Below are 72089 nucleotides of genomic sequence, written 5' to 3'. Positions count from 1 at the left end.
TCAAGCTATCCTTGGTTGGGATTTTTAGCTTTCTAATGTAATTTTATTTTACTTTTCTTTATTCATTCTGGGCTGTAATAATTTGTAATAACTTATGGGGTTTTAGTGAAAAAGGGAGGGTCACACATGTATGCATAAGGGTGATATCATGTTCTTAGGTATTTACTGCTGCAATCATGTCCTGTTTTCACTTCTGCATTTTTCATATAGAAATCATGTTTACAAGTCCTGCACTTCTGCGTTTTTCATATAGAAACCATGCCTACAGGTTCTGCATTTCATATAGAAATCATGTCTATAGGTTCTGCATTTTATACGTAGATACCATGTGTATAGCCTCTGCATTTCATACATAGATACCATGTCTATAGCTTCTGCATTTCATACATAGAGACCATATCTATAGGTTTCTACGTTTCTGCCTATCACATAGAGAACATGTCTACAGAGTTTTTTGAATTCTTCATATGCATCTATCACTAGGAAAACGCATTTATAGGCTTAAATAATAAAAATCAGCATTTTAAACACCATTCCTATAGGATTTCTGCATTTTCGTAAAGTTTAAACTCAATAACGCTTAGAAAGCATGTCTGTAGGAGTAACCAACTGATCTGAATCGTTTACATGTCTAAAATCAGTAGTAACATTACTCAATGTCTGTAGAACTTATGTTTTCTATAATCAACAGGCCTTCTTCTTGTAAAAATCAGTACACTCTTGCATTATTAGATGTCATGCCTATAGGTTTCACTTAGGCAAGCTATAAGGTAAAATTAGCTAATTGAATCATACTCTGTTAATTCCAACTAACAGGCAGGTCTGATTCTGATTTCTTATCTGAAATATGTAATAGACCAGTCTGCCTCCTTAACGTTTAAGTTTAATTCAAACCATAACCAGTATCTGCAAGACATGCTAAACAATCTGTCTTTAAGTGAGGAGGCCCATCTGAGCCTTTTAAATTGTTATGTGTTTCCTATAATCTACATTATGTGTTTTTGTTTGTCTCTTTAGAATTTTATCCTTTTAAACCACACAAAAACCACATTTCCCTTCCCTTTAGGACTAGTAGTCCCAAATGCCTCCGGGACTGATAGGATTGGGGCGGGTACTAGCATGCAATAAGTAACGAAACCATTCCGCATTTAAATACCTCAACGGGTAGGAAAGGGTAGATATGGATATGATGACCGGTGCGCTAATACCACGTGAAACCCCTTTTCTGAGGAGTGATTACCGGGTATTTCATTGATGCGATCCATATTATTTATAAACCTAAGACCCCCTTCCCTTTACTTATTTATTTTATCACTTTCAAAATTTCAAATTCCCTTTTCTCAAATTTCAACTCTCTTGTTTCTTCAAACTTTAACTTATTTGCAATCACAATACGACAACCCCTCATATTTGAAACCCTTAATTGCTTATTTATTATTTGTACTTAGGTCACAATTGTAGCATGGCCGGGAACCATACTAGTGGATCTTGAGGGGTGTCTATCACCTTCCCCTCGAGATAATTTCTAGCCCTTACCCAAACTCTGGTTTTTCTAAACAAATTCTTCTTAGTGTCCTAATGCACTTAATCATTAGGTGGCGACTCTTCAAATAAAAAAACCCAATTCCCAAAAGGGAATGAGTTGTCCTCCCAAATGTCATAAACCCGATTTCACGAGAAAAAGGGGGCGCGACATAGAGTAATTTATAGAAATTATGTAATTGCTTGTTTCTTTAGTATAATTTGGACCATGGCAAAAGAAAGAAGGGATAGCCTTAACATACCTGAAGTAGGGAAAAATCCGTGTGATATTCTTGGGAAGGATTACACCATACTCCCCTGGAATCGAAAAATCTCGTTGCTATTATAATATGGAGTGACTATCATCCTTGGCTTTACTGGGTAAGGAATCGAATAGCGAAAAGCTTGATTTGTAATCAATTTTTTCTAGTACAGAACAAAGAAGTAACGAGAAACAAAATGAACACTACCAAAATGAGTAAGCTCTTACTCATTGTAAATATCACTTTCATTTTTGTGTAATTTGAATGTTTACTGAAAAATTTGGAGCATAGAAATGCATGAAATATTTGAAGAGGAAAGGGGGAATAAGAGGTGGATTGGATTTGGTCGTGATACAAGATATCATATTTTGAATTCTTCAAATTTCACTTAATAAAAGTGAAGATGTAATTTTATATCTTTAAGACATAATGATTCATTTCCTAAAATGGAGTCAAATGGACGTTGGAAGATTCTTTGTCCAATCTTCAAATCATGCCACATAATATTAATAATTCATGAGTCACCATGCTTTTCAAGGCAATTCTGTCATCTTATGTCTTATCCAAATTTTGTTTGGATAATTACCAATCATCCGCATAATTAAGAATTATCTAAAATACATAAAATGATACTGACTTTTAATACACTTTATATATCTTACTATCATGGCCATGGGGCACCTTGTATGGCACTAGTTCATAAATACCGAGTATTTTAGCTCGGGCCATATTTTTTTCCAACATGCCAAACTTAGACAGAAATTCATTTTCGCTGACTTGCTTCCCCTCTCACCTTCACGAATTTACTCATCACTTGTTTGAAATGCATAATCATTATAATCTCCAAATAATCTTTTCCTTGGACTGATGTCAATTTCCTTACAACAAATTCAACGTAAAATACTACAGGGTGCAACATTGTCGTAACTTATTACTGCGAAGTGTAACACCACCGTAATGTAATACTGCTGGGTGCAACACTGTCGTAACTTAATACTATAAACCGCAACATCACTGTAATGTATTACTGTAGAGGGTAACATCATTGTAATATATTACTGCAGAGCATAGCATCGACATAATACTGCGGGGCGTAATATTATTCTCCCCTTTGGAACATTGGTCCTCGAATGTTGACTGTTGCACTTATAATTTTCATAACTTATATCTTCCGAATACCTTAGAACTTCCCTTTCCATCTAGGTGACTGTGCTGTGAAAAGTCCAAAGTCCAGGGCATCCCCCTTAGGCCTCCTTCTCACACCACAACTTGTAGTCGGAATCCTTCCAATCTCGTAATTGTTGCTACCTTTCATCATGCAGCCTGTACAATTTGACCTTGTTAGTATGCCCAATCTCTAGGCTTCATATGTAGAGCTTGATAAGATGTCCCTTTGGGCATCTATGAGTATACTAAAGTTCTTCGCTCTGTACTTTGTTGAATTCACGAATATTGCTATATCTCATCGCATAGGTCCGTTTAGCCATCCGTATGAATTTACTCCCATAACTCTTACTTTAATTTATTGTTGCTGAGGTCTGTTGGCAAATCCCAACTTACTCTCATTGCTTATCCCATATGTATAAGTCTAAGTCCTTTAATGCTTCCTCATTACTGTTCATTTTAAGAGTGACAACCTAACCTCATTTCATATTTTGTAACTTTTATCCATTCATTGTTGATTCACCTCAATATCGATCTACAATCCACCACTGATAACTGAAACTACTAGGGCTTAAGTTGCATCGAGAAATACATAAAGTGATTTTCATAATTGTATTTCATAGTATCTCAATGTGATTCACCTTATGGGAGTATTCTAATCTTGTGCCGTCCGCAAAATCTTTTCTGTTTCTCCCCTTTTTTCCCTTCAAATCATTATTCAATCAACGGCCCAAACATCATCTTTTATCTATCACAATTACATCTTTATTTTATTAATAGGTCAGCATTCCATTTCTTCTAAATGCTACTAGTCATGGACTCCTTTTGAGCTCATTCACGCTATACTAAGCTTTATATAATTTAGAGAACCTATCCGCTCCCTTGTTTTCACGGGCTTAATCTCGTGGACTTATCCATTTTCATCATCTTCTCACTTGCCATTTTCTTATCCTTACTCCTATCTTTCTAAAACCTTGTTGTTCTATCATACTTTAGCTTGCGACCGATTTCCTTATGCTTTTCTGGAACATCGAGATACCACATCATCTCTAACTCTTCTTTCACTCTCAAATTAGACCTTTCGGTACCTAGAAACCATAGGCTAGAAGGTATGCCACTGACGACGTTGATATCATTCCTGGATACTGAATCCCAATCCCCGCGCTTCTAGCCCCTTATCTGCAATATGGACTATTTATAACCTTCTATATTTGAGTATTTTGTACGTTTTTTACCTTTTCCTTACTTACCATAAAATATTGCCTCACATTATTCTTTCTTTCATAACCTCCCTCCCACATAGGTATAAATCACATCCACCATTTGTAGCTCTATTATAATACTTGCAGCTCTAGTGTCTATACAATCTAGTGGGAGCTCCATACCGACTTATTATGATGCTGGTACTTCTTCTAAATGGCTTTATCGTAGAGCTGTTATAGAATATAGTTGTTGTGCTATGTCTCTTGCACGTCTAATATTAATAGTGATTCTGTTATGTTCTCAAGCACAGCTTCTATAATTTTCTAGGTCCAAAAATTAGACTCCTGATTTACTTGGGTGATGTAATCCTTTAGTTTCCTCTTTCTTCTGATCAGCCTTTATGTAGGCTTAAGCTATCTTCAGATATGTGGCTCATGGTATTAGCTATTACCTTATCCTTTCATGGCATTATGGAATATCCATGATACAATCTTCTAACAATTCAATCCTTTGTCTATGCCCTGGGCTCAATTCTTTCTTTTAATGTATACCAGAATCTTCTATGGCTGTATATGCTGCATTTATAAAACTCTGAACCCTTAAGTGCGTTCATAACATAACCAACTCTGGATCATTGATCGAATAATTCCTTTCGTTCCATCTCAGCATTCTTTAAACGTGTGCAATTACTTTTCTTGGTCTTTCTGCCCCTTGTTGCGTGCATACTTAACTCATCCTAGTTCCACACATGCCAGAATTTTTGTACAACTCATATAGTCTCGAATATTACCTTCGATATTTCTCCCCGTGAATTAGCTATGGTAGGTGTCACTTTATTTTGGAGGGCATATAATTTTGTTGTGAGACTGCTTTTACATGAACAAATTTCCTTCGAGTTACTATGTTTAGGTTGAAGCCTTCTTCCTTATTTTCACAGCTAGTCTTCTATAGTAGTACTTAGGGAGGACCCTCTGACTCTCGTAAAGCTGTGAGCTTATTACGGATCTTTTTGATGTCCTTACTTGCCTATAATCATCTGTAGTTGCTTACTTCCATGCCCTTGTGCTTGTATAGTTGCTTCTGAACTGATATCTTGACTGCCTTCCCAGTGGCACATTCTTTTATCCCCGTAACACTCACACGGTACCTTTAACTACCCTGACTCCTATCTGGATATATCTCAAGTACGATAATGATATTACTGCGAGGCTGAATTGTCACGACCCCAACCCCCGATCGTGATGGCGCCCAACACACTGCTCGGCAAGCCTGACCAATAAACAACCTTAACCCATTTCTCATGCAGTTCATTACTAGCCATCATAGTTAGTTTACCAAATCATCATATTAGAAGTCTGAAGTAAGAGTTAAACATGCGGAATTTCAAATAATAATCCTACTACATAGCCCATATAGATCTGGTGTCACAAGTCTGAGCCTCTAATACATGTTTACCAATCTAATACATATCAGTCTAGGGAAATGCGGATAAAACAAAAGGATAGAAGGGAGAGATTAGCGCTGCGGACGCCATGCAACTACCTCGATGCTCTCGGATATACGCTGCTCAACTGAAGAATCCTCACTCAGCCTCATATGCACCTGGATCTGCACGCAAGGTGCAGGGAGTAATGTGAGTACTCCGACCCAGTGAGTAATAAACATAAATAATGGCTGAGAATAAGAAATCACGAAGAATCACAGAGTAATCTATAATGCGACAGTTTAAAACAAGTAATATGAAAGCAATAAACCAATGAAAACCAAATATGATAATTCTACAACAAATAAGCAGTTAAGTGACAGTCATATAAAGGAAATCAACACATAGAACGGTACCCTGTAGTACCTGTTGCGACGCGCAGCCCGATCTATTTATTTATCGTCGACGGCGCTCACTAGGGGTGTGCAGACTCTGGGAGGGGCCCCTTACGGCCCAAGCGCAATATCAAGCCATCCCATAGCATCAAATCTAGGCCCTCGGCCTCATATCAATATCAGTATAACACTGTTGCGATGCGCAGCCCGATCCCATGGTATCCTCACATCTGGCCCTTGGCCGTACTCAGTCCAGAAATCATATAAGCCCCTCGGGCATTAGTAAAATAGTAGTTCTCAGCCCGAAACATCATTTAATATATCATTTTAGTTTCAAAACCGAGTAAAAAGTGGCTGAGTTGTAAAATAGTGGAAAAACGATACGACTGAGTTCAGGTAGTAAGTCGAAATAGTGAGGAAATAATGATAAAACTCCCCGGAGGGTCCAAAATAGTTGGCACGAAGCCCAAATACGGCAATCAGTTCAAATAATGATGATAACAATTATGCTTCAATCAAATATGCGGTAAAAGTATCATTCGAGATGGATCAAGTCACAATCCCCAATAGTAAACGACCCGACGCTCATCATTAAGCGCGGGTCTAACCTCAATATAGCACTACGATGTGCAAATCTAGGGTTTCAAACCCTCAGGACATCATTTACATTCATTACTCACCACGAACCGGCTAAAGCTCTAGCTCGCTATGCCCTTGCCTCTCAAGTAGGCCTCCTCGTGCGTCGAATCTAACCAAAACCAGAACGAATACGTCACAATAGGCTAAGGGAATGAAACCCAAGCGAAAACAATCGAAAAATATCAAAAATTCCGAAATTAGCAAAACCCGAGCCCCGGGCCCACTTCTCAAAAATCAGAAATTTTCACATCATTAGATTCTTTATCACCCCACGAGTTCATACATACCAAAAGTTCTCAATTCCGACCTCAATTGGTCCCTCAAATCCCCATTCAAAAGTTCAAAATTCCAAACCCTAGTTCTTCCAATTTTAGCTTAAATTCCATGAATTTCTAGGTTAATTTCACAATAGAATCACGTTTTTGGTTCATAAAACTTACCTCCAATCAATTCTCCTTGAATCCCTCTTCAATCTCTCTCAAAGAGCTCTCAAAATGATCAACTATGGTGGAAAAATGGCTCAAAAATTGCGGAGGAAATGTCTTATAAACTTTCTGCCCAATTCTAATATTCCTTCTTCGCGAACACGGTCAACGTCTCGCGTTCGCGAAGCACAAACTTACGCTGACCAATATTTTGCCCTATGCTAACGTGTCACACCAATCGCGAACGCGATGCTTCTGCCTCCTACACCCTCGCGAACACGACAACCTTACGCGAACGCGATGAACAAATTGCCTTGGACCCCAATTTGCTCTACGCGATCGCGAGTGCCTTCTCGCGAACGCGATGCACTGCTTCCCATCCTTTCGCGAACGCGAGGTACCTCTTGCGAATGCGAGGCAACTCTCGTGAACGCGAAGGCTTAATTTTGGTCTTCCTCAAATCCTTCTACGCGAACGCGACATACCCCTCGAGAACACGAAGGGTTATTTTCTGCAATACCTGAACTCCCAAAATCTGCAACTTTTCAACTTAGAAAATGGTCCGATTGACCACCCGAAACTCACCCGAGGCCCCCGGGACCTCAACCAAGAGCACCAACATGTCCTAAAACCTCATTCAAACTTGTTCCAATCATCAAAACACCTCAAACAACACCAAAACCATCAATTCTCATCGAATTCAAACCTAAGTTTCTAAAAACTTCCAAAATACGCTTTTGATCAAAAACCCAACCAAACCATATCCGAATGACCTAAAATTTTGCACACACATCCCAAATCACATAAAGAAGCAACAGCAACTCTCATAATTCCATTCCAACCCTCGGATCAAAATCTCACCTATCAACCGGAAATCGCCAAAATACTAACTTTGCCAATTCAAGCCTAATTCTACACCGGACCTCAAAAATCTCTTTCGATCACACTCCTAAGTCACAAATCACCTTACAAAGCTAATCAAACCATCGGAACTCACATCCGAGCCCTCTAACTCATAAGTCAACATCCGGTTGACTTTCCAACTTAAGCCTTCTTAAAAGAGACTAAGTGTCTCATTTCTTACCAAAACCATGTCAAATGCAAACCAACCAACTCGACCACATAAAACACGGATAACGAAGCATAAAGAAGCATAAATGGGGAAAACGGAGCAGTAACTCATGAGACTACTGGTCAGGTCGTCACATGAATTCAATATATATTGGGTTTTACTATGTTTATCTTGCATGGTCTCCTGATTCATCGGTAACCCCTGTCTGGCCATAAATAGGCTCTTCCTGGATCAAATGTTAACTACTCATTGGCCCTTTCACATATCTATATTCTGCGTAATCTTTCTTGGGTTATTTCCTTTGTCTTACTAGCTCCTTATTTATCAAAAACATCCCAGGAAGGAACCCTTACTTCCTTTTCTTGGTGTCGTGCTTACATAATGTTTTGGAATTATAGCATATCTATACCATTTGAATAAGTACAATCTCATCCCTTTCTCATTCTTATCGCATTCTTCCTTTATCATTCCATAGTCACTAGAACCACTTAATTCTGACTTAATGTCACATCACTCCATATTCCCCCCTTTATGGGTGTACTAAAAGCTGAAGCCACGAGGATCTACCTATATATGTTTTACCTCTTCATGTTTGGCGTCGTTTCTCAACATCAATGATCCTTACTCGTCTTGCGGCAATCCTTCTGTACCAAGGATGACAAATTGCCTTACTCGCGAGGGTGACACTTAGCGCAACTGGCACATACAGTCTCTTAAGCTTAACTTTGCTCACATTACTTGCTCTAGGGAAGCGTCTCCCTAAATGACCATTCTCTGAATTTATCATGAATCTTTTTCTATGGTCCATTCTATTACAGCCGGAACAAAATTTGAAATTACCATGATGTCGGGTACTTTCAAATCATTCAGTCCCTAATTCATATTTAGTTTATCTTGTTTACCAGTCCATACTGATTTCTGTTACTCTAGGGATTAACTCTCCCCTCTGGTAGTCGCATTGGAGTCACGAACTTATTTCTCGAAATGAGGCTATAACCTTATACTCTTTTGTTGTCTTAAGTCCCATCACCTTTCGTCTCTTCCTTTATTTGACTATAGGTTTTGTAACACTTTACAGGTTTTATCCATATATCACACATTTTATACATTCTGATCCGCTAAAGACCTCACATTTGATTATCGTAGGCATCATACAAAAATCCTATTCCTCTGACTTAGCTCTTCCACAACTATCTCTCTTTCCAACCTTCTTTTTGGATATAGGTATCGTCTCATTACGAATAAAATAAAATTTTGGAATTTGAATTCTTATAAGTTAGCTCTACCACACGATCTAGAGTAAGAAGAAAGAGTGACAATCCTAAATGCCCCGTAGCCTCCAGCTTATAAGGGTGGTGCACGACATACCCATAAACAAGACTCCACTAGACATAGCTTGTAGACTCCCTAGGACAGAATGCTCTAATACCACTTTTGTCACGACCCAAACCTATGGTCCGCGACGAGCACCCGGTACCTTACTCAACCGAGTACCAATGTAACGTATCTTTCTTATTACATCATCATATACATATGACATACGGGCCTAATAACCCAACATAATCATTTATAAACTTAAAACATAGGCCGACAAGGCCGTACAATCTTTCACGTACACAACATATGTCTACAAGCCTCTAAGAGTACATAAATATCATAAAGGTTAGGACAGAGTCCCGCCATACCAAACAATACGCGTCTAAATCATACTAACCAAATGAGCAACTCCAAAGAAAATGGAGCGCACCAACATCTTCCGCTGAGATGATAGCCTACTTGGAGGGCTCTCGACTTGTCTATTGGGACCTGCGGGCATGAAATGCAGCGTCCCTAGGCAAAAGGGACGTCAGTACGAATAATGTATTGAGTATGTAAGGCACTTAAATAAGTACATAAGAGACATGGATGAAATATATTGTACTCAACCTGTAAGTCTGAATAACTTTGTAAATCATAAATTACTTTTAGCGTCATGCATATGTGTATAATTGTCATGTCGTGTATAGGTACATCTTTCATAACATCATCAGCCTCTGAGGGCATCCCATCATATCATATCGTCCACCGTGGGCAAAATCATAATCGTATACCAACTGATCAGGTGGTGGTGCGTATATAATGCCATAACCTTTCCCATATCTCATATACATATATATACATACATATATACACGTATATAACGCCGTTTGAATCATATTTCAACCATTGTGGGAAACATCATCATCATATACCAGCTGATCAGGTGGTGATGCGTTTATAATGCCATAACATTTTCTCATATCCCATATACATATATTTACATATATATATATATGTGAATATAACGCCATCTGGTCATGGGTCAATGCACATGTATAAATGAGTGAAATGCATGAAAATACATAATAATCTCGATATTCCTTCCTGATAAACTTTTCCAACTGCGTATTATTCTGAGACCCATGAATAGAAGATAATAATAATTCTCATGGGGGATCAAGAATATAGACATCCCTACTATTTCTATGAATAGAGTAATTTATAGAAACTGTGTATTTGCTCATTTCTACAGTATAATTTGGACCATGCCAAAAGAAAGAATGGATAGCCTTAACGTACCTGGAGTAGGGAAAAATCCATGTGATATTCTTGGGAAGTATTACATCGTACTCCCCTAGAATCGAAAAATCCTGTTGTGTTACAACCCCAAATATTCGGTCGTGATGACGCCTATCACATTACTAGGCAAGCCAACCCAAACCATTAACCACAATAAGTTCCTTTTATAAAACCATTTTCTAACACATGTTTAGATACCAAATTTTTCATAAGAAATGTTTAAGACAGCTAAAAATAAAATGTGCAGAACCAATAAAATATTAAACCAACATAGACCAAACATCTGGTGTCACAAGTCTAGAGCCTCCAAATATACAAATCTGACTGTCTAATACATAACAAGTCTAAAATGCGGGAAAACAAGGATAAGAGGAAGAAATCAGGGCTGAGACGCCATGCAGCTATCTTGCAGTCTCTGACAAACTCTAACAATGCTGAGGACCCTCACTCTGCCGCTCGGGCACCTGGATCTGCATAGAAGGTGCAGGGAGTAATGTGAGTACGCCAACTCAGTAAGTATCTGAAGTAAATAAGGTCTGAAAGCAGTGACGAGAAAATAAAAATCATATAACTGAAGAAAACAACGAGATAACAGGTCAACTTCACAGTTTAAAACCAGTTTCGTCGTAAAATCATCAAATTTCAGTTTAAAACACTTGAAATCATAAACTTAGCAATTTTTCCAACATAGGCTTATTTTAAAAGAAGAGTGAAATCAGTAAAAATATCATAATTGGGCCCCTCGGGCAAGGTATCACTCAGAATATGGCCTCTCGGGCAGCCTCTCAGTCACTCATGACTCAACTCTTGTCACTCAATACTCGCTCTCAGCACTCAGGCTCATTAATATCTGGTAGTAATAGAAATCATTGTAACCGCTGCAGCGTGCAGCCCGATCCGTAATTTATAGTCGACTACACTCACTGGGAGTGTACAGACTCCGGAGGGGCTCCTACAGCCCGAGCGTCATATCGCTGCGACGCGCAGCCCGATCCAATATATATATATATCGTTGCGGCGCACAACCCGATCCAATATATATATCACTGTGACGTGCAACCCGATCCAGTATATATATCGCTGCAGCATGCAACCCGATCCTATATAAGTATTGTTGCGGTATGCAGACCGATCCATAATATATACATATAATATTCTCACTAATAGGTCGTCAACCTCTCTCAGTTATTAACCTCACAGCCTCTCGGGCACAACAATAGAAATTAGGGAGCTCAGCCCAACAGTCCTCACAATTTGAAGTGGAGTGATAAATCAGTTTTAAACATTTAACAGGTCGGCACAAGGCCCCAAACACGGCTTACATCCCATAATATAGTATAAATGGCTAAAGTACGGAATATCATAAGGTTCCAAAGCAAATACGCGGCTTAATTATCGCTACGGGACGGACCAAGTCACAATCCCTACCAGTGTACTCCCACACGCTCGTCACTTAGCATGTGTGTCACCGCATTTATCAAAACAAGTCAAATACGCCCTAAGTTCCAGATTTACAATGGTTACTTACCTCAAACCGGTGAAAATACTCCTTCGCTATGCCTTTGCCCCTCGAATCGGCCTCCACTCATGTAGAATCTATCCAAAAATTAGAATCACGGTGTCAAAATATGCTAAGGGAACGAAGCCCAAGCGAAAACAATCAAATAATACCAAAAATCCCGAAATTACCAAAACCCGACCCCTGGGCCCACATATCGAAACTCGATAAAAATTACATCAATGGAATCCTTAGCCTCCCACGAGACTATACATATCAATAACACTGAAATCGGAGTCCAAATGACCCCTCGAATCCCCATTTAAAGGTCTCTTAATCTCAAGCCCTAATCCCCAATTTTTCTTCCTTAATCTCCACTAAAACCATGATTAAACAATGGAAAAATAATCCTAAAGCCAAGTAATTAAGCTTAGGGAACTTACCCAACTGATATCCTTTGATTCCTCTTGAAATCCTATGCCTTTGCCTCTTTTCCGTCTTAAAAAATGGAGTATTTTGCAAAAATTCACGAAGAAAGCAATATATGCCTTCTGGCCAGGGATTTTCGCACTTGCGACTATATTTTTGCTTCTGCAGTACCGTATTTGCGGTTCTTCCTCCGCTTCTGCAGAAATCACTTACTCACCTTAGTATGCATCTGCGGTCCTCTACCCGCATCTGCGACATCGCATATGCGGTCCTCTTAGCTGCTTCTGTTGTTCCTGCTCCTCAAGCCATTTTCGCTTCTGCGATCAATTCCTCCGCTTATGCGGCCCGCACCTGCGGTCCCCAATCGGCAAGTGCAGAAATACTAGAAGCAGCAATTTTAGCAGCTGCAACAAAGTCCAAACTTCTCCGTTAACCATCTGAAATCACCCCGAGGTCCCCAGGTCCTCAACCAAAAGCACAAACATATCCTAATACTTTATTCAAACTTGTACCAATCTTCAAAACATCTCGAACAACATCGAATCAACCTAAACACATCGAATTCAAGCCAAATTTTCTAAAATCTTCTGAATTCCGCTTTTGATCAAAAACCCAACCAAACCACGTCCGAATGACCTAAACTTTTGCACGCACATCCCAAATGACTCAACGGAACTACTGCAACTCTCAGAATTCCATTCCGACCCCTATATCAAAATCTTGCCTACCAACCGGAAATCGCCAAAATATCATCTTCGCCAAGTCAAGCCTAAATCTACTCCGAACCTCCGAAACTTATTCTGATCACGTGCCTAAGTCATAAATCACCTCTCGAAGCTAACGGAACCATCGGAACTCACATCCAAGCCATCTAACACATAAGTAAACATCCGGTTGATTTTTCCAACTTAAGCTTCCTTAAAAGAGACTAAGTGTCTCAACCTTATCAAAATCATTCCGGATTCCATCCGACCAACCCGATACCACATAACACGGATAGACAAGGCATAAGGAAGCAGAAATGGGGAAAACGGAGCGGTAACTCATGAGACGACTAGCCGGGTCGTCACATCCTCCCCAACTTAAACAAACGTTCGTCCTTGAACGAGTTAAGAAACATACCTGAAGCCTCAAATAGGTGAGGATATCTGCTCCACATCTCCCGTTCGATCTCCCAGGTAGACTCCTCTACGGGCCGGCCTCTCCACTGCACTTTCACTGAAGCTATTTCCTTTGACCTCAACTTTCGAACCTGACGACCCAAAATAGCTACTAGCTCCACATTATATTTCAAATCATCATCCAACTGAAGCGTGCTGAAATCCAAAACATGAGACGGATCCCCAATATACCTCTAGAGCATAGAAACATGAAATACTAGATGCACACACGATAAGCTGGGTGGCAGAGCAAGCTCATAAGCCACCTCCCCAATCCTCCGAAGCACCTCAAAAGGCCCAATAAACCGAGGAATCAATTTCCCTTTCTTCCCAAATCTCATGACACCCTTCATGGGCGAAACTTTCAACAGAACCTTCTCGCCAACCATGTAGGACACATCCCGAACCTTCCTATCAGCATAGCTCTTTTGCCTCGACTGCGCTGTACGAAGCCTCTCCTGAATCACCTTCCCCTTGTCTAAGGCATCCTGCACCAAGTTTGTCCCCAGTAGCCTAGCCTCTCCAGGCTCAAACCAACCAACTGGAGATCTACACCGCCTCCCATACAAAGCCTCATATGGAGCCATCTGAATACTCAACTGGTAGCTGTTGTTATTAGCAAACTCTGCAAGTGGTAGAAACTGATCCCATGACCCTCCAAAATCAATGACACAAGCACGCAACATGTCCTCCAATATCTGAATAGTGCGCTCGGACTGCCCGTCCATCTGAGGGTGAAAAGTTGTGCTCAACTCCACCTGAGTACCCAACTCTCGCTGTACAGACCTCCAAAACTGCAAAGTAAACTGAGTGCCCCTATCTGAAATGATGGAAACTGGGACACCATGCAAACGAACAATCTCCCGGATATAGATCTCTGCCAACCGCTCTGAAGAATAGGTAGTACACACAAGAATGAAGTACGCGGACTTGGTCAGATGATCCACAATCACCCAAATAGCATCGAACTTTCTCAAAGTCCATGGAAGTCCAACTACAAAGTCTACAGTGATCCTCTCCCACTTCCACTCGGGAATATCTATCCGCTGAAGCAAGCCACTCGATCTCTAATGCTCATATTTCACTTGCTGACAATTGAGACATCGAGCTACAAATACCACAATGTCTTTCTTCATTATTCTCACCAATAATGCTGTCTCAGATCCTGATACATCTTCGCGGCACCCGGATGAATAGAATACGGCGAGCTATGGGCCTTCTCCAAAATCAACTCCCGAAGCCCATCCACATTGGGCACACAAATCCGGCCCTGCATCCTCAACACCCCATCATCACCGATGGTCACATCGTTGGCATCATCATGTTGAACTCTATCCTTAAGGACAAGCAAATGTGGATCATCGTAATGGCGCTCTCTGATGTGATCATATAAGGAAGACCGAGAAACGACACAAGCCAATACCCGACTGGGCTCCGAAATATCTAACCTCACGAACCGATTGGCCAAGGCAGGAACATCAACTGCAAGAGGTCTCTCCCCAACTGGAATATATGCTAAACTCCCCATACTCACCGTCTTTTGGCTTAAGGCATCGGCCACCACATTGGCCTTTCCCGGATGGTACAATATAGTGATATCATAATCCTTAAGCAACTCCAACCACCTCCGCTGCCTCAAATTGAGATCCTTCTGTTTGAACAAGTGGTTGAGGCTACGATGATCAGTAAACACCTCACAAGACACACCATACAAGTAATGCCTCCAAATCTTTAATGCGTGAACTATGACAGCCAACTCCAAATCATAAACGGGGTAGTTCTTCTCATGGGGATTCAACTGATGAGAAGCATAAGCAATAACTCTACCATCCTGCATTAGAACACAACCAATGCCAACTCTAGAAGCATCACAGTACACAGTATATGAACCTGAATCTGATGGCAAAACTAACACTAGAGCCGTGGTCAAAGCTGTCTTGAGCCTTTGAAAGCTCTCCTCACACTCGTCCGACCATACAAATGAAGCACCCTTCTGAGTCAAATTGGTCAAGGGCGATGTGATAGATGAGAATCCCTAAATGAAACGACGATAATAACCTGCCAAACCAAGAAAGCTGCGAATCTCTGTGGCTGAGGACGGTTTGGGCCAACTCTGAACCACTTCTATTTTCTTCGTATAAACCTGAATACCCTTGCTAGACACCACGTGCCTCAAGAAAGCCACTGAATTGAGCCAAAACTCACACTTGGAGAATTTTGCATAAATCTTCTCCTCCCTCAATTTCTGCAACACAACTCTCAAATGCTCCGTGTGCTCCTCCTGACTACGCGAATACACCAGAATATCATCAATGAAGACTATGACAAACGAATCGAGATAGGGCCGGAACACATTGTTCATCAAATGCATGAACGCTGCTGGGGCATTAGTCAGCCCAAAAGATATCACCAAGAACTCATAATGACCATATCGGGTCCTGAAAGCTATCTTAAGAATATCTGAGTCCCTGATCTTCAACTGGTGATAACCCGAATGGAGATCAATCTTGGAGAACACTCTCGCTCTCTGAAGCTGGTTGAATAAATCATCAATGCGAGGTAAAGGATACTTGTTCTTAATTGTTACCTTGTTCAATTGCCTATAATCAATGCACATCCTTATAGTGTCATCCTTCTTCTTCACAAATAGAACCGGCGCACCCCAAGGTGACACACTAGGCCGAATGAACCCCTTATCAAGGAGTTCCTGAAGTTGTTCTTTTAATTCCTTCAACTCCGCTGGTGCCATACAATACGGTGGAATAGAAATGGGCTGAGTGCGTGGCACCAGGTCAATACCAAAATCAATGTCCCTATTCGGTGGCATGCCCGGCAGGTTTGCAGGAAACACATCGGGAAAATCCCTCACAACTGGAACAAAATCAATACTGGGAGTCTCAACACCAATATCTCTCACGAAGGCTAGATACGAAAGACATCCCTTCCCAACCATACACTGAGCTTTCAAGAATGAGATCACTCTACTGGGAACATAGTCAGTCAAACCACGCCACTCAATCCGTGGCACACCCGGTGTAGCTAATGTGACTGTCTTGGCATGACATTCCAAAATAGCATGACACGGAGATAACCAATCCATGCCTAAAATGATATCGAAATCCACCATACATAATAATAAAAGATCCACTCGGGTCTCCAGACCCCCAATAGTCATCACACATGATCGGTACACGCGGTCTACAATAACAGTATCGCCCATTGGAGTAGATACATGAATAGGTAAAATAAGAGACTCACGGGGCGTATCCAGATAACGGGCAAAGTATGATGACACATAAGAAAAGGTGGAAACGATATCAAATAATACAAAGGCATCTCTTTGGCATACTGAAAGAATATATGAAATCACGGCATCTGAAGCAGCAACATCTGGTCTACCCAGAAGAACATAGAAATGGGCCTGACTACCACCTGATCGACCTCCCCCTCTAGGGCGACCCCTAGCTGATTGACCTCTACCCCTAGCTGGCTAGGCGGGTGGTGAAGTAACTGGAGCAGAAGTCGAGGGCTGACCCCTCTGCTGAGACTGACCATCATGAAGATGAAGACACTGCCTCCTCATATGCCCAAACTCTCCGCACTCATAACAACTCCCTAGTGCTGGAGATGGGGACTGAAGGGAACCCCTGGCACTGGAATGACCAGTATAAGAGTCTGGCATGGAAGAACCCTACACAGATGGAGCACAAGACGAACTCTGGGTTGGGAGGGCACTGAGTGATGAGTGGCCCTGATGAGAACTGTGATAACCATGACCCGATGATGCCCCACGATAACCTGGGCGAGCTGAATGAGCCTGTCTAAATGGGCGGCCTCTTCCCTGCTAGAACTGACCCCTCTATGGAGTACCACTGTGACTACCAGGTCCTCGAGGCCTCTTGGCCTCCCTCTCCTCTCGCTCTTGGCGGCGAACCGACTCAATTTGACGGGCGATGTCAACAACCTCCTTGAAAGTAGCACCTGTCACCCTCTACCTAGTCATGAGAATCCGAAGTTGATATGTTAAACCATCAACAAACCTCATAATCCTTTCTCAATTTGTGGGAACCAACCAAACCGCATGACGGGATAACTCGGAGAACCGCATCTCATACTGTATCATAGTCATCTCTCCCTAACACAATTGCTCAAACTGCCTGTGCAGCTCCTCTCGGTGAGACTGTGGCACATACTTCTCCAGAAAGAGAACAGAAAACTGCTACCAAGTAAGGTGCGCTACACCAATAGGCCTACACCTCTCATACCCCTCCCATTAAGTGAAAGCAGCCCCGGAAAACTAAAAGGTGGTAAAAGCTACACCACTGGTCTCTAGGATCCCCCCTATGTGAAGCATCCTCTGGCACTTATCCAAGAACCCCTGGGCATCCTCACCCTCTACACCGCTAAAAGTCGGAGGCTTGAGTCTACCAAACCTCTATAGTCAACGCTGCTCATCATCCGACATAACTGGTACCACAAACTTTTGAGTTGGTGCAACTGGCTGGGCTGGAGGTGCCCCCGGTGTCTGAAGTTCCTGTACAACCTGCTCAGGTGTCAAGCAACGAGAGTCTGGGTTCCTCCTCTAGCCTGAGAAGTAGTTGCGGCCGTAGTAACTGAAACTGCCTAAGCCAAACCGGTACACACTGATAAAATCTGAGCTAAAACCTCCTGAAGGCCTGGAATCACAATGGGCACAGTTGGTGCCTGAGCTGGTGCTGCGGTAGCATCCACAATTGGGACCTGATCCAGAACTAGGGCAACTGGTGGGTCTGTAGGTGTTGCCCTAGCAGCTATGTCCCTACCACGGCCTCGACCACGTCCTCAGCCTCTGGTGGCCCCGACTGGTGGAACTGGTGGTCGTCCACCCTACCTAGTAGCATGTATCCTCACCATCTGTGAGAGAATAGAATAATAGAAGTTTAGTATTCAGATTCAACAAGTTCACACGACAAGAATTTCAAAAATATGAAGAATTTTCCTAAAGGTTCTGCAGCCTCTCAAGGATAAATACAGATGTCGCCGTGCCGATCTGCGAGACTCTACTAAACCGGCTCATGACTCGCGAGACTTGTGTAACCTAGGCTCTGATACCAACTTGTCACGACCCCAAATATCCGGTCGTGATGGCGCCTATCACATTACTAGGCAAGCTAACCCAAACCATTAACCACAACAAGTTCCTTTTATAAAACCATTTTCTAACACAGGTTTAGATACCAAATTTTTCATAAGAAATGTTTAAGACAGCTAAAAATAAAATGTGCAGAATCAATAAAATATTAAATCAACACATCCCAAACATCTGGTGTCATGAGTCTACAGCCTCTAAATATACAAATCTGATTGTCTAATACATAACAAGTCTAAAATGCGGGAAAATAAGGATAAGAGGAAGAAAGCAAGGTTGCAGACGCCATCCAGCTACCTTGCAGTCTCCGGCAAACTCTGACAATGCTGAGGACCCTCACTTTGCCGCTCGGGCACCTGGATCTGCACACAAGGTGTAGGGAGTAACGTGAGTACGCCAACTCAGTAAGTATCTAAAGTAAATAAGGTCTAAAAGTAGTGACGAGCAAATAAAAATCATATAACTGAAGAAAACAATAGGATAATAGGTCAACTTCACAATTTAAAACCAGTTTCATCATAAAATCATCAAATTTCAGTATAAAACACTTGAAATCATATACTTAGCAATTTTTCCAACAGAGGCTTATTTTAAAAGAAGAGTGAAATCAGTAAAAATATCATAACTGAGCCCCTCGTGCAAGGTATCACTCAGAATATGGCCTCTTGGGCAGCCTCTCAGTCACTCGTGACTCAACTTTCATCACTCAATACTCCCTCTCAGCACTCAGGCTCATTAATATCTCATAGTAATAGAAATCATACTAACCATTGCGGCGTGCAGCCCGATCCGTAATTTATAATCGACTACGCTCACTAGGGGTGTACAGACTCCGGAGGGGCTCCTACAGCCCAAGCGTCATATCACTGCGGCACGCATACCGATCCAATATACATATATTGTTGTGGCGTGCAGCCCGATCCAATATATATATATCGTTGCGGCGTGCAGCCCGATCCAGTATATATATATCGCTGCGGCGTGCAGCCCGATCCTATATAAGTATTGATGCGGCGTGTAGCCCGATCCATAATATATACATATAATATCCTTACTAATAGGTCCTCAACCTCTCTCAGTCATTAACCTTACAGCCTCTCGGGCATAACAATAGAAATTAGGGAGCTCAACCCAAACAGTCCTCACAATTTGAAGTGGAGTGATAAAACCAGTTTAAACATTTAAACAGGTAAAATATGACTGAGGATATGTTTTTAACAAGTAAAGCGAGGAGAAACAGTAAAAATGCCCCTAAGGGTCTTAACAGTTCGGCACAAGGCCCCAAACACAGCTTACAGCCCATAATATAGTATAAATAGCTAAAGTACGGAATATCATTAGGTTCCAAATCAAATACGCGGCTTAATAGTCGCTACGGGACGGACCAAGTCACAATCCCTACCGGTGTACACCCACACGCTCGTCACCTAGCATGTGCGTCATCGCATTTATCAAAACAAGTCTAATATCGGGGTTTGTACCCTCAGTTCCAGATTTACAATGGTTACTTACCTCAAACCGGTGAAAATACTACTCCGCGATGTCTTTGCCCCTTTAATCGGCCTTCACTCACGTCGAATCTATCCAAAAATTAGAATCACAACATCAAAATATGCTAAGGGAACGAAGCTCAAGCGAAAACAATCAAATAATACCAAAAATTCCAAAATTACCAAAACTCGACCCCCGGGCCCACGTCTTGGAACTCAATAAAAATTACATCAACGGAATCCTTATCCTCTCACGAGTCAATACATATCAAGAACACTGAAATCGGAGTCCAAATGACCCCTCAAATCCTCATTTAAATGTCTCTTAATCTCAAGCCCTAATCCCCAATTTTTCTTCTTTAATCCCACTAAAACCATGATTAAACAATGGAAAAATAATCTTAATGCCAAGTAATTAAGCTTAGGGAACTTACCCAACTGATATCCTTTGATTCCTCTTGAAATCATATGCCTTAGCCTCTTTCTCGTCTTCAAAAATGGAGTATTTTGCAAAAAATTGCGAAGAAAGCAATATATACCTTCTGGCCAAGGATTTTTACACCTGCAACCATATTTCCGCTTCTGCGGTACCGCAGTTGCGGTTCTTCCTCCGCTTCTGTGGAAATCACTTACTCACCTTAGTACGTATCTGCGGTCCCCTACCCGCATCTGCGACATCGCAGATGCGGTCCTCTGAGCCGCTTTTGCGGTTCTTGCTCCTCAAGCCATTTTCGCTTCTGTGATCAATTCCTCTGTTTATGCGGTGCCGCACCTGTGGTCCCCAATCCGCAGGTGCGGAAATACCAGAAGCAGCAACTTCAGCAGTTGCAACAAAGTTCAAACTTCTCCGTTAACCATCCGAAATCACCCCGAGGCCCTCGGGACCTCAACCAAAAGCACAAACATATCCTAATACCTTATTCAAACTTGTACCAATCTTCAAAACATCTCGAAATACATCGAATCAACCTAAACACGTCGGATTCAAGCCAAATTTTCTAAAATCATCCGAATTCCGCTTTTGATCAAAAACCCAACCAAACCACGTCCGAATGACCTGAAATTTTGTACGCACATCCCAAATGACTCAACGGAACTACTGCAACTCTCAGAATTCCATTTTGACCCCTATATCAAAATCTCGCCTACCAACCGGAAATCGCCAAAATATCAACTTCGCCAATTCAAGCCTAAATCTACTCTGAACCTCTGAAACTCATTCTAATCACGTGCCTAAGTCATAAATCACCTCCTGAAGCTAACCGAACCATCAAAAATCACATCCAAGCCATCGAACACATAAGTCAACATCCGGTTGACTTTTCTAACTTAAGCTTCTTTAAAAGAGACTAAGTGTCTCAACCTTATCAAAATCATTTCGGATTCGATTCGACCAACCCAATACCACATAACATGGATAAACAAGGCATAAGGAAGTATAAATGGGGAAAACGGAGTGGTAACTCATGAGACGACTGGCCGGGTCATCACATGTTGCTATTATAATATGGAGTGACTATCATCCTTGGATTTACTGGGTAAGGAATCAAATAGCGAAAAGCTTGATCTGTAATCGATTTTTTCCAGTACAGAACAAAGAAGTAACGAGAAACAAAATGAACACTGCCAAAATGAGTAAACTCTTACTCATTGTATCTATCACTTTCATTTTTGTGTAATTTGAAGTTTACTGAAAAATTTGGAGCATGGAAATGCATGACATATTTGAAGAGGAAAGGGGGAATAAGAGGTGGATTGGATTTGGTCTTGATACAAGATATCTTATTTTGAATTCTTCAAATTTCACTTAATAAAAGTGAAGATGTAATTTTATGTCTTTAAGACATAATGATTCATTTCCTAAAATGGAGTCAAATGAACGTTGGAAGATTCTTTGTCCAATCCAAATCATGACACATAATATTAATAATTCATGAGCCACCATATCTTGACTCTGTCGATCTTTTTGACGGGATAAACGGACCCTGAAGGGGCCCCAAGCTGATCATCTTTGACCCTAATTTTTGATTGATACTAGTTATGTACGTCAGCCTAAGTAACAGCCGGATATTTTACCAGATTTTGTTTTAACTGTGTTGAAGCCAACGAGCTTTGAACATTGAGTGCTTGGGTTAAGGCCTGAATGGCCCAATTGTCCGCAAGTAGGTCCATCAATTCCATTTGAAATCGGGACACGAATTCTCTAAGCATCTCATCATCTCTCTGTTTCACTTTGAAAAGATATGACTTCCTGGTCTCGACCTTGATGGCCCCGACATGTGCTTTTACGAAGGAATCTGCAAGCAGAGCAGACAAGTCAATAGAATTAGGAGGTAGGTTGTGATACTATATCATATCTCCCTTTGACAGAGTTTCTGAATTTTTTTAGTAGGACATATTCGATCTCATCATCTTCCAAGTCGTTCCCTTTGATGGCGCACGTGTAGGAGGTTACATGCTCACTTAAGGTTGTTCTGTTGTACTTAGGAACCTCGAGCATGCGGAGTTTCTTAGGGATTGGTTTCGGAGTTATGCTCGGAGTAAAAGATTTTTCAATAAACTTCTTGGAATCCAGGCCTTTTAATATCGATGGTGCTCTCAGGATTTGGTCAACCCTGGAATTGTATGTTTCCGCATTTTTATCATTGGCTTTGATTTTATTTTCTCCTGATTCTACCCGTTTTGTCAGCTCCTCGAGTATCTTTATGATCTCGGGGTTAGTCCCCAAATCATTGTCATACGGTCTCTCCGTGACCAGTTTATTTCAATGGCTGATTTCCCAAGACGGCTCGGGCTCAATTCTGCTCGGGGCGCGGCTTTTGTTTTGGAGCTACGCTATTGCTGCCTGTTGACCCTGTAGTATTTCGAAGATCACCTGCAAGTTGATCCCATCATCTTTGTTGTCGTTCGTATTTTGGGCAACTGACCGGACTTCCTACGGACATTATTCTTAGGATTGGTAGGCAAATTTGCATTGATGACCACATGCGAGCTAGCTTCGATCCGGTCCGCTGCTGGAACCCCGTTTAGATCGACATGAGGCACCTCGTTATCGGGTGCTACATTGTTGTTCTCGCCATGATGGCCGGATTCACCATCCATGTTTAGAGGGGCGGATTGGGAGTTCGACATTTCAAACTTTAACCTGAAATTTAAGACACTTCAAAGAACAAGTATAAAATAGGGTGTGATGTGGGAATTTGTATCAAATTACCACTATTATCCTTAGCCCCACGGTGGGCGCCAAACTATTTACCTTCAAAGTCAGATAACAATTAAATTTAGAAGTGATTTTAAGTATATGCAGATTAATTTGATACAAAATGATGAATTGAATTAGAATGAACAAGTAAAGATATAGTAAATTCAAACCAAGCGACGCGAATGATCCTAGCCTTAGTGTAACGTTCACCCACGATCCGCAATAGTGTTAAATGATAAGGGATCGGGTTACGCGCCGCAATAGTATTATTAATGTTTTGTTGTAGATCTTGAATCGTTCTCTCATATTTCTCTTAAGTTTCTGTTGGATTTGATATTTTTCCCGTAGCATGTACTCCCTCCCATTTAAATTGTTTATTCCTGTTTATTTTCCGTTGTATATTATATAACTGCACAGGTTTATCTGGAGTCTGGTCCTAGCCTCGTCACTACCTCGCCGGGGTTAGGCCAGGCACTTACCAGCACATGGAGTCGGTTGTGCTAATGCTACACTCTGCACTATATGCAGATACCGGAGCAGCATTTGGATAGTAGCACTTGGGGAGCCAGCCTTCAGTCCACTCAGAGATCTCGAGGTAGTCCTGCAGGCGTTCGCAGGCCCAACGCTCTCTTCTATCTATTTATATGTTCTGTTTTCACTTGTTTCCGAGACAGACTGTATTTCCTTGTTCAGACATTTGTATGTAGTATTTATAGATAGTCCGTGGATATTGTGACACTGGTTTCTGGGTAGAGACGCATGTTGGCATTTTCGTACTGGTTTTGGTATTATATTAGTCTAAGTCTTCTGGTTAATTTCATCTTTCGCTATTATTTAAATATTGATCACATGTTAATTCAATTCATTAAAAAGAGTTAAAAATGAAAGAAATTGAATTTTCTATATTTCGTGGCTCGCCTAGCTTCTACGAGTAGGCGCCATCACGACTCCTGATGGTCGGAAATCCAGGTCGTGACAAGTTGGTATTAGAGCTCTAGGTTACATAGGTCTCACAATTCACGGACAAGCTTAGTAGAGTCTGAGGGATCGGTACGGAGACGTCTGTATTTATCCCCCAGAGGCTATAGAATTAGGAAACATTCAACATTTATTGTTTCCTATTGTGCGGGTTGGTTTCTCAATGATAATTGAAATTCTACTATGTTCTTTCGCAGATGGAGAGAACACGCACTTCCTTATCGACTGACCAGCAACCCGAGCCCCAACAGCAGCTCCCATGAGGGCAGAGGGCGAGGCCGAGGCCGTGCTAGAAGCCGAGGTAGGGGCAGAGCTCAGCCCAGGGTAGTAGCACCCGCAGTGGAGCCTCAGGTTGAATTTTGATGATGAGGTTTCGGCCCCAGCAGTTTCGATGGGCCCAGCTCAGGTCCTAGAGGGGTTTATTGCTACCCCAGTACTCCAGGATGCTCTGGTCCATCTAGTGGGCCTTATGGAGAGTGTCACCCAGGCAGGCTTGCTTCCTGTAGCGCTAGCCGTCTCTCAGGCTGGAGAGGAGCACAAACTCCTGCTACTCGCACTCCGGAGCAGGTAGCTCCCTAGATTCAGACTCCAGCGGTTCAGCCAGTTGGATCAGTTCAGCTGGGTGTGGTAGCTCAGACCGGTGATGGAGCAGCTATGTTCGTTGATGCTTTGTGGAGGTTGGATAGATTCACCAAGCTCTTCACTAGTACTTTCAGTGGTGCATCTACTGAGGATCCCCAGGATTATTTAGACAGCTGTCACGAGGTTCTCAGGAACATGGGGATAGTTGAGACCAATGGGGTCGATTTTGACACTTTTTGCTTATCTGGATCCGCCAAGACTTGGTGGAGAGATTATTGCTTGGCTAGACCAGCCGGATCGCCAGCCTTGACTTGGGAGCAGTTGCACAGCTATTTCTGGAGAAGTTTCTCCCCATCACTCAAAGAGAGGCCTATCGGAGGTAGTTTGAGCGTCTCCAGTAGGGTTCCATGATGGTTACCCAGTATGAGACCAGATTCATCGACTTGGCTCGCCATGATCTTGTCATACTTCCTACCGAGAGAGAGAGGGCGAGGAGGTTTATTGACTGTCTTATTCAGCCGATTCGTCTTCAGATGGCTAGGGAGGCTGGGAGTGAGATTACCTTCCAGGAGGCGGCCAATATGGCCAGGAGAGTGGAGATGGTTCTGTCGCAGGGAGATGGTCATGGGTCGGATAAGAGGCCCCGTCATTCAGGCAGATTCAGTGGTACCTCATCTAGAGGTAGGGATTCGTATGGTAGAGGCCATCCTCCTAGGCCCTTTCAGTCAGCACTTCATATTTCTCATGGTGCTTCAGGTGGTCGAGGTTCTCACATGTAGTATTCTGATCAGCAGCCCTACAATGCACCACCAGCTCCTATCAGTGCACCGCCGCTCCAGAGTTTTCGGGATGTTCATTTAGGTCGCCAAGGTCAGTCTCAGTTTCCTCAGCTGCAGCACTCAGGTGGATGCTATGAGTGTGGTGAGTATGGTCATATCCGGAGGGCTTGTCTGAGATTGGTGTGTACTCAGTCGCAGCAACAGGGTTTCCATGCTATGGTTCAGGAACCAGGTGTTCCACAGCCTGCCCAGCCAGCTAGAGGTGAGGGTAGAGGTGCTAGAGGTGGAAGTAGAGGTGCTAGAGGTGGGGCTCAGACCACTAGAGGTGGAGGCCACCCAGCAGCAGGCCGTCCCAGAGATGTAGTTCAGGGTGGTGGGGCCTAACCCCGATGTTATGCTCTTCCAGCCAGGCCCGAGGCTGAGGCTTCATATGCGGTTATCACAGGTACGGTTCTGGTTTGTGATAGAGATGATTCAGTGTTACTTGATCTAGGGTCTACGTACTCGTACGTGTCATCTTATTTTGCACTGTATCTGATCATGCCTAGTGATTCATTGAGTGTTCTTGTTTATGTGTCTACACTGGTGGGTCATTCTATAGTGGTAAATCGTGTCCATCGCTCATATATAGTTGTGATTGGGGGTCTTGAGACTCGAGTAGATTTGTTGCTTCTGGACATGGTCGACTTCGATGTTATATTGGGGATGGACTGGTTATCACCTTACCATGCTATCTTGGACTGTCATGCCAAGACTGTGACCTTAGCTTTACCAGGTTTGCCTCGTTTAGAATGGAGAGCAACTTCTGGTCATTCTACATGTAGTGTTATCTCTTATGTGAAGGCTCGGTGCATGGTCGAGAAGGGGTGTTTGGCCTATTTGGCATATGTTCGTGATTCTAGCGCTGAGGTTCCTTCCAAAGATAATTACTCGTATTTATCTGACGTGATTTCTTATTGTAAAAACCTCTTAAAAGGTTTTCAGTTTCTGTCTTTATCTGCTGTTCGAAGGTCTGCGAATCAGGTTGCTCATGCATTAGCACGAGTGGTTGATTCTATGTCAGGCTCGGTGGAGTGGAATGCTAGCCCTCCATCCTTTATTGTAGATGCTTTAAATTTTGATTTGAATAAATAAGATGATGGTTGTTTAAAAAAATGTAATTTTAATTTTCAAATACCTTTTTTTTCAACTTAACTCAAAAATTACTTTTTTTCAAGTCTTAAAATTATTATGTCAAATCTCACTTCTTCTTTTTCAATTAAGATTTAAAGCATCTACAATAAAGGATGGAGGGCTAGCATTCCACTCTACCGAGCCTAACATAGAATCAGCGACTCGTGCTAATGCATGAGCAACCTGATTCGCAGATCTTCGAACAACAGACAAAGACAGAAACTGAAAACTTTTTAAGAGGTTTTTACAATCAGAAATCACGTCAGATAAATACGAGTAAATATCTTCGGCCTTCTCCAATGCATTCTTCACAAATAGACTATCCATCTCGAGCTCTATCTTGGTGTCTTCGTAGTGAATTTTAAGGACATTCGACTAAGAACATCTCCTTGCGGAGTCATTCTTCTCTCCTTCCGACTTGAGAGAAAGAGAGGGGGTATACATGATTCAGATAACTAATTAATTACTTTATAAGATAAAATATTGTTTGATTTTTATTTTTCACATAAAAACAGTGAAGGTCTAACATGTTTGTCCACAAGAATTTTTTTCCCTTTTTTTCGAAACTCATCTTTAAAATATTTGTTTGGTTATATATTATTTGCATTTTTTAAGATGCATTTCAAAAAATTTGAATATGAGTTTCAATTTTGAAAAAGTAGTTTTTATCAGTTTTTTTAAAGTAAATAATAGTTTTCCTCATAAAACTGTAATATTTTTTCAAGTGAAATGTATGTCCAAATGCATATTAGCAATTGCAAGTTATTCAAAGTGTGCGCAATAATGGGATGGAGGAGATGGTCGTGTCAGAATTAATATGTGAGGAGACTCGAACATGGAGCGAAGTGAAGCTGGAGACAATGTTTAATGCACAGGAGATTGAACTAATACAAAAAATACCACTAAGCTCGACCTCACGGCCGGATAAATAGATGTGGTTGTTCGATCCAAAGGGCATGTATACAGTCTGTGGAGGTTACATGAGACTTTATGATCAAGTCGGACATGAAATTGAGGCAAGTCGCCGACGACTTTGGCAATCATTGTGGCAGCTGTGAACCCCACCAAAGATAAAAAAAACTTTATGTGGAGAACGATGAACAATGTGCTCCTAACATGTGATAACTTGACCAGACGACATGTGATGAATAATGCAACTTGTCCATTGTGCTGGCAGCACCCCGAAACCATCGAGCACTGCCTCCTTAATTGCACCATGGCTAAGGCATGCTGGCTGCAATCTCACGTGGGATGGACAGAAACAATTTTGAATATGGAGCAGTGGTTTAACAAGCTTAATCATACATTGAACAAGAAGGAGATTGAAGAAGCAATCATGATATGCTGGGAGATTTGGAACTATAAAAATGGTGTAATCTGAAACCAAAGAACGAGTATGGTGGATCGCATACTAGATAAAGTTATTAGCTTCATCAGAATGGCGCCAATTACGCACGCCATATGGTTCACATGGGCAGGATAACGAGGAGAATCAAAAGTGGAAACCCCCAGATGGTTTAGCCCTCAAGTACAATATTGACGCTTCCTTCAACCTTGCAACTGGTGAAGCTGGAGCAGGGATGGTTGTTGGGATAGGCACGGTGAGTTTTTGAGAGGTAGATCGACATATATAGGAGCAACATTCAGTCCGATGATGGCAGAGGCATTGGCGGTAAAGGAAGCTCTTAGTTGGCTGAAAATTCACTACGAAGACACCAAGATAGAGCTCGAGATGGATAGTCTATTTGTGAAGAATGCATTTGAGAAGGCCGAAGATATTTACTCGTATTTATCTGACGTGATTTCTGATTGTAAGAACCTCTTAAAAGGTTTTCAGTTTCTGTCTTTGTCTGTTGTTCGAAGGTCTGCGAATCAGGTTGCTCATGCATTAGCACGAGTGACTAATTTTATGTCAGGCTCGGTGGAGTGGAATGCTAGCCCTCCATCCTTTATTGTAGATACTTTAAATTGTGATTTGAATAATTAAGATGATGGTTGTTTCAAAAAGAATGCAATTTTAATTTTTAAATATCTTTTTTTTCAACTTAACTCAAAAATTACTTTTTTTCAAGTCTCAAAATTATTATGTCAAATCTCACTTCTTCTTTTTCAATCAAGATTTTGTTGATTTTGTCATGATTAGGACATCTTTTTCAGGATATTGTATGACATGGAGATCAGGTAGCATCTACGTTTAGTCTTCCATCACCAAATATAGTTTGTTTGGCTGACACGCAAATCGAATTGGAAAGAAAGGTAGTAATAAAATAATAATCAGAAGTCATGCATCGACCAGCCAAATATGAGCTCAGATTCTGTAGACCAAGTAAAACTCCTAATTAGTCAAACCTACAAAATAAAAGAACATCATTAAAAGTCGAAGTAGAGGCGTAAGACTGGAGTCCAAAGAAACAAAAAATGAAACGAAAAGTTCTAATAAAGCGCTGGTCATTTGATTTAAGGATTATGAAGAGCAAGTGGTGTTTGGCGAAGTCAAGAATTTCACGTAGGGTGTTCAAACTTGAAAGAAGTAAAATAAAATCTCCGATAAAAGGTATTCAATATATGTTATACCACTAAAATCTAATATTTTATCTATATATTATCGTGTAATTTTTCGATAAAGGGTGATCAGGGTTACGTAGCTTTACCCCCGTGAAGAGCCTAAGGTTAGGCGAAGCGACTCTTAATTATAAAATAATGTCGACGTTCACCGGAAAATTACTATATATATTTGTTTGATTTCTTTCTATATTGATTTCTTTATATTTTGACATCTTTTAATGAAAATTTGGCTCAACCACGGGCTACACTCAAGTACTTAAAAAGTAAGGCAATAGGGTATGAACAATTCCTCATGTTGCACCTGAGAGAAAAAACAATGATCAATCGTAATCGGACGGTGGCTTTACTATAAATATAGCCTTTAAAGTAGTTAGTCGACAAGCATATATACTTAGTATGGAGTCAGCCTACATTGCGTTCATAGTGTGTAGTTCTGTGATCCTATTTTTGGTATTTTTGTGCTGAGCTACAGAGAAAAGCAGAAGAAGAAAGGAGCTGGCGATGTTGAAATAGGTGCGAGGAACCCCAGTGTTGGTCGCAGATTAAAAGACGGTCGTATGGTTGTTTTGGCCGGCGCTGGAGCCGCTGTCGCTGGTGTAGCAGCAACGACGACAGTGGTGAGTAGTAACAGTAGTGGTGCGCACCAGGGTTGTTGTTGCGGCGGTGATGGTAGTGGCTGTGGAGGTGATGGTTGTGGTGGATGTGGAGGTTAATTTTTTTTGACACCGCTTAAATGTGAATTAGTGTGCATTTGTGGCAGTTTTCTCTTTTATTGGTTTGTTTTATATATGGGTCGAAATTTGGATGACCGCGACTATTGGCGAATACGACAAACAACGAGATCTTCATAGCTCGACGTTCTATGGAGGATGACAGACAGCGAACAGAGGATGCATCACTTTTACAATAGTGTAGGCCCAACAGGGGGCACTTGGAATATACTTTCGAATATTCCCTATGATATGTCTTCTAGGGTTCAAAAGGGGTTTGTCCCTTATATATAGCAGGAAAAAAAACCTTGTGAAAGGGGCTTTTTGCCTTTTTAACTAAGAACACTAACTGTAATACTTTGCTACATAAGAGACTGGCATTCTTAAAGTTCGATCACTCATTTTCGCAAGATCAAGAAACATTATCCATTGTGTTCATCTTTTACACCTTTTGTTCTAGAGTTTATTATACTTAGTTAAGATTTACCCCTTCATTCTCTTTAATTGATTTATTCAAAAAGGTTCCAATATCTTTTGAGTCAAACAATTTGGCGCCGTTTGTGGGGATTTCTTTAGCTGAGATTTTAGTTTCATCTAGATCCTTGAAAGGGATAATCACCTCTTCTTAGCCTCGCAAAGACCAACAATGGCAGGAAAGGGGGAAGCAAGATTAAAGGCAATAGTAGGTGTCACGAATAATCTTCTGGATTCCATCAACGAAGCCGGCAGGAAAGACAATGAAAATGCAACGCCAAGCGCTACACCTGAGGGAGATACCTCACCCCCCCCCCTCCCCCGCACGAAAGCGTGACTGTCTCGTGCGAGAGGGAAACCTCAACATCCGTAGCAGAAGAAGCACCACCGGATGTGAAAGGCTATTAGAAGAGTGGCTGACAAACACCTTGAGCAACATACTCGGACAAACCCGTTCAAAGGGATATCAGAGGCACAATACACGCAAAATCGCAATTGTCGTCGATGAAGCAGAAACTCCACGCACAGGTAACACTCATACTGTCATTGATGCTGGTAACGATCCACTTGCGGTCATCTTAAAGAAAATGGAAAATGAGAACAAAATGCTCCGTGATCAGATGAAGGAGCATCAAGAAAGGGTCGATAAAATATCGGGCGCTCCGAAGTTGCTACCAAAACGTAACATAGGCTGATTCGTCGAGCAACCATACAATGAAGGGGCAGCCCCTCACTCTATTTCAATAACCTTCAAAATGTCGCCATACTTGAAAATATATGATGGCACCACGGACCGGGAAGATCACATAATCCACTACGTCACTGCAGTAAAAGGCAACGATCTGTCGAAAGAACAAGTGTCATCGGTGCTACTAAAAAAATTCGGCGAAACCCTGACAGGGGGAGCGCTGACATGGTATTCCCAACTACTGGCACGGTCAATATCAACGTTCAAAGAAATAGCAGATAAATTTGTCACCGCTCATGCGGGAGCAAAAAAGGCAGAAGCTAGGGTAAATGACATCTTCACCGTTAGGCAGATGACAGGCGAAGGACTTTGGAATTTCCTAGCCTGATTCAACAGGGTAAGAATGATCCTACCGAACGTATCAGAGGTGATGGCGGTAGCAGCCTTCCAAAATGGGTTAAATAGAAGCGGGTTGAAAGCAACCAAATAACTGCTAAGTAGGCTCATGAAATACGCTCCCACCACATAGGAAGAAATCCATAATGCCTATTGTGCCGAAGTAAGGGCAGATGAGGAAGACTTAAATGGTCTGATCCAACGGCTAACGTTCGTCCAAACCGAAACAAGGAGAGATCAATGCAATGATGGTCAAAGGGATCAACTATCCCGTTTCAATCAAGAAAGGCATCAGCCCTACATCCGGGCATCTATCCCGCCTCCTCCAGGACATGCAAACATCGTGCCTCGACACACCGTGCCACACCGAAACGAAATAGGTATGCCTCCACTGTTATCTGCTCATAACTTTTGCGTTTCTCCTTAAGAAATAGTGTATGCACTAGAAAATCTCGGCACAAGGGTGTAGTGGCCGCAAAAGATGAAGTCAGATACGAGCACCCGGAGATCGAATGTTCTATGTGAATTCCATCAGGAAAGAGGACATAAGACCGAACACTCCATCGGTCTGCGACAGGAAGTGGTAAGAATGCTAAACCAGAGACACCTAAAAGAACTGCTGAGAGATCGAGGAAGGGTTAACTTCGCTCGTGGACACGATCAACCTCAAGGACCCCCAAAACCGCCTTCACCAGCTCACAACATACCAATGATCATTGGAGGTGGCGATGATGCGGTAATCAACCATGTGACATTCACTACCACACACAAACCCAAGCCGACAGTCGCTCACGAACGGTACGATGACCTCAAAGATAGTATCATCTTCGATAAGTCAGATACCAACGGTTTGTCTTTTCCTCACAATGATGCTTTGGTTATAACATTACGTATCGCGAATACCGATGTAAAAAGAATAATGGTAGATGACGGAAGCGGTGCGTGTATTATTCACCCACGAGTCCTCATACAGATGAGACTCGAGGATAAGATAGTATCGTATTACATAACACTGACGGGTTTTAATAATGTAGTGGAATGAACCTCTGAAGAGATAGTGTTGCCAGTTCTGGCAGGAGGAGTCACTCTGGAAATGACGTTTCATGTCATGAACCAGGATATAGCCTACAACGCTATCATAGGGCATCCATGAATACACTTCATGCGAGTCATCTCGTTAAGTTTCTATCAAGTAATCAAATTTCCTACCCTATGGGGAATATTCAGCATCCAGGGCTAGCAATGCACCGCCCAAGAATGCTACCGAATCGCCCAAGATTGCACACACACCCAACAACTAAAGGGGGCAAGTGCGGAAGCATAGTAGTCAGCCATATCGGGAACCAAACCCGACATACAAATAGAAGCCATCAAAGACCCAGATGTTGTATAAGCCTGCAAGGCAACCATAGAAGACCTCGACCCCATTTAATTGGACATCACCGACAGCATGAAAAAAGCTTATATCAGGCACAACCTCTCAGAACTAGGTAAGTTCCATGAGTTCTTAACTAACAATGCTGATTTGTTTGCCTTTTCCCATTCAGATATGTCGGGAATCCCAAGGGACATCGCCACACACAGGATGAATGTCGACCCTTTTCACCAGCCTGTGCGGTAAATGAGGAGAAAGTTCAACATTGCAATCAATGACGCAGTCAGTAAAGAAGTCGATAAGTTGCTCGCTAATGGTTCCATCTAAGAATCAAAGTATCCTCAGTGGGTCGCCAATGTGGTCATGGTAAAAAAGAAGAACGGGAAGTGACGGATATGTGTCGACTTCACCGACCTAAACAAAGCATGCCCAAAAAATTCCTTTCTATTACCACACCTCAACTAGCTCATTGATGCAACGATAGGGCACGAACTATTAAGCTTCTTAGACACTTATTCTGGTTAAAACCAAATCCTAATAGCAGAAGAAGACCAAGAAAAAACTACTTTTATCACTCACCAAGGAATGTATTGATATAGAGTCATGCCATTCAGACTTAAGAACACAGGGGCGACGTACCAAAGGTTAGTCACCAAAACGTTCAAAGAACAACTCGGCAAGACTATGGAGGTCTACATCGACGACATACTAGTGACATCGGAAAGGAAGGAGGACCACATTGGTCATCTGAAGAAAGCCTTCAAAATATTAAGGCGATACGGAATGAAATTGAATCCTGATAAGTGCACCTTTGGTGTAACCTCAACTAAGTTCCTCGGTTTATTAGTGTCGCAAAGGGGTATCGAGGTCAACCCAGATCAGATCAAGGCCATCGAAGGAATACCTGAGACATTAACCAGCAAAAAGCAGGTACAGAAATTGACATTCATATCACGATCGCCGGACAGGTGCCATAAATTTTTCAACGTACTAAGGAAGGATCACGGACTGTAGTGGAATTCAGAATGCGTCAACGCCTTAAGAAAACTGAAAGCGTACTTGTCCTCCCCGCCACTACTTGTCAAGGTAGACCTTGGCGAATGCCTCCTGATATATCTAGCAGTCTCCGAAGTCGTGGTAAGTGCAGTTTTGGTCCGTGAAAACAAAGGTACGCAATCTCCAAGTTATTATATTAGCAAAACCTTAATTGATGCCGAAATAAGGTACCCTCACCTTGAGAAATTAGCTCTAGCGTTAGTTGTAGCTTCACAAAAACTTAGACCATATTTTCAATGTCACCCTATAAAGGTGGTGACGACCTTCCCCCTCAGGGGCATCCTGTACAAACCTGAACTATCGAGTAGGTTGGCAAAATGGGCCATATAATTAAGCGAGCACGATATAATATATCAACCGCGAACTGCTATAAAGTTGCAGGTGCTCACCGATTTCAGCGCCGATTTCAGCGCGGAAATATTGCCTAAAGTAGAGCAAGAAGCGGTCCGCGCTTCCGCACATTCTAACCTCTGGGTCCTCTACACCGACAGCGCATCTAATGCATCGGGATCGGGAATGGGACTCGTCCTTGAAATCCCTACGGGCGAAGTAATCTGCCAGTCCATACGGTGCCCCGAGATGACTAACAACGAGGCCGAGTATGAAGCTGTGATTGCAGGATTGAAATTAGCCCTCAAATATGGTGCTCGACGACTCATCCTCCATTGCGACTCTCAACTCGTGGTGAACCAAGTCACTGGGACTTTCCAAATTAAAGAACAAAGACTACAAAAGTACCAGTCAAAAATTCACAAACTGCTACCAGAATTCGACGAATGCCGCCTCGACCAGATACCCAGGGTGCATAATATCGAAGCGGACGGTCTCTCCAAGCTAGCGGCAGCCACCAGAAATATCAACAAGGAAAATGTGGTCACCCTTCTCCATTCCTCAATATACCAAGTTGAGGTACATTCTATAAACCTAACTTGGGACTGGCGCAACCGTATCGTAACATATTTGTAGGAAGGGACGCTCCCACAAGATAAGAAAGAAGCCAAAAAGCTCTAAATACAGGCGGTCAGATACAGCCTCGTAAACTATGATCTTTACAAAAGGACGTTCGGCGGCCCCCTGGCTAAATGTCTTGGTCCAAATCAAACAAGGCGGGTACTAGAATAAGTACATGAGGGGCACTGCAGCGCCCATACGGGAAATCGTTCCCTCGTCAGATGCCTCATCCGTGTAGGATACTGCTGGCCTACCATGAAAAAAGAAGCCGCAGACTACGTCAGGAAATGTGAACAGTGCCAAAAATATGCCCCTATAATACACCAAGCAGGAGAACTCCTGCATTCCGTCACTTCGTCATGGCCATTCATAAAGTGGGGGATGGATATTGTCGGACCCCTCCCAGCAGGACGAGGTAAGGGACGCTTCCTTTTGGTTTTAACTAACTATTTTTCTAAATGGGTGGAAGTAGGTGCATACACTCAAATACGTGAGCAAGAAGTTATTGCGTTCATATGGAAAAATATAATATGTCGCTTCGGCATTCCCAAAGCAATCAGTTGTGACAACGGAGCTCAGTTCGTCGAAAAGAAAACAACCGAGTTTTTTGAAAAATGGCACATCAAGCGAATACTCTCCACACCATATCATCCCGCCGGCAATGGCCAAGCTGAATCCTCCAATAAAACGATATTGAATATATTGAAAAAGAAGCTCGAGGACGCCAAAGGGCTATGGCCTGAACTGCTGCCAGAAGTACTATGGGCATACTGCACCATGCCAAAAACTAGCACAGGCGAGACACCATATTCACTAGTCTACGAGACTGACACGATTATACCCGTCGAAGTCAGAGAACCTAGTCTGAGATACTCCAACGAAAGAGGACCAAGTAACGATGAAAGTAGGCTAAAAGACCTAGATGAAGTCGAAGAACAAAGATATATGGCTCACGTAAGAATGGTAGCCCAAAAGCAACAATCAGAAAGGTACTATAACAAGAAGGCCAAAGTACGACCACTCAAAGTCAGAGACTACGTTCTCAAAGCTAAAACACAAGCAAAGAAAGACCCTAATAAGGGAAAACTGGGAACAAACTGGGACGGGCCATACAAAATCACGGCAGCAGCAAATAAAGGAGCATTCCAATTAGAGACAATGGAAGGAAAACTACTCCAAAACAAATGGAATGTTGCCCATCTCAAATACTTCCACTTCTAAAAAGAGGCGCCACTTAAGTCGTACTCTTTTTCCCTCATCCAGGTTTTGTCCCAATCAGGTTTTCTTGGTGAGGTTTTTAATGAGGCGACAAGGGAGACGTCTCGAGGTCCGAAGTGTTGTTCATTACCCCTCCCGTCGACGTGATCTCCAGGCCGAGTAATGAAGGGACTGGGTATAGATAGCCAAATCTTCATTATATGTACAAAGTCAACATGTATTCCTACAGGAATATAATCAAATCTCCAATCTATGAATGAAACTAGCATCCACGACACCAGCTCGAAAGTAACATCCCAATGGCTAAGGCCATCGACAACGATATAAGTTCCACTTCACTCGAACTACGACGGGATACTACTTCGATGCCAGCTCGAAAGTAACATCCCAATGGATAAGACCATCGACGACGATATAAGTTCAACTTCACTCGAACTACGACGGGATACTACTTCAACACTAGCTCGAAAGTAACATCCCAATGGCTAAGGTCATCGACAACGATATAAGTTCGACTTCACTCGAACTACGACGGGATACTACTTCAACGCCAGCTCGAAAGTAACATCCCAATGGCTAAGGCCATCGACAATGATATAAGTTCGACTTCACTCGAACTACAACGGGATACTACTTCGACGCCAGCTCGAAAGTAACATCCAAATGTCTAAGGCCATCGACAAAGATACAAGTTCGACTTCACTCGAACTACGACGGGATACTACTTCGATATTAGCTCGAAAGTAACATTCCGATGGCTAAGGCTATCGCCAAAGAAAAGGGTTCGACATCGCTCGAATCAACAAAAATATAACAAAGATTGCCACCGAATCGACAAAACAATTTTTTCATTACAATAAAATATTACCAGCACCTATCTTTACAATGGGCTCAAAGACGCCCTTACAAAAATCCTGAAGCAAAAGTAAGTACAAACCAAAAATTACACATCATCCATGGTAGCATACACATCTTCGTACCAAGAGTCAGAGGCAAGACGGTTCGCATCATCAGAGTTGATATCATCTCCGTCAGGCGTAAGCGGGTCGTATCCACATGCCTCACAAGCTGCCCTAGCTTTGGCACGCATATCCTGAAGTTCTACTTCAGATGACCTCCCGTCGGCGTGAAGGGCTTCATACACATCAAGTTGGGCCTCAGCGTGAACCCACAACTCATATAAACGACAGGGCACGATAGGATCGGCCGAAGCACGAGACGTAGAAGGTTGCGAGTGTCGACGTGTGTCCTCCATTCTCAGTGATTCCACTTGTCCGGTCAACGCGGATAGCTCCACCTCCAACTCCTTAACACGCCCCTCAAGCCCTGCTACCTTAAGCGTGGATGCCTCTTTCTCCTTAGTCAGCTCCGACCTATAAACAGAGAGGGTATCTTCCAAAACCGCCGCTTCAGAAATAGCAGTCGCCAGTTTATCGGCACTCACACTCAACTCACCCTTGAGCTCGTTAATCTCCGCCGTCTTCATACCTAGTTTGGCAAAAAAACTGGCTATCTTTGCTTATAGGTCGGCATTCTCGGCCATCACCCCTCTACTTAACTCGATCTCATCTTCCTTCACCTTAAGGGACGCCTCGAGTTCACTGTTACGGGCGATGACCTTCACAAGGTCCTTGTCTCGCTCCCTCAACTCCTTGACCTTGCGCGCCAATCGATCCTCCCTCTGTTTAAGCCCTTCACGAAACAGTTGGAAGTCAGGGTCCTAATGGTAGATGTCGGCTATCGCATGATGCATGGTGCGATATTCTTGATATTTAGAAGACATCTTCCCATAGATGGACGCCCTCTTCCTTTCTCGGCGCTCGCACTTGATCTCTACGATAAGGGTCTAGCACAACAAGAAAAAGTTAAAACAAAAAGATAGGTCGACAATAACAACGCAAACCCAACCACGAAAAGGAAGAGAAAGAAATCTACCTGCAAGGCCATGCCGGCGACGTTCCAAGACAACTCCATATTGCTCATCGCTCTAAGAGCCTTGCTCTCGGGGGCGGCACATAAAGGGGCTAAAGCATACGCCAACTAATCACAGTTCGACAACAAGTTGTAGTCCCCAGGGACAACTATATGCCGATCAGAACCCTCCACTCTAACCTCCACATGAGTTTGGTGTTCTAAAAACTCGCGAACATCCATTGGGTCGACATCCAAACCCGAGCCTTCGCCCTCGATGCATAGACCCCCTCCAACGTTAGATGATGCGCCACCCTCAACGGAGCACACAGAGCCGCCTTCTGGGTAAACCCCTTCCGTTTGGGGAGACACCCCCCTCCCCCACCCCCCACCCCCCACCCCGCCCCCGCCAAGATGGAATCGGCCATAAATGTGGGCACAGGTACCGTCTGCAACGCACCCGTCCTAGTTTTACCAGTGTCCATGGCCACATCCTTCCCAAGCTCCACCCTCCTTATTTTCCTCAGTAACGACTCGTCCCCATTAGAGGATTTGTCCACGAGGTGAGGGATCGGTATAGAAGAGGCCTCTTCCCTCACGACCATATCTCGAGAAGGATCTCCCATTTGTATCGGTTGAGCACAACCCTCTCGAATGGATTCACTCAAAGTAAATTGCATTCCTGCAGCAACGACAGCCTGTCGAAACGCAGGGACTGGGTCCCTCCACCTAGAAGCTCCTCGACCTATCATCGTGAAGAGTTGTATCAATAGACAACGGTATATAATAACGAAGTGATATAGGGGAAGACACTTACCAGATGAAATTCTCGGCCCAAAACGTTTCACGAAAGCGGGCCAATCTCGAGTCTCTGCTGCATGGGGCAACAAACGGGCTACCCAATCCTTTATACCTGCAATAGGGTGGGGTGGACGCCCCATAGATGCAAATGAGAAACAAACAAACACTATAATGAATGAAGAAGAAAAGAAAGAGTAAAACAAGTGGAGACATTTACGATTCTCGTTCCACCACTCCGAGAACTTAGCGGGGTCAGACACGATGTGTTCCATTCTGACAAAGAAGTATTTATGCCAAAATTTGCGACTTGCTCGGTCATCGGTCCCAACCACCAGACCTTTTGTCCTACGGTGCCTCAAATGCACCATAGTGACCCAGGAAAGCTGGGTGAAAACAAGTGTAGATGGTGGTGAACGATAACCTCGCACCCTGCCAACTCCACGTACTTTGTCAACTGCAGGAGTATTTTAAGCGTATATGGGGAAAGTTACGCCGGGAAAACCTAATAGAATCGACAGAACTCTTCCGCTAACTGGAGAAAGGGGAAGGAATGACCAATCACGAAGGGGTACTCATAAAAATCATAGTACCCAAGCCTATGGACTTCCACGAAGTCCCTTCCCGCTGGAACTATATCAACATGAGTGGGGATGCTATATTTTGTATGGAGAGCATCGATATGAACTTGTTCCGTTTTAGAGAGAACGGGGATAGGAGTAGGATGAGGATCCTTGAGAAAGTCGCTTCGAGACATGGGGTGTCTCGGCAGCAACTCCTCCATGGTGGGAAAGTTGTCCCCCTCTTCCATTGTCATATCATCACCGCTAGAGGGGAGTGCCACGGACAACGGGGTGGCGTCAGAAACCCCCTCACGAGATCGATGTGTTCTAGGAATCTCTTCGGCAGAAAAGGTGTTAAAATAACAGAGAAAGCTATGAACGAAGAATGGGAGAAAGGAAGCAGAAAAATCGTTGGAGCAAACACGAGAGGGATAAGAAAGGATAACCAGAAACGAAATGACCAAGAGTTTTTGAAAAAAACAAACCCTCCACCTATTTATAGGATTGGGTGGCACCAGAATCGAAGCGGAAGGCTGCAAAATGGCACCGAAATCGAAGTGACAAGCCCTTAACCCATGTCTCGAAAACACGCCTAATGATGACGCACGTGGATATGACGTCATTTCCCGACAAGATACACTATCCAGGGTCTTGTTGAGCACGATAACCTCCCATTGCTGGCCAAGCCATAACGCTTCGTAAAACCAAACTTCTCCACAAGAGTGGGTGGTGTCCGCTTATCAAGAACGCACTAAGTTGCAATTTCGACAAGCGGAGGGACTAACTGTATGGGTCCAAATTTTGATGACCACGACTATTGACGAATACGACAAATGACGAGATCTTCATAGCTCGACGTCCTGTGGAGGACGACAGATAGCGAACAGAGGATGCATCACTTTTACAGTAGTGTAGGCCCAACAGGGGGCACTAGGAATATACTTTCGAATATTCCCTATGATATGTCTTCTAGGGTTCAAAAGGGGTTTGTCCCTTATATATAGCAGGAAAAAAACCTTGTGAAGGGGTTTTTTTGCTTTTTTAGCTAAGAACACTGACTGTAATACTTTGCTACATAAGAGATTGGCATTCTTAACGTTCGATCACTCATTTTCGCAAAATCAAGAAATATTATCCATTGTGTTCATTTTTTATACCTTTTATTCTAGAGTTTATTATACTTAGCTAAGATTTAGCCCTTCATTCCCTTTAATTGATTTATTCAAAAGGGTTCCAATATCTTTTGAGTCAAACATTTTCTCCTCTTTCCATTTTTGTTTTCCCTTTAATGAAGGTGTTGGACAATGAAGAACTGAAAATTGTGGACATGTAAAATGCTTGAATTAACTATAATTAATGAGTTACTTACAAGCCTATGGTAATAATGTTGCTATCCAAGTGAAGTTTACTAACTGTGTGACTGAATTTTTATACATAAGTTCATTTTAACTGTAACGATATTTTCCTATTTTCAAGTCGCCAATCAATTTACTTATTATGGTAATTTATTTTAATGATTTAATAATATAGAAAGTTTGCATTATAGGTGTATAAAAATTTAAAACTCTAATACAAATAGTTGTGAAATAGAGATTGTACAATATTTTTAACGGAAAAGGATCAAAACTACCCCTATTGTTTGCTAAATGGTTTATAAATACCCTCCGTCCAGCTATCCGACGTTAATTCTATTAACAAAATTACTCCCGCGACTAACGGCAGAATTGGTATGCCTATATTTAATGACGTGTCATTTTTCTACTGGACCACGTAGCAATCTCTTAAATTCACTCTCACAGTTCTTTCTTTGAGTACTTTATACGTTTTCCCCCATAATTTTATCAGATCTACAGTTTTTCCAATTCAGTTAAGTAGAATTTTGTTAAAAATTAGTGTATTTCTCTGTTGGGTTTTGCTCCTTGGGGTTTTGGGAGTGGGAGGGAGATTGTGCATACTGGAAACGAGTGGAAAGTTCTGGAATTTGGAAAGTTTTGGAATTTAGGCAAATTTTATGATTTAAGAGAAGATGAATGGGGGAGAGAGGGCTTGGGTGAAATCAAGAAGAAGATCGGAAAAATGGGGAAGTCATTGGGTCGGATCAGCTAAGCGGGATCGAAATAATATCCATTTTCTTTCGGTCAGAGATTGCCACGTGGCCCAGTAGAAAAATGACACGTCATTAAATGTAGGCACATCAGTTTTGCCATTAGTCGCGGGGGTAATTTTGTTAATAGAATTAACGTCGTGTGTTTTTTTGGACGAATAGATGGACGGAGGGTATTTATAAACCTTTTAATAAACGATAGGAGTAATTTTGGCCCTTTGCCGTATTTTTAAGAGAATTTTTCATAAAGAACCATCTTTTAGGTCTAACTAGTCATTTATAGATATCATTTGCTATTTTACGTGTTATAGATATCTTTTATGTTTTTATATAATGTTTTTCATGTATTTGAGATGTTGTATTCATTAATACAACAAAAAAAATATGCGTAAAAACAGGAATTCCAGCTAACTCTGATATGTATTTAGCTGTATTTAAGCGGCTTTAACGTGAAATACAGTAACGTATCTGCGCAGAATCTAGAAGGTTAAACTGGTTAAAATAGAAGGAAATCAAATCACATGATATTCTCCTAAATTAACTCAACGAACTAAAACTAATACACATTAATCTGTATTCTGCTCAAAGACAGCATCTCAGAAACGTGAATACAACGAGAAAACAGAGCAACATCTTATCGAACTTCTTCCATTCTCTTCTCTTTTTTTTCGATTGATACAAATTATATACAAAATAAGGTATTCATCCTCTATACATATGGCAAGTTTAACAGTTTTGTTGCGTCATTCTGGCAAGTGGAACGATGAGGGCAATTACATCGATTTTTCAATTGAGGGAATACTGATAAAGGAGTATGCCTCCTTTAATGATCTGGTTGTTTCAATTTCAAATCAACTGGGTATCGATTTGAGCTCCAAGACCATTAAAATACAATACAAAGTACAAGAAAATTGCACACCAATGGAAATACATAATGATATGGGTTACAGAGTTTATGTAGAATTGAAAAAAGAGAATAGAGAATTTGGGATGTATCCTTTGTGCATAACAACTATCGAAAAAGATCTTATATCCGGAGGTAGTTTAAATCAAGGCGACACTGTGCAAATAGACGAAGGAGTTCAAAGGTACGATTTCGATACAGATGATACACTGGCTCCAGATTTTGTCAATTCAAGAGAAGCGATTGGAGTGTTCGAACTCCACAAGGATTTGATAATTCCAAAAACTAATCAAAAGGAGGTTATGGCTGGACAAGTTTATAAGGATAAGGCTACATTGAAAGAGGTGATGGAGAATTATGCTATAGCTCAAAGGTTTCAATTCCGGGTTGATAGGTCTAATGCTGTCAGGTTTGCATGTATTTAAAAAAAATCCATTGTATTTTCGATTATTTGTTCGAGCTGTAAGTTTAACGTCATTGTATTTATACGTATTTGTGTATTTCATCTAGATGATCACAGATGAAGTAAACATATGTTTGTTTAGGGCATTTAAATACATGTATTCATATGTATTTTACTGGTATAAATGCACAACAGTGGCTCTAATTATTTTCTTATTACGTGTACTGTGGTATTAAGTGTATGCATATACAAACAAGTGTATTCAGTTGTATTCATTGTATTCAAACGCATATAACTATAATGGAATTCAGTAGTATAAAAATTTATATATATAGATGTCAGGATGTATCTATGTCAGATTATATTTGTCTGTATATGAGCTGCATTTTTTGTAAACACTTATGCTAATCAAATGTAAAATAATTAATTCTTTGCAGCTATGCATTATTATGCCTTTCAGAAGATTGTGAATGGAGGTTTAAGGCTTCAAGTATTAACAAATCAGAACTATCAAAGTGAGAGAATTCAATGATAACCATACATGTCCGCTGAAGGACAAGGTGTATGAGCAGCGGCAGGCTAGTAGCAGCCTTATAGGTGGTATGATAAGGCCTAAGCTTACAAACCATAAGAGGAAATACACTCCAAGGGATATTATCGATGATGTGAAATCAGATTTAGGTGTAGATGTTAGCTACATGTTGGTGTGGAGGGCTAAAGAAAAGGCAATGAATTTTCTGAGAAGTGAACCGGCTGATTCATACAAAAAATTACCAGGATACTTATATACAATGGATATGACATATCCAGGTTCCCACACAAGAATGGTAAAATCGCCAAAAAATGAATTCATGTACGTGTATATATCCTTGTATGCCTTTATAAGGGGGTTTGATCATTGTAGACCCATTGTTGTTGTGGATGGAAGTCACCTAAAATCTTACTACACCGGTACATTCGTTTCGGCAAGCACGTTGGATGGTGCAGGTGAGTATCTGAATTATAATACAATCTATTAATATTTTTAAATATTGAAATACATGTTTTAAAAATAATTATATTCAATTGTATTTATATGTCATATATTGCCACTAGCATATGGTGTTATTGATTCAGAGAACGATATTGCTTGGACGTGGTTCTTTGAGCAATTCAAGATAGTATACGGTGAAAGGGAAAACATGTGCATCGTTTCAGATAGAAATGAGAGTATCATTAAATCTGTATCGAGAGTGTATCCAGATGTACCGCATTTTGCTTGTATATGGCATCTATGGAACAACGTATATAAGAAATTCAAAAAGAGTCATGCCAAGTTGAGCGAGATATACTTCTCGATAGCAAAAGCATACACACAAGCTGAATTTAACAATCTGATGGAGAAGGTGGAGAAGGTAGATATTAGGGTGAAAGAATACTTAGAGTTAGCTGGTTACGAAAAGTGGACTAGGTTGTATGCACCTATTAACAGGGGATGGACAATGACGTCAAATATTGTTGAGTCCATCAATGTCGCACTAGTTTCAGCAAGGAAATTGCCAATATACGACTTCCTCGAAGAAGTTAGGAAGATGTTTGGACGTTGGAATTGTAGTAACCGCAAAGAAGCTACACAGACATACACGACGCTTGGAAAAAAATACCAGGAGATGCTGACTTTGAATGAGGAAATGTCTACACGTATGACTGTAAGTTATATTTTAACGTCATTGTTGTATATAGCTTAATTGTTACTGAATTAATGGCATGAATACAACTGAATACAATGATTTTTTAAGTAGAACTACCATTAATACATATGAATACAACTATATTCAAACTCATAAAAGATATATTTTTCCGTAGATTTGATATGAATAGAACTGAATATAACTAAAAGCATGCTGCAAAAAGTATTAGAATACATCAGAATATAACTAACAAAGCTGTATTATATGTAATTTTAATATGTATTGTCAATACGTATGATTCTAATGCTTTTGTTAGCATCCTGTTGCCTAAAGTACAGCAGAATTCTGATAAGTTCTGCACTAATAGCAGTTGGTATTCTGCTGGTCTAAATATTTGATGTATTCATCTATATGCAAAAATTTCAGTTGTATGTAACTTATTAATACAGCATTATATATTTGGTAATTCAGATATATGTGCTCAAAACATATATTTCTATTTTTAAATGTAGGTGGTACCATCAACTGAATACTTACATACGGTTAACGATGGTGGGAGGAATTACACAGTCTGCATGTTAGAGAGAAAATGTGTTTGTGGGAGGTTCCAAGTTGATGAATTGCCATGCCCACATGCTTGGGCTGTATTGAAGAGCAAATTTCTAATGTCAGAAGAATATTGCCCTAACTATTACAAACCAAATACAATTGTAATGACATATGATTTGCCAGTGTACCCGCTACCGAACAAAAATGACTGGAATATACCAGAACATATTGCAGAGGAGGTTGTACTACCACTCAAATGGAAAAGACCTCCTGGAAGGCAAAAGAAGAAGCGCGATAAAATATTAAGTAAATTGTTGCAGCCGAAAAATCAGCATTCATGTAGCATATGTGGGCAGGGAGGACATAACAAGCGAACGTGTAGAAATGCTCCACGTAATAAATAGTTAACACTCTGACATGTATTAGTGCTTCAACGATTTGTCAATACTTATGTTAACATTGTCAAGTAATAAATTCTCATAGTCAAGTAATATATTCTGAAATGACTTTCATGAATAGTTTCTGAATACATATAGTTGAAATATTTTTATACAGATAAATACATATGCACTATACAGTTGAGTATAACTGAGTATAGATGAATACTAAAAAATACAACTGGATACAGCTGAAGTATTTTTATGAATAATATAGTTGAGTAGCACTGAATGTAAATGAATACACCAAAATACAACTGAATATAGCTGAATAATACACTTAAATACAACTAACTACTGCTGAATAAAATAAGCTGAATACAACTGAGTACATCTGAATACAACTGATTACGTAAAACCTATTTAATACATCTGAAATTGTGTTCTTTAATATGTGTTATCTGAACTTGGAAGATACATCTAAATGGATGCTGCTGAATACAACTGAATACAACTGAACTTGACAGTTAAATACAACTGAATACAACTGAATCCAGAAAAAAATACATCTGAATTCTTTTATATAACCTACCATCAGCAAACATAAAGTTTCTGACTTTGACATTAACATGTTCATTAACTAAAACGTGTTCAAGCAAAGTTGCTTGGTATTAACACATACTTGAATCCTGTAAGATAAATATGTATCCAAACTGAAGAATAAGCATGAATACTTATGAACAAATCAGTGAAACAGTGATTGAAAAGTTGCAATTGTCATACACGAACACTGTTGATAAAGTGATAAGTTTTTCAAACTAAATACCATCTACACCAAAAACTACTCAAAATAGTATTCATCTTGAAACTACACTCCAAAACTACAATAACCTAAAGCTACTCTAACACTATCTGCATCTTTGAATCTGACTCCGTGATTTGCCTAGCAATATTTGAAGGTGCTTCATTCTCGCTTATGGCATCAGCGTCTATCTTCCGCATAGCATAGTTCCAGAGGAGAGCACCATATCTTTGACGAAGTAGAGAGGAATCAAATGTTATTTGTGGAATCTCTCCAAGAGTGCTCAGAAACTCTGCGTATGCTGCAACATGCACCCCACAATCCTAAAAAATAATTTATTGAAACAATTAAAAATAATGCATACAATTAGATTTGTATATAACATACAATAATGATGCTTGAATACTTACATGCTACCAGCTTTCTGTTGAGGCAGATCTGAAATGAAAAAAACTTCAAAGGGATCATTATGTGACTTGTCAGTGTATGCTGAGTAAGTAGACCAATCTATGCCTTGACTATCTCTGTAAAAGCCACTGATTGATAGATATAGAGGTACAAGCTTAGCTAGCTTATCAATCTCAGAAACTACATAAGCATCATGACCTGCAGATCTGTACGAGTCATACACTTTGATACATCTCTCCTTGAATGAGACAACAGCCAATACCCAATGTAGTTTGTCCTTCAAGTTGACTGGTATCATGACATTATCCACAGTATGTCAAGGTATATTTGCATGCAATCTGTAGCCTCTTATGTACTCACATACCACATCCTCTTCTTTGGCTACATTAGCATTACTATCTGTATCAGCATACCTGTCGAATATTTCAGCGATTCTTGTCTTGAATATACAATCAACAGTTGTATACTTGAAGTTGCTTGTTTGATTGTACTTTCCCTTCTTTCTCAAATAGTAGAATATGACGTCAATATGATATACACAAAGTTAAGTACATGGTGTGAGTCCAATTAATCAAACTATTAAAGAATATAGTTGAATACAGAGAAATACATATGAAAAATACAGTTGAATACAACAGATTGTATGTGAATAAAATTGTTGACTACAACTGACTACAGCTTACTACATCTGATTAAAACAATTGAAAATAACTGAATATAGCTGAATAATATTGAATAATACAATTGACTACTTATGATTTAAAGACTTCAATATGACTGTCTACAGTTGAATATAGCTGAATACAGAGAAATGCAGTTGAATATAGCTGACTACAGCTGATTAAAACATTTGAATTCAATTGAATATATTTAAATACATCAGAATACAGGAGTTGAATAAAGCGGAATACAGAGAAATGCAGTTGAATACATCTGACTACAGCTGATTAAAACAATTGAATTTAATTGAAATTAGCTGAATACAGCTGAATAAAGATGTTGAATAAAGCTGAATATAACAATTGAATACAGCTAACTATAGCTGATTAATACAGTTCAATTCAACTGACTATAACTGAATATATTTGAATACACCAAAATACAACTGAATACAACTGAATGCAGAAGTTGAATAAAGGTGAATATAGCAATTGAATTCAGCTGACTATAGCTTGAATACAGTTGAATACAGCTTAATACAGCTGAATGCAAATGAATAATACAGCTGAATATAGCTGAATAAAACAACATGTTGTTATTCAAAGAAAATTAGTCAGTTAGGGGGGAAAAACTTACGTTGTCATCCCATAGCTTCCCATCAAACGATAGAAGGAAAAACCAATTTTTTGAATTAACTTGATCAACTACAAAATCCAATGGTATATGAAGTGTTGACTTGTTCTTCTTGTAATGGTCTTCCAAATTACTTCTACAAGTATGGTATAAAAAATATTATATAAATTTTTAAAAATATAAAAACTTAATACACATACCGGGGGAAAACTCACCTCTGATCATGTCTAGCGAGAAGACCATCACGAACCCATTTGTCATATTCCTGAATGATTAACGTAGGATGTGGCCCCGTTATTGAATCATCCTCAAAGGGGTGTCTTTTTTCAACAATGGGGGTCAACTTTACTAAGGTACCTATTGTTTATTGAATTCGTGATTAGAGACTTTTATATTTAAAAACCTTGAGGAAAGCTGAATCTTTACTTTATAAGAATACTAACCTGCGGAGTCGAAGTTATACTCATAAGGCGAAGAGTACCATCTACTTGGTCGTCGATTCCTATGAGATGGTATTGGGGTTGATTCAGCTTTTTTTGCATTGTTGTGAATTATAATTTTAGTTTCTGGAATTTGACTGGGAAGAAACTTGTCGTCCAGCTCAAATTGAGATACATAGAATTTTGTAGATATACCTTCTTGACCAGTAGATGGTATGTTGGACGGCACCTCTGATGTAGTTTTCCCCTCTCCTATATACTCCAAACATTGATCATTAAGCACTTGTTTCTGTTAGTTGTATGTATCATTGTTAGTGTATTAACTTAATGTTACAATACAGTTAAATACATATGAGTGTAGTAAGAAAATAGATTTTGGTAATGGAAATGGGAGTTTGAAATACATCACACATATTCAAGAAATACAAATCAGAATACATCAAAATACAGCTGAATATGTTTAAATACAGTAGTTAATTCTATTTACATATTAAGGTTAACACAGATATGAATACAGCTAAATACATGTGTTGGCCGATGCATTTATCAGTTTAGTGAGGTAGTTAAAGGCTAGTCGAATACATACAACATTTATAAATACAATTATTTAATTATAACAGCAAGCAGGAGATATAAACAAATGCTCAATATGTTAAGAATGGTAAACCTCAACATTATCTCCGACATCTGTGTCAATGCCATCATCACGTCTCCCTATGGGTTCCTTTCTCTGGTGTAAACTTTCAGTTTGCTGATTTTGTTGAAGATGGTCAGAAAGCTTCTTGAAGTTATCATTGATTAATGTTCTTAGAGACTTGAACTCTCCTATAACCTTAACAATACAAAAATAATTATAAGATTGCGCTAAAAATATATGAATGTTATTCATTAAACTGTAATGTTTAATTTGTGGTTAAATACTCACGTATTCTTTGAATGAATTTAGGTCTTTCCTCAAAGAAGATACTTCGTCAACTTGGGAATCTTGCAGCTGATTGTCATGCAAAACTTTATGTCCAAATTCGGATACACAAACAGGAGGAATCTTGGGTTGATATTGTGTTTCGTTAGGATGCCTTTCGTGTTCCTTGCGCTTTTTATGGGACGGTGATGAAGATGGACCAACACTTGCAATATGTTTCTTCTTACATTGAAGCTCGGGTGTAGGAGAAAAGTCATCTGAATCCTCTCCCGATTTGTCTGAATGAGCAGGAGAAGGTCTCTTCTCAAGATCGACGCCTGCAGGAGGATTCTGAATAATGGCAAGCTCTATATCGCTTGGACTGATGTCCTTGTAAACAATCTAAAAAACGAAATACAATCAAAGTCTTACTAGAAACATACAAATGCAGATCTGGAATACAAACTGAAATTTGTATTGAATATAAGGCAGCACTAATGATTTGGAAATAATATGCAATTGTATGAAGAATTAATAATGAAGGCTACAGCAGCTATATATTGCTGTATGCATATGAATGCATTTGTATGCATTAGATGTATTCAAATGTATACAGTTTTTGTATGCATTTGTATACAAGTGTATGCAGCTGTTTATTAGTCCCTATGCATTTGTATACATGTATCTTGAATCTGTATGCAAGTATTTATATCTGTAAGCATATGTATACAAATGTATATTGTTGTATGCATCCCCTGAAAATGTATGCAGCTGTATTTTGTGTCTGTATGCAGCTGATAATACAAATATTTTCTATCTGTATGTATTTGTATACAAATGTATTATGTTGTATGCATCCCCTGAAAATGAATGCAGTCTCTTGTATGCAAATGTATGAGTAATCTTTGTGCATTTGTATGCAGCATATTTGTGAGAATATGACAGTTGAAACTACAGCAGGTATTACATCACCAAAAATGTATCTGAATGCAGCTGCATACTTATATATGCAAATGTATGCCTATTAATTATTACTAAAATATAAACTATCAATGATACAATTTGTATAGTACCATGTTCCCGATGTCATTGAACATGTCGTTCATCAGATAAGCAATGGTTGGCTGATATCTGGTGGTTCTCCAATTGAGTATTTTGGGGACCACGTCATCAACTCGGAGTGCAATTTTGGAATCAACAACTGAATAGCACTCATAAAACCACACTTGCATAGCCAGTGGCATCCCAGCTATCCTGTAATACTTCTTCTCAGCATCCATCTTCATGCTAATCGATTTTGTCAGCATTTCAAATGCTTTTAAACCCCAATGATATTCAGAATAGCGCCCACTCTCTACCAAGTCAAAATGTAGCCTTGGTATAGTTGTACTATTCTTCTCGGATGAAAAAATGAAGGTGTGTATGAAATATAACAAAGATATCTTCAAGGCATCACCATCATTGTCGGGACCCCAGTTCTTGTCAGCAAAGCATTTCATCAATTGTTCCTTCTTGACAAGATTAGCACCTCCAAAGTAAGTCTCAATAAGCCGATTAGGAAACTTTTCACTAAACTCAAAATCTTCATCATTACCAACACATTTGAGGCCAGTCACAATCGCAAACTCCCTTAATATGAAATGTAATGAAGTACCATTGACGTGTACTGTAAATAATTGTTAGGAGTGCCTTCTAACTGGAGAGCCATGAAGCATCTGAAGAGTTGATGTTGAACTTCACAACGCTTCATTTGAAGAAATGAGCCAAAGCAAGTATTGCCAAGTTGTTGGTACTGATCAGGAGTAAGGTTCTCTTTTAGCTGGGAGACTATATCAGTATTAGTATAAACACTGATATGGGGTGCAAATTTTGGCTGGTGTTTCACAAAAAAATTAATTCCCTGCATTTAACAAGAATAAATACATGTAAATACAATTGAATACAAAGCATATTTCATAGTAAATCTTGCATGAATACATATGAATACAACTACAAACACTTAGAAGTATAGATATAACTGAATACACAGAATATATTACAGTACATCTGACATGAATACATACGAATACAACTAAATACATTGACAAGGCTAAATACATATTAAAAAACTAGCTACAACACACATGACATAAAAATAAGTAAGCAGAATACATATGAATACAATTCAAAACTTACTGGAAAATTGAACAATTGCAAACAAAAAATAACTAAGATGAATACATATGAATACAACTAAAAACATACTGGAAAATTGAACAGTTGCAAACTATCAAAATACATAAGAATACATATACATACTTATAAATACAATTGAATACAGTAATACCAAGTAGTAGAAAAATGTGAAATTGAATAAAACTAAATATATTTAAATACAACCAGATACATACGAATACAACATCGTACATGTAAAATAACTTGAATAATTATGCATACATATAAGTTTCTTTGAATGCATATTGATACAATAGCAATAACCTTTTGGTGTCGTGTATCTGATATTTTTTTTGCAGCGACTTCCTTTACATTGACACATGAAGAATCATTCATAGGTTTTTTCATCTTTGAAACAACTGGATTTTTTGTTTCTTTTGAAGATTTCTCAACTTGGACTTCTTTCGACTTGTCATTGTGTAATTTAGTTCTTCTCTGTGAAACTGTAGTTGCTGACTTACCTGCAAAATCCGACTCCCCTTGAGTTATTTGCAACGAGAAAGAGGGCCCATCAAAATTGAGAATTTTGGTGGGTATACCTCTGGTTATCATCTTGTGTGGCATTGAATCCGCCATTAAAAAGAAAAACCAAAGCTTCCTAGTGAGCAAACAATACCAATGGTTATTGTTTCAGAAATTTATGAAAAATCGGTATAAAAATTAGAGAACCAAATTAATGATATCAAAGTTCGAAGAAGTAAACTTACCAGGAGAAAAACTTACCAAATTTTAAGATACATTTTGAATGTGGGATTGATAATGGCGAAGAAATAGAGAATTTGTGTGGGAGAAGAGTTATGAAACGTGGGTTTGTGGGAGAAGAGAGTAAAGTGTATGCAAAAAGATAGAGAGAACGTGTTTAGAGCAGATATACGGTAATTATGTGAAAGAAAATACTAAAAAGGAGAGAGAAAAATATTATTTAGCATATATGGTGCCTTAAATATAGGATGTAACTATAATTAGATATTTTGCTATAAAGGATAAAAGGTATTTATATGATGTAATATTTTAAAATGGTATTTATTTAAAATAAATAGGGTACTAAGGTTTTCTATAGGGTGTAAAATTTCCTATTTTTATTAACATCCCTTGAATTATTCACTTGTTTGGATAATGCTTGATGTTGGTCAACCTTCAAATCGATTACTTGTCAACATGGTAATTATAAGAGGAAAAAAGAAAGAGTAACACAAATAGTCCAAGTCCAATGGCTATATAATAACCACTTTTACGGCTGATCCTTACAAGATGGTCACAAATTAAAAATTAATGCAACTTTTGTCCATGTACGATCATATATATATTCTAAATAGCAGCGTTAAAAGTGGCTGTTTGCGCAAATGACCCCTTTGTAAATGTATGCCCCCTGCTGTATCTTGTTGTGGTTATGTTGTTTAATTCTGTTTGCAAAGCATACCTCTAATTTATCTATACTAATAACTATTAATTTTTATTATTATTAATGGAATTTCTTCACATTCCAAAATAATAAATTTATAACTTATTGTTACTCCCACCCAACCGCTTAAACCAAAACTAGATGGCGTATGTATAATATATATATGTGTAATTCGTGTATAATATATGTATACTTGTATATAATCAATGTATAATCTATGTATATCGATTAGAAAAAGTAAATATTGAATCCGACTGGTTATTTGTGTAAGATCCCAAAAGAGAGATCTTCCAAGGCGGAAGCTATTTTTCCAAGTAGAAATAGAACTTGAAGGGAATTAAAAAAAAAAAAGATTAGCCATCAAAATAAAACATTATTATCACACTAACAACAATTACGTCTCGGTCCAAACAAGTTGGTGTCGGTACATAAATCCTCGGTGACCACAAAAGTTCTGTAAACACTACTAGAAATCCGGAAAAAAACGATCAATATTTAGCGACCAAAATTGGTCTGTGGGAAAAAGCGACCAAAGTTTGTCGCTAAACTAGCGAAAATAATAAAATAAATAAAAGAAACAAAGTAGTGACCAAGGTTGGTCGCTACTTGGTTGCTATATTAGTCAAAATGTTGACTGGAGTGGTCAGACTTTCTTGGTCAAACATTTACTGAGATTTGTGACCAATGTTGGTCGCTAAAGTGGGACCCACCTACAAAATTTTAATAATTATATTATTATTTTAAAAATATTATAAAATATAAATATATATAATATATTATAAAATATAAATATATATAATATAAAAATGGCGACCAACGTTGGTCGCTACTTAAAGGGTAGGCAGATACCGACCAACTTTGGTCGCTTAAATGGGGCCCAGTTATACAATTTTAATAATTATATTATTAATTTAAATATTATATGAAATATAATTAAATTAAATATAGCGACCAACTTTGGTCGCTAAACTAAATTCTTGAATAAATAGCGACCAAAGTTGGTCTCTATTCAGGTCAACAATGGTCAAAATTAAAAATCACTTTTGTATTTACTATCTAAATAATATAAATATAAGCCGTTAATACTTTTGTAATACAAGGGATGAATAGTACTACGAATCGTGCGTCTCTCTCTCTCTCTCTCTCTCTCTCTCTCTCTCTCTCTCTCTCTATATATATATATATATATATATATATATATATATATATATATATATATATATATATATATATATATATATATATATATATATATATAATATATACTTACGCTATATTATGCACTGAGTATAAGTCTATTAGGTAATATTATATCGAATATAGCTTACATATATAATATATATATACTTACGCTATACTATACACTAAGTATAAGTGTATTAGGTAATACTGTATCGAATATAGCTTATATATATATATAATATACTTACGCTATACTATGCACTAAGTATAAGTGTATTAGGTAATACTGTATCGAATATAGCTTATATATATATATATATATATATATATATATATATACTTACGCTATACTATGCACTAAGTATAAGTGTATTAGATAATACTGTATCGAATATAGCTTATATATATATAATATATATATACTTACGCTATACTATGCACTGCGTATAAGTGTATTAGGTAATACTGTATCGAATATAGCTTATATATATATATATATATATATATATATATATATATATATATATATATAATATATATACTTACGCTATACTATGCACTGAGTATAAGTGTATTAGGTAGTACTGTATCGAATATAGCTTTTATATATATATAATATATATACTTACGCTATACTATGCACTAAGTATAAGTGTATTAGGTAGTATTATATCGAATATAGCTTATATATAATATATATATATATATACTTACGCTATACTATGCACTTAGTATAAGTGTATTAGGTCATACTGTATCGAATATAGCTTATATATATAATATATATATACTTACGCTATACTATGCACTGTGTATAAGTGTATTAGGTCATACTGTATCGAATATACCTTATATATATATAATATATATATACTTACGCTATACTATGCACTAAGTATAAGTGTATTAGGTAATACTGTATCGATATAGCTTATATATATAATATATATACTTACGCTATACTATGCACTGAGTATAAGTGTATTAGGTAGTATTGTATCGAATATAGCTTTTATATATATATATAATATATATACTTACTATGCACTAAGTATAAGTGTATTAGGTAGTATTATATCGAATATAGCTTATATATATATTATATATATTTATGCTATACTATGCACTAAGTATAAGTGTATTAAGTAATACTGTATCGAATATAGCTTATATAATATATATATATATATATATATATATATATATATACTTACGTTATACTATGCACTAAGTATAAGTGTATTAGGTAGTATTATATCGAATATATATATATATATATATATATATATATATATATATATATATATATATATAGCTTAAATTGAATTAAAATCCTAAATTTATACTACATATGTACATAATTTTAAATTGTATTATATATATATATATATATAGCTTAAATTGAATTAAAATCCTAAATTTATACTACATATATATATATATATATAATTTTAAATTGAATTAAGAGTAATATAATTTTTTTAGAAATAGCGACCAACTTTGGTCGCTATTTCTAAAAATTCAAAACTGATTTACTTACCAAAATAGCGACCAACTGTGGTCGCTATTTTTAATTCCAGAGTGTCAAAATCGGGATCCCCTCCCATTCTTTCTAAAAAATTCCCAAAATCTCTCTTTTCTCTCTCACACTCAACCCCCCCCCCCCCCTTCCAACTCCCAGCACCAGAGGCCCCACTCACGTCACCAACGACCACCGCCCAGCTGTCGCCGCCCCGTCGCCGTCGCCTCTGCCGCTGCTGCGTCTCTCTCCTTCTCCACCTCCTAAAAATTCTAGGTTATAATTACAATTTATATCTTTTGTGTAAGCTTATAATGTTTTGTTTATTAGCTATGAATTAGTTTCAAATGACTAGTGTTTCAATTGATTATTTAACATTGTATTTTATAGAAACCTAGGGTTTAGGTTGTATTTATCATTATTTAACATTTTATAAAAATCTAGGGTTTATAGAAATCTAGGATATAAATTGAAACTTTTAGGATATGAGTTGAATTTTTAGGATATGAATTGAAACTTTTAGGATATGAATTGAAACTTTTAGGATATAAATAGAAATTTTAGGATATGACTTGAACTTTTGTGGATATGAATTGAACCTTTAGGATATAAATTGAACTTTTAGTTTATGTTTAAACTCGTAGGATAAGAATTGATGAACTTTTAGTTTTTAGGTTTTGTTCTTGTGAATTGAACTTGTACGATATAAATTGAAGCTTTTATGTATGACTTGAACTTTTTACGATATGAGTTGAAACTTTTAGGATATGAGTTGAACTTTTGGGAAATAAATTGAACCTTTAGGATATGTATTGAACCTTTAGGATATGACTTGAAGTTTTAGTTTATGTTTAAACTCGTAAGATATGAATATAACTTTTAGTTTTTAGGTTTTGTTCTTGTGAATTGAACTTGTAGGATATAAATTGAAGCTTTTATGTATGACTTGAACTTTTTAGGATATGAATTAAAACTTTTAGGATATGAGTTGAACTTTTAGGAAATAAATTGAACCTTTAGCATATGTATTGAACCTTTAGGATATGACTTGAACTTTTAGTTTATGTTTAAACTCGTAGGATATGAATATAACTTTTAGTTTTTAGGTTTTGTTCTTGTGAATTGAATTTTTAGGATATGAATTGAAACTTTTAGGATATGAGTTGAATTTTTAGGATATAAATAGAAATTTTAGGATATGACTTGAACTTTTGTGGATATGAATTGAACCTTTAGGATATAAATTGAACTTTTAGTTTATGTTTAAACTCGTAGGATAAGAATTGATGAACTTTTAGTTTTTAGGTTTTGTTCTTGTGAATTGAACTTGTACGATATAAATTGAAGCTTTTATGTATGACTTGAACTTTTTACGATATGAGTTGAAACTTTTAGGATATGAGTTGAACTTTTAGGAAATAAATTGAACCTTTAGGATATGTATTGAACCTTTAGGATATGACTTGAAGTTTTAGTTTATGTTTAAACTCGTAAGATATGAATATAACTTTTAGTTTTTAGGTTTTGTTCTTGTGAATTGAACTTGTAGGATATAAATTGAAGCTTTTATGTATGACTTGAACTTTTTAGGATATGAATTGAAACTTTTAGGATATGAGTTGAACTTTTAGGAAATAAATTGAACCTTTAGCATATGTATTGAACCTTTAGGATATGACTTGAACTTTTAGTTTATGTTTAAACTCGTAGGATATGAATATAACTTTTAGTTTTTAGGTTTTGTTCTTGTGAATTGAATTTTTAGGATATGAATTGAAACTTTTAGGATATGAGTTGAATTTTTAGGATATAAATAGAAATTTTAGGATATGAGTTGAACTTTTAGGAAATAAATTGAACCTTTAGCATATGTATTGAACCTTTAGGATATGACTTGAACTTTTAGTTTATGTTTAAACTCGTAGGATATGAATATAACTTTTAGTTTTTAGGTTTTGTTCTTGTGAATTGAACTTGTAGGATATGAATTGAAACTTTTAGGATATGAGTTGAATTTTTAGGATATAAATAGAAATTTTAGGATATGACTTGAACTTTTGTGGATATGAATTGAACCTTTAGGATATAAATTGAACTTTTAGTTTATGTTTAAACTCGTAGGATAAGAATTGATGAACTTTTAGTTTTTAGGTTTTGTTCTTGTGAATTGAACTTGTACGATATAAATTGAAATTTTACGATATGACTTGAACTTTTTACGATATGAGTTGAACCTTTAGGATATGACTTGAACTTTTGTGGATATGAATTGAAGGTTTAGGATATGAATTGAACTTTTAGTTTATGTTTTGGAATTTTAGATTGCCGGAGGATTATTAGAAGAGGTTGATGACGTTATTAGACATGCAATAGAACTTCCACCAAGAATAACTAAGACACAGTACCTGAAAAAGTGTGCCTTTAATTGTTCATCTCATTAGCGACAATGATGATGAGAAGGCAATGGCATGTGTTTCAAATAGTGATGGTATAGGTAAGAATTTAGTATTTTCTAAGTAGATAAAAGAAGCTTATAGAGTAATTTTGTACTTCATTTTCCATGAGGAAAAGAAGTTTAATTGAGAGTGACAAGGTTGATGAAGACGGAATGTGTTCCGTTGGTCATGGCAGTTCCCATAGAATGGGGATCATAAGACTCTATGATGACAGAGATTATAGGAAGTTTTGTTCTAAATTTTCTTTCAAGTCTGATCCGTACAAGCTTAATGTGATATTGGTGATATTTCTTCGGATTCAGACAATGATTTGACCGACAAAAGTATGGAAATGCTCTTAAAAAGAATTAAAGGTAAAATCTTTTCAGCATCCTTCTCTACCAAGAAAAACATTTTACCTTTAATTCTTTTTAAGAGCATTTCCATACTTTTGTCGGTCAAATCATTGTCTGAATCCGAAGAAATATCACCAATATCATATTAAGCTTGTACGGATCAGACTTGGAAGAAAGTTTAGAACAAAACTTCCTATAATCTTTGTCATCATAGAGTCTTATGATCCCCGCTTTATGGGAACTGCCAATGACCAACGAAAAATATTCCGTCTTCATCAACGTTGTCACTATCAATCAAACTTCTTTTCCTCTTGGAAAGTGAAGTAGAGAATTCCTCTATAACCTCTTTTATCTACTTAGGAAATGTTAAATCCTACCTATACCATCACTATTTTGAAACACATGTCGTTGCCTTCTCATTATCATTGTAGCTATAGAGATCAACAATTGATCAAAGACACACCCTGTCAGGTACTGTATCCAAGTTATTCTCTGTATCCAAGTTCATCCCAAGTAATAGTACCACGAGGATAATCACCAAAGCCACCAGACAGCTTTATGATGCCAATGAAGCAAGATGGGCTATTCAACGAAACTCGCATTGTAAAAAAGAAGAAAGAGACTGATTCAGAAAGGAGGGTCGAGCCTCGACTATATACATGTAAGTTTTTTACTTTTCATTAAGTATTTTGATTTACTTTTATATAAATTTTGAAATACTAATTCAATATATATAATTTTTCATATAGGTTCGCTTCACATGCAGCTGACGTGGGGGAATTCATACGCAGTCAACCACCTAATGAATCGGGCGAGGCAATCCAACTTTCGGACGAGGATGCTGAAAGAACACTCCTTGAGTACTTTATATACTTTGAACTAGACAAAAAAATTTAGTTCTATTGTGTTAGTTCTTTTTAGTTCGAATGGGCTTGTAATAAGCGTTAACTTAGTTTTGTTAGCTTAATGTGTTAGTTCTATTGATTGTTGCTTTTAATTGTTGTTGTTGTTGTTGCTGGCATAAAATGCCTGTTTAGGATGTTTGGTAAGCTGGCAGGTGGTGTAGCTGCCAAAACAGGCAGTTTCTGCCAAAAATATACCAAGAAAAGCGACCAACTTTGGTCTCTATTTGGTCGCATTTCACTATAAAAAAAATAATTTTCTGGGCAATAGCGACCAACCTTGGTCGCTACCTGCCCAGATTTCTATTAAAAAAAATACAATTTCTGGAAATATAGCGACCAATGTTGGTCGCTTATCTTTAAAAAAAAAATTAAATTCTTGAATTTAGCGACCAACTTTGGTCTCTATTGTCCAGATTTTAAAATATAATATTTGGATTAGAGACCAAAGTTGGTCGCTTTCTAATGATTAATGATAAATTAAAAACAATGTATTTCATATGTAGAGACCAACTTTGGTCGCCAAATTTATATTATTAAATTAATATAGCGACCAAAGTTGGTCACTAAAGTCAAAATCAGAATATTTGGTCCTTTTACCTTAGAGACCAAAGTTGGTCGCTAATTAGCGACCAACTTTGGTCCCTAAAATAAAGGGACCAGCAATATTGCGACCAGGCATGTTTGGTCGCTTTTTGGTCGCTTTTTGGTCGCTTTTAGGCCTATAAGCGACCAACTTTGGTCGCTTTTTGTGGTCGCTTTTTACCGGATTTCTAGTAGTGAAAATTTTCTAAGCGAATACATGTAATAATGATGAAAGAATGAATCGTACCCTGTATTATCCGAGTAATTATGTTGTAATCCTACTCACTAGGAGTAGTAAGGTAAGGTCTCGTTCCCCTTGTACTTTTTCTGTTGAGTTTTAACAAACAGGTATGGGACAATGCCAAATTTTCTATCATTACAGGAGGTGAAAGCTTGGGTGGATGAATTTAATTTGAAAAACATATAATTATTAACTGAGTGAATAATTTTATATTACAAGTACATTTTAAGTTGCCATAGAATGTACATTTTATGGCAACTTAAATTGTACATTCTATGGCTGTTTGTGCAAATTTTATATTACAAGTACATTTTATATATTGAAGGACTTTTTTCACTTTTAGCTCGTGCCATAAACTATTTATATTCGATAGCCGAAAAAGTGTATAAAATTTGTATAATTTTTGTTATAACATACAGAATGTATGTATGTTTGTATATTAGATATAAATGTATATATATATATATATATACAAAAAATATATATTTTTTCGACTATTATTTTGAGAGTGGCTATACAGTTTCATTTTCTGTACGTTTAATCAGAATCCAAGTCCAAATTTTATATGGACTAATCCAATAAATTTCTAATGGCTACTGGCAACAGCCATGTTATTAAACTTCTTTCTAGGGAAAGTATCAGAAAATATTAGTAGCATATAAAGAACTTCTTCGTAGAAAACATTGTTGTTGCAATAAAATACAATTAAGCTTTTAGGAGTATCGACTAAAGGTTAATTGGTTGTTGCCGGTTTTTACAGATAAATTAAAGAAAGGAATGGTCACAAACCTTCTTCACTTTATCTTGCATGGACGAGCTCTTCATGAAGGTCTACAAATCACCCGGCCCCAATAATGACCATCAATAACATACATTGTATTCTTAGATCTGGTTAGATTTTAGTTCATGACAAAGCCTCATTCTCAGATCGCCAAATTTTCAAATGACAAATACAGTGTATATAGATGGATTCTTGGATTAGGTCGAATTTTTGTTCATCTCCATTTTAGGTATATATATAGTGTGACAATGGTTTGATTGTGCCATTTCTGACGAATTTTCTTCTCATCTCGGCCTGTATATGCATTGAGAATGTAGTTGTATTTGACTTTATTTATCGATGTTGTTGCTTTTTGATACAGTGTATGATTGAACTATTTAATCATTGTATTCTGGTTTTCACACATTTAATGCATTTTTCTAGCTTGTATCCAATCTCTGATAGGTTATATTGATTGTATCCAAAATACAGCTATTATGTGTGAAAGACTACAGTTAATACAGTTTTCAACAAAGTCGTATTAATAGATACAACCATTATACGCGAACAAATGCATTTGACATGGACGGATCTACATATTGAATTTAGGTGCTTCAGCACCCATTAACTTTACCACATTGTCTGTATAGCTCTATAGAAAATTTGAGGCATTTGATATATTAAACCAGGAAGCCCCCAAAGAACAAAAAGGTTGATAGGTGCTTTGGTCAACAAGGATATTTGTTGCTTTAGTAGTGTGAGGGGGTGGGAGTTCGACTCCTACTCATAGCAGGCTCAATTTTACTATCTTTAGTCACTTTTTAAAAAATTTATCCAATAGGTACATTTTTTATCCAATACTGGTACTTTATTTATTTTCTTTCCAAACGTAGTCCCTGAATTCTATTTTACCTTTCCTTTTTTCTAAAAAACTTTCCTTTTGTATTTACTTAGTAATTCTCTATAACAAAGAAAGAATGTAACTCCACGGTTCGACCTCTTCTAAAAGTAAATAGTTCCTCTAGAGTGGCAAGATCCATCAAAAAACAAAATTCTCGTCAGTTGCATTTTTCGTTACACGTGTCTATAATATTAATACGAGTTTTTTATTAACATTTTTGACTATCATGTTCAAATAGTTATGCACTTAAACTATGTGATTGATAGTAATTGCACGTCAAGAAAAGTTGAATACCCATGAACCCAAAATCTTGGATCCGTCACTGGTATTTGATACAACTATTCCATAAAATTGTATTTATTGATGCAGTCTGGCAACAGATTGATACAACTGAAATTTGAATTTGGTTATATGCATTTGACATGGCGAAAATGATACATTAGCTACGGTAATTAGGCACATTGTTGCTACGTGGAGTAATTAGCTATCAAACTATAGTCACTTTTTTAAAGTTCCCTTGTGCTAAGGCCGTGCGAGTTGCAGGCTTATCGACGCTACAAGAAAAGTGATCTTTTGTGGCGGCCTTGTGTAGCGACCTTTATAGTCGCCACAAAAGTCATAGTTTCTGTGACGACCCAACAAGTTGCTACTAAACGTTATAGCATTAGTGGCGACAGGTGAACCCATACAATTTAAATCATGGATCCGCCTCTGTAGCTAGATACAAGGATTATAAATCCGTAGCCATGAGCTAGTTGTTTTATGAACTAATTTTCTGCAATTAATACAAGTCACTGCTTCCACATAGGACAGTAACACCAAAAAACTAAATTGTATTAGGTGAAATAGTGCTTTGGCTTCTAATTATGTGTTCCTCAATATGATTTTGGGGCAAAATAGTTATTTTTTTTCGAAACATAAATTTTGTTGTTATTTCTTACCTTTGTTATGCCACAAGCTATAGCTAAAAAATCTTAAACTATAAAAACCAATAAGTCTTTCCAGTTAATGGCATAGCCTCTTTATGTTGTTTAACTTATACCTGACCTTTTTATAAGTGAATAACTACTCTAAGTCTAACTTGAAAAAAAGCAATTATTACTGAGCAGAACACTAGTGGTTCGGCCCTTCCCCGAATTCCGTGCATAATGGGAACTTAGTGCACTGGGCTATCCTTTTTTTTGTAGATTACTACACGACTACTAAGTAAATCTTTATTCTCTCGGGGTGATTTATTTGGTTTTTTTAGCTATCTTTTATATGTTATACTTTAGTTTTAATGGATTATTTTTGCTGCCTAAAATAAAGTTGCTATTCATTTTGGGGACTTTTGCATCTAAAACCAGTGACAAATTTAAAAAAAGGCCTGAAGTTATTTAAAAAGTGAGTAGAAGTTAAAAAAAAATTAAAAGTGGGTATAGATTAAATGGGGGAGACCAAATAAAGCGCCCCATGTAATTTTTACCGATTTATGTTGTAGGCCACTTGCAAATCGAGTCCAAGCCCAAATTGGAACTTTTTTTAAAGCAGATATCTATCTATATTATATTAAAAGCAAGAAGAACCTTAGCGAAATGACGTTCACCTTTTTTACCCTCTAAAATATATTTTACATCTGACACAATTATAATAAGTTACTTTCCTAATATTTAAGACACTTAAATCTCCTAAAAATAGATTACTAAATATTTTCTAGTTAAACTAAAGAACTCCTAATTTTTAGCCTTTAGCCATTTTAACATATTTGTTAAATAGAAAACGTGTGTACACATTACCATCCAATAAAATACTATCAATGAAATAATATTTACCTAGAATGAAAGACTAGAATTTAAAACGGAAAAAACTTACCCGCACCGGATGTTTACACCCTACTAATAAATATTTGACACATATCATTTTATTTAACTACAACTATTAATGATTAACTATAGTTAACTATCATGTATTTTGCACATAATATTAATTAATGATATAAAATAATTAGCATCTAACGACAAAATGACGGCAATTTATTTACACGTGGGTTTTGTTATGTTTTCGTTCATATGCTCTTGAAATCTTCATGCATACTCAGTTATCCACATAATCTTGTTCCAGTAGTAAAAAATTTTGCCCATTAAATCTCATAAAACTCTTGTGCCACTAAACTCTATCATTACCAGAATGAACATGAAATTTATGTCCATGCTAAGATTAGTTGATTTTGAATTTATGATCATATTCATTTATCATACTTCTATTTCATTTTTAATGTCCTAATGTCAACTTAGTTAAGAATATGATATATGACAGGCGGCCAACACTACACCTGAATATAATAACTAGATATTTGGAAAAAAAAATTGGTTAGATGAGAAATTTGTGTGAAATTAGTAGTTAAAAGGATAAAATCATTTAAATTGAGGAATTTTTCTAGCGAAAAGATTATGGTATATTTTTATTCACAAACTCGGCATGCAATATAAGGAAATCAAGAGCGCAATTTTGATTATGTAATTGGTCGTTTTAGCCAACCAAGCATTCAAGGGTATCCTACAAAAGTTTTATTAGCCTACATAAGCAATCAAGGATTTTCTTGAATGTGTGCAAATTCTTGTCACGACTCAAAATCTAATCATGGTCGTGATGGTGCCTATCGTATTACAAGACAAGCCTATTCCCAAAATATCATTACTAATTTGATTATAAGAATCTAATAAAATATTTTTAATAATTTAATTCTTGATAAACTAAACCAGCTCTAAATATAAATAATATAAAATACGGAAACGAGTCCCAAACATCCGGGTGTCACTAAGTCATGAGCGTCTAAAACTATGAACTAAGATATATAAACTATCTAACTGTCAAAAATAAGAAATGACAAAAGGAGTAACAAGGTCCTGCGGACGCTGGTAGCTACCTTACAATCTCCACAAATAGCCGGCCTGAAATCAACGATCGCCGCGCTCTAACACACCTGAATCTACACATAAAGTTCAGGGTGTAGTATAAGTACAACCAACTCAGTAGTAACAGAAATTACTAAGGAACTGAGCAGTAGTGACGAGCTAAGCAAAACAGTCCAATTATTTATTTTTCAAAATTTTAAAAATAATAGGAATAAATAGATAAATTCCATAACTCAATAAATGCCACAAAGAAATTTAACAGATAAATGCAGCAACAGCAAAAGTAAATGCAACCTCACAGCAATGTCACTCCAACATTCAGTACTCGCATTCAGCACTCAACACTCAATACACTCAGTATTCTATGCTCGCTGGGGGTGTGTACAGACTCCGGAGGGGCTCCCAAAGCCTAAGCGCTAAGCACAGACAACTCACGTGCTACCATATCAATACCTGGATTCCGCACGGTCAACTCACGTGATACGCAGATAACTCACGCGCTATGGTATCAATACCTGGACCCGCACGGTCAACTCACGTGCTACGCGGACAACTCATGTGCTATGGTATTAATATCCTCACAACCAGGCCTTCGGTCTTACTCAATCATGTACCTCACTAGCCTCACCATCATCAACAAATAAGGGAACACAGCTCACATCAAGTATCACAACATATTAGCAAATAATAGAGACTGAGGTAAACATGTACAATAATTTCTATGACTGAGTACAAATAATGTGAGCATGAATAAAGCCTAAGCATGATCTCTAACATGAAGGCAAACAAGTTAAACAACAAGTAAACACATAACTACAGATAATAGCTATTAGGCCTCGCAGCCTCACGGGACGGACCAAGTCTCAATCCCTCGAGGTATACACCCACACGCCCGTCACCTAGCATGGGTATCACCTCCAAACAATCATATGATATCAAATTCTCAAGGTTTATACCCTTAAAGCCAGAGTTAAAACTGTTACTTACCTCAACAGCGTAAAATCCTACTCCGGGATGCCCTCGTCTCTGGACTCGGTCTCCAAAAGCTCCGAATCTATCCATAATCAGAATACTACTATCAACATAGTCTAAAGAATCGAATTCCACAATAAAAACTACATAAATATGCTAGAAATCCGAAATCGGCCAAAACCTGGCCCCGGGCCCACGTCTCGAAATCAGTCAAAAATGGCAGAATAATAAATCTCGTCCTCTCCTGAGTATAACCATATAAACTTTATCAAAATCGACTCCATTTGGTCCCTCAAATCCCTACCTAAAACTCTCCAAAACTCAAACCCTAACTCCCTCAATTTCACTTTGAAATCATCAATCAAATCCCTAAAACGAAGATGGATTCATGAAATATAACCAAATCCGAGTAGAGAACACTTATCCCAATCCCTACGGTAAAAATCGCCTCCAAAATCGCCCAAATCCGAGCTCTCCAACTCAAAATTTTACCGAATGAACAAACTCTTATTTTATATATTTTTTGCCAGCTATTCTGCCTTGTTTCTCGTGCCAAACGATCCTGATACTCACTTTTTATGCCTCCAATGGATTTCTTGTGAAATTCTAGTTAAGTTAGGCTTTTGAATCACTCAATTTGACCTTATAATGAATGAAATATGTTGGTTTCAATATTTGCAAATAGTGCAGATTTTTAAATATGCCGTCAGTGACAATTTCATAATTAATCTGAAAAATCTTGCAACCTAATTCTTAGTAAAATGATCATAAAATCCTCATACGATGTCCAAATTTGACCATTCTTTTTGCTACGGGTCAGTAATTACGATACGAATCTAATACTTCAATCAAAAGAAATCAGAGCTCGTTTGTTCAATATGATATTATTTATGCTTGAAGAAACGGCGTCGAAACATAAGAAAAATGAGCGCAACACAACTCAAACCTATCCGAAACTCACCCGAGGCCCTCGGGACCTCAACCAATAATTTCAACAAGTCATATATGACTACCCAAACTTAGTCGAATCTCCAGAACACCTAAAACAACACCAAAATACTAAATCAACCTCGAATTCAAGCCTAAGAACTTCTAAACTTCCAAAATTCGCCAACTATGCCGAAACCTATCAAACCACATCCGAATGACCTCAAATTTTGCACACACGCCAGAAATGACATTGTGAACCTACTCCAACTTCTAGAATTCCATTCCGACCCCGATACCTAATTTTCCACGGTCGACCAAAATTGCAAAATTTCCAACTTTCGCCAATTCAAGCCTAATTCTACCACTGACCTCCTAATTATATTCTCGACACACTTCTGAGTCTAAAATCAACCAACGAAGCTAATCAAATTATAAAAATCCAAATTTGAATTTGTCTACTCATAAGTTAACTTTCGGTTGACTTTTCTAACTTAGCTTTCTAACTAAGAGACTAAGTGTTCATTTCACTCCAAAACTAATCCGAATCCAAACCTACCAACTCGATACAACTCAACGCAGCTGAACAACACGTAAATAAGCATAGATGGGGGAAATGGGGCTTAACTCTCAGAATGAACGACCGGGTCGTTACATCCTCCGCCTTTTAAATAAATGTTCGTCCTCGAACGAGTCTAAAACATACCTGAAATCACATGATATATCACATAATTCAATCACTCACAACAATGATTTCTAATTATAGCAGCTGCCCAAAACAACCAAATGCTGATAATAAACCTCTTATCAGACAAAGCCTGAACAAGCTATATCAAGTCACAAATCAAACACCCATTAGTCCTTGCTACATATCAAGTAAACACTTCTCGTCACATTCGATCAATCCGAACACAATCTCACAGTCAAATCATACTCACCACATAGCCATCAAATCATAAATCCCACTAATAGGGGCACCAACTGACATATAAGCACGTGCTCACACAATCAACACATCAGTGCTCAATCTACAGTCAAAACTCGGCCTCAATTCCTCAAGACTGGCCCAACATCAACACACAAAAATCACATCTCGCACCTCATCCAGGGAATCACAATCCGTCGATGCACAACTGATACCGAGCGCTCATGTGCGCATACGAATGCGTGGAAGGAATTCAAAGAGTTACACTTCAAGCTGAATCAATACCACACGATAAGAATTCAAGAAGGTGAAGTTTTCCTAAAGGTTCTGCAGCCTCTTGAAGATAAGTACAGACGTCTCCATACCGATCCGCAAGACTCTACTAAACCCGCTCATGACTCGTGAGACCTATTTAACCTTAGCTCTGATACCAACTTGTCACAACCCAAAATCTAATCATGGTCGTGATGGCGCCTATCGTGTTACAAGGCAAGCCTATTCACAAAATATTACTACTAATTTGATTATAAGAATTTAATAAAACATTTCCAATAATTTAATTCCTAATAAACTAAACCAACTATAAATATAAATAATATAAATTACGGAAACGAGTCCCAAACATCAGGGTGTCACTAAGTCATGAGCGTTTAAAACTATGAACTAAGATATATAAACTGTCTAACTGTCCAAAATAAGAAATGACAAAAGAAGTAACAAGGTCCTGCGGACGTTGGCAGCTACCTTGAAATCTCCACAGATAGCCGGCCTGAAATTAATGATCGTTCCTCTTTAACTAACCTAGATCTGCATATAAAGTGCAGGGTGTAGTATGAGTGTAACCGACTCAATAGTAACAAAAATAACTAAGGACTGAGCAGTAGTGACGAGCTAAGCAAAATAGTCCAATTATTTATTTTTCACAATTTAAAAAATAACAGGAATAAATAGGTAAAATCCATAACCAGTAAATCCACAAAGAAATTTAACAGATAAATACAGCAACAACAAAAGTAAATGCAACCTCACAACAATGTCACTCCATCACTCAGCACTCGCACTCAGAACTCAACACTCAACACTCAATACACTCAACACTCTACGCTCACTGGGGTGTGTACAGACTCCGGAGGGGCTCCCAAAGTTCAAGCGCTAAGTACGAACAACTTACGTACTACCATATCAATATTTGGATCTGCACGTTCAACTCACGTGCTACGCAGACAACTCACGTGCTACGCGGATAAATCACGCGCTATCATATTAATATCCTCACAACCAGGCCATCGGCCTTACTCAATCATGTACCTCACTAGCCTCACATCATCAACAATTAAGGGAACACAACCCACATCAAGTATCACAACATATTAGCAAATATTAGAGACTGAGGTAAACATGTACAATAATTTCTATGACTGAGTACAAATAATGTGAGCATGAATAAAGCCTAAGCATGATCTCTAACATGAAGGCAAACAAGTTCAACAACAAGTAAACACATAACCACAGATAATAGTTATTAGGCCTCGCAGCCTCACAGGACGGACCAAGTCTCAATCCCTCGAGGTATACACCCACATGCCTGTCACCTAGCGTGGGTATCACCTCCAAACAATCATATGATATCAAATTCTCCGGGTATATACCCTTAAAGCCAGACTTAAAACTGTTACTTACCTCAACAGCGTAATATCCTACTCCGGGATGCCCTCGTCTCTGGACTCGGTCTCCAAAAGCTCCGAATCTATCCATAATCAGAATACTACTATAGACATGTAATTTTTTACCCTCTCCGAGATTTTACTCTTTTTAGCTTTTAGATATTTAGTTTAGGCCTAATATCGCAATTTTACCTAGTTTTAACTATTTTACTTTATTTTAAGAACAAAAATTGAAAATTACAAAAATAGTTCCATATTTCCCGATTTAATTCAAGTATTAGATATTTTAGAAAGATATGTTACTTCGAACTTATTTTATTTTAATATAATCTTTTAAAATACCAAAAATAGTTTCAACTTTAATTTTTAGTTCTATTTTAAATATAATAGTTTATTATAATAATTTTTAGTTTTACTTGTATCTTCTTATATGTATTTTTAGAAGTAGATTAAATTTTTAGTCTTTCCTTAGCCCAATATAGAATTTTAATCCAAAAATGAATTCTTGCAAGGGGCCCAATTTTTTTAAGCCCAACAAGACCTAACCCACTTCTTCTTTAACCCATAGCTCCCTTCTTCTTCAAGAGACAACATGAAAGAACCTTAGCTAGATGATCTTCTTCTCAACCTTAATACACATAAGGAGACAAGACCTAAAAACCCTGGACACTAGAGAAGCCGTTGCCGCCCCTATCGCCGGATTCCAGCCGTCACCATCATCTTCCTCAACCTTAACACACCAAAAAACCAATGACACAACAGATCTCTAAACCAAAAAGAAGCAGATCGGTGCCCCCTACCTCTAATCTCCAAGACTTTAGAACCTAACACATACAAGAACACCAGCGATTGTATCATCTTCTTCACGTCACTGTCGCCGCTGGCCAGCTCATCTTCAGCCTCACCAGTCCGCCGTCGGTGGCTCTCAACCAGACCACCAGCCCCGTCGTCGTTATTGTGATTCCTGCTGCTGTGTTGTAGTTCTTTACTTCAGAGTTTGTTGTAAATCTGCGTTAAATTCCTTTCAAAATCAACATAAGTTGGCTCGTTTAGGTTCCTTTTCATCCTTTTATCCTTTGTTTGCAATGTTATTTTGTGTGTGATGATAAGTTATTCCGTGATAGCGGTCAGTATAAATAGTTTTACGTCATTGAGATTTGTGGTTGATAATCTTAGACTCACTTAGACCTCATTAGTTTCCTAGAACAAATATATTACTGCTCTCTTGATGTTCGTTAGACTTGGTTTACAGTGCTTTCTCTATTTAAACAAAATTTGAGGTTTCATTCTAATAGGAATAATTAATTAGTCTTAGATTCACATATTTGACCTCCTCCATTCTAAATGAATAACAGTTCTTTATTCCAATATCTTTGTTCCAATGAATCCGTGGGGTAGTCTTTAAGTTGACAAATATCGGATGGTTTTGAAGACATGATTCTCTGTTAAATTGGCCAATTTTTTATCGCTTCATTTCATTTTCCTTTTGCTATATGTCCCTTGCCTACTAGTTGCTCAAATAGTAGTTATTTGTTTCTCCACTAGCTATTTATTAGTCCCGTATTTGAATAGTTAACTGTTAGATCTTTCATTATTTATATGTTCTGGATAATTTGCTCCATGTTGTTTGGCTCATATGAATTGTCAAGACTTTGGACATGGGAGGTAAAGTTAAAGTAAAAAATGAGTTGGACCTTAAGATGCTTCATTATTTTATGTTATTATTTAATCGCTAGGAGCATGTTTAGGCCGACCATACTTGGGTAGGAAAGCCGTAGGATTATGTTAATTTCGAGGCGGCAGGTCGTTCCCTTAGTTAAATTTATCCGAGGAATGCCTCGAAGGATTTGTATATATTTTTATCCGGGGTATGCCCCGTAGTATTCTGTAATTGGAGGTCGTGGTGAACATCGTAGAAGAAGTAGCATAGGATAATTTAGAACTTTAATTTTCCTTCTTTTAATTTTCTTTCATTTAGGTGGGGACGACCTCGAACTTCTTTTGTGTTTATTTTTCTTTTTTGTGTTTGTTACCTCAATTCGAATATTTTAAAAGTCGACTAGATCAAGGATGCAACTGTACTAGTTATGGGACTTGAGAAGTGCCTAACACCTTCTTCCCGAGTTAAATGAACCCCTTTACCTAAATCTCTGGTGCAGACATAATTTGGAGTCCAAAGTGATTTTAAAAGGAAAATCATTTTAAAAATGGTGACCTGGCACACCAAAACAAATGTCAGGTGGCGACTCTGAGTTATTTCCTTTTGAACACAATTTTGTCACTTTCTAATTGAAAAACCTTTTTCAAGCTTTACAAATCTTTTTATTAATTTAAGAGGGTTAGTGAGGTTTTTAAAAAAAGGTGTGACATCTCTGGCGACTCTACTGGGGATAATGGGATTTAATTTAAAATTACATTATCTGTAGACATGTAATATTGACCCACGCATTAGAATCACCTCTAATAGTCCTAGTATTTTTTTTGGGGGGGGGGGGTTTATTTCTATAGGATTTTACTTTATTACTAATTTTA

General features: G+C 38.4%; 3 protein-coding genes across 3 annotated transcripts; 2 read left to right on the top strand and 1 right to left on the bottom strand.

The window, feature by feature from the left end:
* The first annotated feature begins 34355 nt into the window (after positions 1-34355).
* Positions 34356-36558, top strand: LOC138881850 (uncharacterized). The gene is made up of 2 exons (XM_070162137.1): positions 34356-34467; positions 35810-36558. The coding sequence occupies exons 1-2, from the start codon at positions 34356-34358 to the stop codon at positions 36556-36558; spliced, it is 861 nt and encodes a 286-aa protein (XP_070018238.1).
* Positions 36559-42648: 6090 nt separating this feature from the next.
* Positions 42649-45861, top strand: LOC104236856 (uncharacterized). The gene is made up of 4 exons (XM_070162136.1): positions 42649-43244; positions 43744-44225; positions 44334-44926; positions 45421-45861. Exons 1-4 carry the CDS (start codon positions 42649-42651, stop codon positions 45859-45861), a joined length of 2112 nt encoding a protein of 703 aa, XP_070018237.1.
* Positions 45862-46731: 870 nt separating this feature from the next.
* LOC138881849 (uncharacterized) lies at positions 46732-52468 on the bottom strand. The gene is made up of 11 exons (XM_070162135.1): positions 52115-52468; positions 51458-51578; positions 50752-51344; positions 49703-50080; positions 49445-49609; positions 48781-49066; positions 48553-48694; positions 48341-48473; positions 47409-47483; positions 47091-47321; positions 46732-46959 (listed from the first exon to the last, which is right to left on the bottom strand). The coding sequence occupies exons 1-11, from the start codon at positions 52466-52468 to the stop codon at positions 46732-46734; spliced, it is 2706 nt and encodes a 901-aa protein (XP_070018236.1).
* Between the last annotated feature and the right edge of the window lie 19621 nt (positions 52469-72089).

Source organism: Nicotiana sylvestris, chromosome 11 (genome assembly GCF_000393655.2).
Source record: "Nicotiana sylvestris chromosome 11, ASM39365v2, whole genome shotgun sequence".
Taxonomy (NCBI): Eukaryota; Viridiplantae; Streptophyta; class Magnoliopsida; order Solanales; family Solanaceae; genus Nicotiana; species Nicotiana sylvestris.
Note: the sequence above shows the minus strand (reverse complement) of the source record. Positions and strands in the feature narration are given on the sequence as shown.

Coding starts and splice junctions, on each gene's coding strand:
- LOC138881850 (XM_070162137.1), top strand. CDS start 34,356: ATGCGTCAACGCCTTAAGAAAACTGAAAGCGTACTTGTCCTCCCCGCC. Junction 34,468..35,809: donor TAGCAGTCTCCGAAGTCGTG/GTAAGTGCAGTT, acceptor GGGTGGAAGTAG/GTGCATACACTCAAATACGT.
- LOC104236856 (XM_070162136.1), top strand. CDS start 42,649: ATGGCAAGTTTAACAGTTTTGTTGCGTCATTCTGGCAAGTGGAACGAT. Junction 44,226..44,333: donor AAGCACGTTGGATGGTGCAG/GTGAGTATCTGA, acceptor TATTGCCACTAG/CATATGGTGTTATTGATTCA. Junction 44,927..45,420: donor AAATGTCTACACGTATGACT/GTAAGTTATATT, acceptor TTTTAAATGTAG/GTGGTACCATCAACTGAATA.
- LOC138881849 (XM_070162135.1), bottom strand. CDS start 52,468: ATGGCGGATTCAATGCCACACAAGATGATAACCAGAGGTATACCCACC. Junction 49,067..49,444: donor ATGTCGGAGATAATGTTGAG/GTTTACCATTCT, acceptor TACAACTAACAG/AAACAAGTGCTTAATGATCA. Junction 47,484..48,340: donor GGAAGCTATGGGATGACAAC/GTAAGTTTTTCC, acceptor TGTATATTCAAG/ACAAGAATCGCTGAAATATT.